At 45.9% G+C, this 72,089-nt stretch overlaps 1 protein-coding gene and 3 long non-coding RNA genes across 4 annotated transcripts; all 4 read left to right on the forward strand.

Moving 5' to 3' along the window:
• Nucleotides 1-14,930: 14,930 nt before the first annotated feature.
• On the forward strand, nucleotides 14,931-27,121 carry LOC135378526 (uncharacterized). The gene is made up of 4 exons (XR_010418435.1): nucleotides 14,931-15,046; nucleotides 23,630-23,703; nucleotides 24,635-24,697; nucleotides 26,924-27,121. It is a non-coding gene; the product is annotated as an uncharacterized LOC135378526 (long non-coding RNA).
• LOC135378527 (uncharacterized) lies at nucleotides 15,057-17,763 on the forward strand. The gene is made up of 2 exons (XR_010418436.1): nucleotides 15,057-17,623; nucleotides 17,684-17,763. It is a non-coding gene; the product is annotated as an uncharacterized LOC135378527 (long non-coding RNA).
• A 4,692-nt stretch (nucleotides 27,122-31,813) lies between the features above and the next one.
• Nucleotides 31,814-32,787, forward strand: LOC135381147 (uncharacterized). The gene is made up of 2 exons (XM_064612533.1): nucleotides 31,814-32,069; nucleotides 32,183-32,787. The coding sequence occupies exons 1-2, from the start codon at nucleotides 31,814-31,816 to the stop codon at nucleotides 32,785-32,787; spliced, it is 861 nt and encodes a 286-aa protein (XP_064468603.1).
• A 25,656-nt stretch (nucleotides 32,788-58,443) lies between these two features.
• On the forward strand, nucleotides 58,444-61,013 carry LOC135367255 (uncharacterized). The gene is made up of 2 exons (XR_010414404.1): nucleotides 58,444-58,479; nucleotides 60,419-61,013. It is a non-coding gene; the product is annotated as an uncharacterized LOC135367255 (long non-coding RNA).
• Nucleotides 61,014-72,089: the final 11,076 nt, after the last annotated feature.

Raw genomic sequence — 72,089 nt, forward strand, 5'->3', positions numbered from 1 at the left:
AGAAAGGGCACCACTTCTGTCCGCTCCGGTGAAGAGTGAAATGGAGAACAAAATACACCTTTGAAGGACTTAAGGTCAAATCATGCATTGTCAAATATGTTTGGGCTGTGCGAACATTAGAATATTTCGGATCTCGAGGCGCATGACTGTGTTCCGAATCGAATACGGAATTATATGTTCAATTTTGAATCGAATCAATATCTCTTCCAAACTGAATACATACAGGAACAGCATGACTCGAGGCCTGCTCCCATGGCATCACAAAACACCCGCGCTACTAGGAAATGGTAATAAGGAAACGGAAAAGTGTTGTACGAAAAAAGAAAAAAAGAGTCGAAAAGACGAAGCACCCGGTGACACGGCTTTTCTTGGAACCTCCTCACTGCTGCTTCAGATAGCTGCGTCATTTCAACATTGCTGCCGCTATCAGCAGAAGCAAGGGAACTGAAGGGGAGACTCATCGTTTCTTTCCGCAGTATTCTACATTACGTGACGGAGTAATTAACATGGTCGAGATTTTGCTCAAAGAAAAATTTCCCCAGCTATTTTTGTTGTAGTAATGTAATGTGTTTTGTGTTGAAATTGGTTGAGAAAACGAAATGCCCTTTCTGTTTCGGGCAAGGAAAAACACAAAGAAAGACAACAAACAAACGAAATAAAAAAAAAGGTTGCGCTGAAATGGCGCATTTCAGAGGTCTATTCAGAATATTTCTCGCGACTGAAAATCGCGCGCAAGTCACACCAAAAGTTCGTCGATGACAAGCGTCAGTGACACCCCGAAGTAGAATTTTAAGCCTCTGTTTTGTGCCCCATTACATGACACACCCGCTGTATCGGCATGTGCGCTATACGTGTATTCGGGATCAATGAACACAACAACGCTTCGGTTGAAAACTATATTTGTTTCCTATTTCCTTTTTCTATGTATCTGCTGGCTTCTTTTTCAAAAAGACCCTGTGTACATTTGAGCACATGTAAACAGACTAGTGGCCGCACTGCGACGACACAACCACTTCATGGTAAAAGGGACGGAAAAGTCACATGTCCGAAGAACCCTGGGTCCGTGCACTTGCAAGCGCTCATTTCGAGGTGCTGCTCCGCTGCATAGAAAAGCACCGATCCAACGTCCCGCACATGCAGTGTTCATGTCTCTGTTGTGTGCATCTGATATTTAGGATGCATCTCTAAATCAGAAGGAACGCTGTTGTCCTCCTCCGCGTCTCTATTGAATATCTCGTTTTTGTACAGCAAGGAAACTACGTGAAAACAAGAGGGCATCACGGAACCTGCGGCCATGGGAGGTACAGTGTCATACGTGGAGAACACAACAATCTTGTGCGCAATGGTATCATAATCCGTGACGAGAAGCGCATTTTGCGTGAATCCTACAATCTCAGAACAGAACTTCACCGCATAGCACGTTATCCGCAAACCATTGACACGAATGATAGGATTACGTACCCCTCCTGATTCGAAGAGAGAGGGGGCGTATAGCAATTTGGATATATGATAATTGCTAGAAAAATGCCTATGTCCCCCTCTCTCTTCAAATCGGAACCGATAAGCATATCATTCGTGTCTCTAGTTGGCGCACAACATGCTATGCGGTGAATTCTGTTCTGAGGGTGTAGGCTCTGAGCAGATGGTCACACAGCAAACGAACAGCGTTCTCGACAGTGGGTAACAGCGGCAAAAATCATCGTGTGGCATTTCAAACGATACTCATGATAAGTGTGGACTCAGAGGCGCAGTAGTAAAGGCACGGCAATAAAAGCGGCCGCAACTCTTTCTAACAAACTTCGAAGTTCGCCACTAACATTCCTTGAACTTTTCTCGGTAGAAAAAAATGTTACGCAACGTCATTTTGACGTCACGGAACTTCTGCCAAAAGCTGCATTTCCCTTTCCTTGTACTTTGGTTTGATTGACAACACGGGGCGTCACGTGGGCCAGAGAAACTGTCCAACGGCTGTCTTTCGTCATATCTCCCGAATTGTTTACATTGGTGAAATCTGCAAAGACACCATCCTCCCGGGCAGCCAAAACGTCATTTTGACGTCATGAAAATATTTCAAACTGCGCGCGTCTGGGTAGCCTTGACCTGAGATTTGATTGACAGTCAGGAGCGCTCACGTGGGCCACGGAAAGCATCCAATGGTTGCGCTCCCTCCCATTTCTTGAACTTTCTTCGTGTTTCACGAAAGGACGAGTCTAGCACCCCAGGTCTTCTAGTTTTTTTTTTTTTTTATTAATAACGCGGTAGGGGAGCTCACACATTTATCTTTTTCTTTCTTTATGTTCCAGGTTTCAACGACCTGCCTGATATGCGTATCATGAGATCGATAAATTACCTGGGTGGCCTCGAACTGCGGGTCGCACCCACACTTCAAAACGTGATCAACCAACTGCGAACTCTGTCTATCTTTGGACCTAACCTTGTTTCCATGTTCTTGCAATCTTTGATTTAAACACCTGCCTGTCTCCCCAATATATCGTTTGCCACAACTTAAGGGTATAGAGTGCACTACCCCAACTTTACAGTCCACGCTCGGATTTCTATGTTTTATTTTACATGCATTACGTGACGCTTTGTTCGCGACATACCCGGGTAAGAACGAGAGCCTCTTCTTCACAGAGGGGACCACCTTTACTTTGACCTTACCACCTCATTTCATAAGCCTATGGGTGGTCCCCTGTATATATGGGATCACTACCGTGAGTTGATCTCTCGAGTCGATCTCTTCCCCTTGGATGATCACCTTACGTTCCAGGCACCTTCGAATCCTCGCCCTCACGAAGTCATCTGGGTATCCTGCATGTCCCAACCTTCTAATCTGCTGGAAAAAAGCGTCCTGCATGGTAAGGTCGCACGACTTCTCTACCGCGCCCCCTATGAGGGTAGTTACCACCCCATTATTTACACCGTTTGAATGGTTGGACGTGAAAGGCAGTACTGACTTCTCTAATTTTTGCGATTAACGCCAACATACGTGGCCATGAGTAACCCCTTACTTTGTAGGCAAATGTCCAGAAATTGAAGATTGCCTTCTTTCGGAAATTCGCTCCTGAAAGGATGTGCGTTTGTATGACTGGATAGGAAAATGGGGAGCCGTCCAAGATAGGGCAAAACGGGAAGTCAGGCAAGATAACTGATTGCGGCGGGATAAGTCAAAGCGTTCGCGACACAGTGTCATCAAGTTTTACAATTGCATACGGGATCAGTGCCTGCGAGATAATACGAAGTCTTCGCGAAAAGCGAATCTATTACCAAATGCCGCGGTGCAAATGGAGGATTTTGCAAGCATGATGTGCAGGCGAAGTCTACAATTCTAATCACGGAATCTTCGTAACACACGGCACACAAACGTATATGAAATAAATTCGAAGTGGCAATCAGATTTTGGGAGAAGCGGATCACACAACCGTCATCAGAAATGCTTAACCAATATACAATGAAGATGAGCATTATGCATAAACACAATGGAAGATACGTTATCTTAATTATAATAAGCAGATCAGCACAGGTCACAGATAAACGTAGGATCCAATTCACAAAATATACTCGAGGTTTCCCGTAGCGATACTGAAAAACTATCACCTCGTTTTAGTGTTATAACATCCGGGCACTACAAATGGAAAGGCCATACTTTAATTTTATGAGTTTTTAGCTCATAACGTGGTAAAACGCAAACTCTACACTGATGATCATTTTCTTCTTTAAATTTTTGAAGTCAAATCTGCACGCTATTTCTTGCATTTTTTTAAAGATATAGATTAAAAATTTGTGCATATAGTCACACATACCATACAAGTTATTTGATTGTGGATTAAATGCTAAAATTTTTCGATTCACATTCAGGAGAAGTGGAGACTCCCACAAATCAGTAAGTTTTTCATTAAAATTTGAACAGGTGTTGCGATTTACGATCAGTGTTGTAGAATGTGTAATTTCACAATACGCAAGCTTTAGCTCGCTCAATTTGACGAGCACTCTTTCATAATGACAGAGAATTTAATCGAATAGATTGATATTTTCTATATACACTATAACGTAATGCGAATTCTCTATGTCGTGGATATTAAAAGTTACGAATATTTTTCGAACGAAATTTACTTAAAACTCGAAGACAGGGTCATCCGCGTCCTCTAACACGTCTGCGGAAAAAGCAACACGCTCGCGTGCTGTACGGCGTTAACGCGTCGGGCGCAGAATCGCGTTCGGTTTCGGGTACAGGGTTGGGGAAACGCAGCCCGGCGTGTTGTGTTACGAAGATTACGTGATTAGAAATGTAGGCTTCGCCTGCACATCATGCTTGTAAAATCTTCTATTTGCACCGCGGCATTTGATAATAGATTCGCTTTTCGCGAAGACTTCGTATTATATCGCAGGCACTGAACCCGAATGCAATTGTAAAAGTTGATGACACTGTGTCGCGAACGCTTTGACTGATCCAGCCGCAATCAGTTATCTTGCCTTATTTCCTGTTTTGCCCTATCTTGGACGGCTCCTTTTTCCTATCCAGTCATACAAACGGACAACTGTGTTGACGAAAATACCTATTCCGCACTCCAATCGGGTTGCTTGTCAAAGACGCCTTTTCTTCTTCTTTTCCTACGTGTGGGCTAGTCTAACTGTTTGAGAAATATACATGCACTGTGGAATTTAATTCATGAAATGTGATAAGTTTTCACAAAAGATTGATGATCCTTTTTTTGTAATCAAAGATTGATGTATCATGCCTGAAATTTCAATGACCGATCCTTCTCCGGCAATTCTATCCTTCGGGTGTTGAAGTTGTACAAAGTGTAGTCGGGTAAAACCTATTTGATGGTTAGCTCTGATTCCATATTAGAATTCTTGCACATAGTGTGGAATATTCGTTTCCTCAGCAATCATTGTGTTCAATCTAGCCATATCAAATATAAGCTGTTTTCGTCGCGATGCGTAGAATTCATTATATTGATGACAAAGATTTCATTTGTTATTTCAATTGACAACTGTTTATTTCCATAAATTACAATTGTTCTATACCAAACTCTGAAGTTTTCGTTTTTGTCTTGACTGATGAATTCGGAATGCATTATATGTATAATGATGTCTTATTATTGGTCGCTTGAATTTATCGTTGATTAATGCAATCGATACGTTGTCGCTGTATTTGTATCGGTTCAGCAACTTGCACTTTGTTGCGACGAACATGCACAATCTCTTATTGATGTTTCCTTTCTTTGTATGAAGATTCTTGAATGGCGTACAAGACAGTATTAGATGAAAATCGTCTGGTGGTATACCGCAGTTGATATGTTCGTTGAGTTTCAATAAGTGATGATACATCAGACCTTGTACAACAATATTGAACTGCTGCTCATTCGACATCGTTGCAAGAACTGGTAGAAGAAAATAATTGCATTGCCGTGGTAGTGGAAGATATTAAGTGATACGATTTCAACGTATTTTCCATCTCAATAGTTAGGAATCCGTAATGAATCGTGCGATATAGACCACTTGTATACGATAATTTGACTTGTCTGCTTTCTTGATGAACGCAATGCCCATTGCAACGATTACAATTACATCTGGTCTAGTGTATTTCAATTATTCGTTAGCAAACCTCAAAAACTCCGCCATCAATCCCAGTGACCCTTCCGAGGTTCATGTGCAGATATTTTTATAAGTATTGTAGATTCGGCATATAAACTCTTGCACCTTCAGTTCTGTAGTTTGTACCGTATCTCCGAATACGACCATGTCTATAGGACGCATTGAAATGCAGCGATAATGGAATCGTCTCGCGGCTCTTCCTTTTCAAAGCAGTTTTTTATCACATCTTCCCATGACTTATGGTAGCGAGTACAAAATCTGTCCATCTCTTCAATCTAGAGCAATTGTCTCTTCCGTTTTCAAGTGCATGTCTACACTTAATTAAAAGCATATCTATGCTCATTTTATTGATTAAAATTTTATTATCTAGTTTAGAATGCTATAATATACACCTGTCGTCAGAACTATGGAAATTGATTTACAAAACGACATGATAAGCAAGAAAAAACGTATGCTTTCAATGACCCTGTATTTACACTGCTTGCTTAGAAATGATTTGTCTGAATTAATTATTGTTTTGACTTAGTTTCAAGTATTCACTCGTATGAGTTGTGAAGTTACTACCTGAAATTAGTATTGTCTTGTATTTGTTTCAATTGTTCGCAAGATTGACATAAGTAAAAATAATCTCTAAGATGGGAATGCCTCATATATCTCTGAATTGCATTTCACATTTGACATTTCTGTGTGGTTCATCTACATAGAACATTCTGTTGCAAGATATTACGAAAAAAATATCGCATCTGTACAAACTTAGCCGACTTGTCATCCACTTTGACGAAAGACCTCCGTTTCAAGGAAAGTATACGAAAAGATAGTGATCCCCGCGAATAATATCAGCATCTATTTGCGCTACACAATAAAATATATCTCCTTTGAACTATCTTATCTGACCTCGAGAGCGCCCTGTTTGCGGGAGGAAGGAATATAGCCCCCAACCCTTTGAGTGATAAAGCATGGGAGTTTCTTCGTTTTGGTCATATAGAGACATAAAGTATCCTAGCTTTGAGAAAAAAGAGTAAGAGTGAAAACCGAGATGAAAACAGTGGATATTTTCTATGTCTTGGATACCTCCATCAAGGTGTGTAGCGTTCGTTAGAATGAAAATTGTATTGTGTTCGATTAGATTAAGTCACGAAGATGATTTTATGATGGTTCAATGATAGATTATTTTTCTCTGTTGTTGTTTACGTTGCGCCGCTTAGAGTGTTCCTCTGTTCTTCAGCGTTAAGTATGTGCTATTCACAGTATTAGATTGTAATGTTTCTTGTTTTGATAGATTGTTTCGCTATTAATTTCTGCATGTATCTGCTGTTTACGTGTTGGCTAGGAGCTGCAGGTTTGGCTCTCTATTAATGCTAGCTGTTGATTGTGCTGTTTCTCATTATTTCCTGATGTCTATGCTATTCACTTAATAAGAAATTTGTTAACTAAAGGTTGTGTAATGTTGGAATATTCAACTTATCTTCCCTGTTGCGCTCGAAATGTTCATAACTGTCACAAAACAGGCGTACGCCTCCCGTCTTCAACAAATCAGGGCAGATAGTGTTATTAGAGCTGGTTGTTGGCTAGAAGCATGCTATGCGGTGAAGTTCATTTTTTAACATATCTATTTTCTGTGTTGGGTTCATAAAACAAAGTATGGTTTGTAGTGCCTCTTAGAACGAAAATTGTATGGTGTTCGATTACATTAAGTCACGAGGATGATTTTATGATAGTTAAAATGATAGATTCTTCTCCACATCTGTTGTTTTGATTAAGAATATCTTCTTTGTAGTGTTATATGGTTTTTTTCCTCTTGTGTTCGTGTCGTTCTTGTCGTTCGTGTCCCATGGTCTTCCAGGGTCTCTGCTGTTCACAATTAATTACATACAGCTATCAGAACTTCCCGCTATTGCAACGATGGTGGTCACGTCTCAGACTTTCTATAATACAACTTGTAATTTTGATTCTAATTATATTGGTTAATAATATCTTCTTTGTAGTGTTATAGATTGTATTTCTTCTTGTGTTCGTGTCGTTCTTGTCGTTCATGTCCATTGTCTTCCATGAATTCAAGTATGGTTGTTGATAGTAAAATGTGTCTTTTTCAGATTATCCATTGTGGCCGCAGTATTGTATGCATTATTGAAAGCGAATGTAGTTTCATATAATAATGTCATAAGTCACAGCAGTAAAGTGGCCAGCTTCCTCAAGACCAGAAAAAAGGTGACTGAGGGATCTCTAACACAGTTTCCACAACCCAGTACGGAGAGCGTTTCCTTAAAGGTACTGTAAAGCAGCACCGATCAAATGTCATTTAGTGTGGCTATTCGATAGTCCAAGCCACCAGGACAAAAACTGAGCAAGTTACATTCCAATCGACGGTGCAATTAATTAGACAATTAAAGATTACGGGCAACATTGTACTAGATATTCGAAATGAATCCGTACTCCTGCCACATACGGCGTGAGCCACATTGCATGCCTATAACACTGTGTCCGACATAACAATCCACCATAAAATCCGCCCTTGCAATCCACACAACGATCCACATCTGAGGATAAACGGATAAGCGAACTGAAATGAAATGCTGTGCCGTTGAAAAAAATGTGTCAGACGTTCAAGCCAGACAGCGTCGGGACTTGTTTGTTGACAGATATTCACAGAGAGAGTTTGTTCGTTCGAAAGAGGCCGCGAACAGAAGGAGCGCGCAGGCGCAGCAGAGAAGTAGGGAGAGCCTCCACCGAACAGGGGCCAGCGCTGGGTTACTTCGCAAAAAAAAAAACACTGTTAACAGGGGTTTCAGAATGCATAGGTAAACAGGGAAACTAATAATACGGTTACTAAAATAACGAAGTTCCGATGTAATAGTGTGTAATACCAATTTTCAGTGTTGCTCGCTGTACAGGGGGTTGTTTGACACCAGGCGTCGCAGCGCTCCACCACGCCGCATTTTTCATGGCAAATTACGAATATTTATAGCGCGTTGTCGATCGTATGGTACCGCATATGGTATTTAGAAGCAACAAAGTCTCTAGTCACATCACCGGCATAACATGCTTGTCTACTGCTTTACAGTACCTTTAAGAATCCTCTTCTGTCGGTTACCCTCTTTCGTCATCATAGCAGTATCCTTCCACAACGGACAGCTACCATTGCAGTTCCAAATGTTTCACAATTTTTGAACAATTATCATTATTTTTTGCTTTCAATGTATGCTCTCTTAAAGCTGGTCATTCAAACATCGCTTTGGCTGGCCAGTGCAACAAAAACTGCAGCCAAGAGCAATCTGATATGCAAAGTTGATTGGCCAGAACCTGTGTCAGCAATCCCTCAGTGACTTTCCCTGCGGCCTTTAGGAAGCTGGTCACTTTCCCGTTGTGCTTCGCTTTCTGTCTCTGAGGTTTGAGTATGTTGTGTTTGAATAAACCCTTCAACTGTGTTTGATATGTTGTTTGTGTATGTCCCTTCTTGTCCCACGTCTTAGAGTTTCGCTATCATGGATACTTATTACCAGCTCACTTGCTACTTAACCATCCTTTCACTGTAGATAAGAAGATTGAAAAAAGTAGGTGTTCCTATATCTTTTAGTAGTTTTTGTCATTGTTCAATATAAATCATAGTCCATAGGGTACAAACGTTGCATGACAACAGAGTTTTGCACAATTTGTGAAATGTGTATTACATCATACATTACATTATATCATAATAATACATTAAATCATGTTTTTGATGCAGTCCATATCCACACCCATGAGAACTTCTTGCATTGCAGTGTGCTTCTATCACAAGAAATTTATGCCACAACATATTCAGCATTGACTTCAGTTTGTTGGTGTTTCCATGAGTGCATTGCCGTTATCTTTGTCGGTACAATTTAGATTACTTTTGGCCACTGTTCTCGGTGATTGGGGGATAAGACTGGTATTCTACTCAGGAGTACTTTGACATATATGTGTGCATCTTCTAGCCTAATATATGTGTTAAGTCATCATTTTGTCGTTATTATTTATTTGTACACTACAAAAAGCTAGCACCTTGTTTCATCTACATTGACGTTATGCCCTTTTTGTGTTTGTACATTGTGTTGTGTTTGCAGTCAGTTTTCCATACATGCGATACAGCTTATGACCTTAAGTCCTGTATCATATCATTCGTGATACTTCATACCACCCTCATACACATTATCTCAACCCTTCATCTCTTTCACCCTTATGTATTTATTGTTTCATTTATTCGCTGAGTATTTACTTCCGGAATGCAAGCTCACATTCCGTTTTGCTGACTTCTCCCGTTTTATTTCTTTTTTTTTCTTCTAATAAATATATCCTTCCCCAGAATTGTGGGCGATTGAACGCTCTCGTGTTTGTTTTTCAACGTTAGTAACTTCATTACTTTGAAACACTCAAATCGTTTGATATCGATCATGCTTCTTTTCATGTGCCAGTGTGACACAACTATAGAATTTCTGTGGGTTTCCCGACAAACGTGTACATTGAATTTACTCCTTCTTTGTTATTGCCGCTGCATTTGTATTGTCAGCTCCTAATCATCAGTACAATAAATGTTCGGAAGCAGCAAATACATATATTAAACTCGTTCAGTATGACTTAATCATCACGGACTCAAATCTGATATAGTTTCGTGTGCAGCTATTCCATGGCTCTTTGAGTTTGTCCGTAGGGAGCACCTTCTGAGGGTTCCAGGCTGCACATAAAACAAGGTAAAACACGAACCCTGTAGGGGTTCAGTTGTGAACCACTAAAAGCTCTAATGAAGGACACTTTAAAAGGTTCAAACGTGAACCTTTTAAAGGTGCGTTCAATGGGTTCAAGTGAGCACCCCCAATAGGTGCCCCCTACGGACAAGCCCTAAAAACCCTCAAAGGGTTCAGGTTGACTCCTTCTTTTCTTAGAGTGATAGAAGGGAATTTCCGGAACTCAGACGTACGGGCGAGGCGAGCGCTATATTGAATCAGCTACCGTTGCTGTGGCGCATGCAAAAAATGAATCCAGTAAGCATACATCAAAAATAATACGCCAAAAATGTTTGTGGAACAGTAACACACAGCCCGAATCCATGAAACCGTGAGATATATGAAAACACACACACACGCAAAGAAACAAAGACACGACACGAACGCCACATGCGGACGCCGTCTCCGCCGCTGCCTCTGCCAGACCAACGAGCCTTGACTACAAGCCTGAATAGGGGCGGACACTGACAAAATACGTAGCCAACGGAGGCGGAGGAGCAACCGAGGAAGTGTTGCAACAGTTTTCGGAACTGTGGCTGCTTTCATGTGCTAGAAATACGCGACGTTTCCTCGGCCGATTCAATATGGCTGCCTCCGAGCGGACACAGTGAGAGAGGGAAGCGCCCCGTTCAAGTTCCTTGCTCTCCTCCGATCCTCCTTCCCGCCTTTCGTTCTGGCCTCTCTCCGTAAGATTTCTATGGCGGATGCCAAGAGTGCACGCACCCACTGACAGGCAAGTTCGGAGAAAGTTGTACGAACTCCACGGTGCGCTGATACTGCCCGCAGTGACAGTCTGGGCACCGCTTTTTCACTATTCCCGCAATGTCGCAATTTGTCACAGCCATTTGTCAGAATGTGTCACTATGAAGGCCAGTTCTCACTTGGCGACGCCCGACGCGGCGTCGTGCGCGGGCGGCGGAAATAGACGCGCAATTCCGGAGTCGGGAGAGGAGAGGAGAGACGTCGAGCCAAAAAAAACTGCCATGCCCACCGTCTTTCACGACGTCGACGGGAGCTGCCGAGAACGACAGCTGGCGACCAATTAGGTGACACAGAAAGGCCACGCCTCCTGATTTTTCGTCTGCCTTGGACGACGGAATGACACTGTGGTGGGAACATGAAATCGTGCGCGCTGACCGGGCGGCGGAAATGCGCCTCTACTTCCGCCGCCGGCTCACAACGCCGCATCGGGCGTCGCCAAGTGAGAACTGGCCCTGAAAATCCAGCGGCGTCCACCAAAACAAATACCGAGCGTCTAGTTTCGCTACTTGCTCGCCTTGCTGCAACCTGCAAGGCGCGCGCGCTTCGGTTATTGTTGATGCCGATGGGAGATAGCGTTTCCTTAGAGTCGCGACAGAACCGCGCTTCCGGTTTTGATTTGATATTCGTGCCGCAAAGAGATCAGATTTGCGATTAGACATAACTTTCGCCAGCTTTACGCAACATCAGTGAGGAGCTTGGGAGCAAGGGTTCTGGACGGTCAGATGCGAAGTGAGCAATTCGTAGTTCGTACGTGACGTGAACAGTTTGTTCGCGTTTGTTTTAATCAAAACAAACGCAAACAAGCTGAATCAAACGAAAGTAAGTTGCTGTGTGCGCAAAGAAAAGACAATGGAATTTTCGCAGACCACTAGATTTCCCCAAAGCGGACCATTCTTTGTTGTTCTATTGTTCTATTGTTATTCTATCCATTCATTGTTGGACTATTTTGCTTTTCAAAGCTTAATATCAAACCCCTTGAGGCCGCTCTTGAACACGGAATAAAAAGCCGTTATTATTATTATAACTACTGGAACATCTGCGGCGTAGCTTGAAAACTTGAAGTGCCTACAGTGCAAGGAGAGTTCTGGCGTTCTGTTTGTAATCCATTTCTTTTTATTCTTTACGGAACAATGGAATTTGGCAACACTGGTAAGCGACGCGCTTCTCTCCGCCCCGCCATTTGGCAAGGCGCCTAACAAACAAAACAAGGGGAAAAGATCTCCCTTCGTCCACTTTTGCTTCAGCGAACACGTGCATGGCGCTTATTTTACTTTATCATGTTGTTGCGTTATTGCGTTTTTGTTAACGTTTCTGTGGCGTGCTGGATAAAGTTGGCGGCCAATCAACAACATAAGCAAAATATATGCCGTCTATTCGTTCCTTATCCGCACCTGGGTTTAGAGTGTACAGTCGAACACAGCGTGCATACAGAAAAAGTAGCAGTGAAGTGGGGAATTTGGCGTGAAGGCTCCTTCTCTTTTGCACGGCACAGTGAAGGTGTCCAGCTACCTCGGATGCTGAATAATTTTTGTTTTTGTTTTGTTTTGTTGCCGTAGCTAGAAAAGTATCACATGCAAAAGGAATTCTGCATTTTTTTAAATAAGAGATGGCGCCCCCACCCACCCACTAGGCTCAGAGTGTGCGGAAATGGCCAGACGAAGCCTTTCCCGTGAAATAGATGTTTCGCGGCTCCCTCGTCATGCCGTGGCCGACCCCACACCATGCCATTTTTTGTGTGTGTTGCGATATATGAAGTCTCTGATCCATCTGTACAAAAACAAATTCCCCGACATCCCTACATTTCAATACCCGACTGAGAGGCGGTAAGGTCATCCAGAAAACCGGCAACAGACTTCATTTCGGTGTAGCCCGGGAAGGTCGGCATCGGTATGCATAGGTGGGCAAATCTCACCTTCTTTGCCCTCACCTCAATTTTCGTTCCAGATGTTCTTCCTGACCTCACCTCACCTCATTTGTTGAGGGAATTTCGTTCCTCACCTCACTTCACCTCAATTTGTTTCTGAACTATGTTCTTCAACTCACCCCACCCCAAAATTTTCTGGAACTCTTTTTCCTCACCTTACCTGATCTTTTTCTGGAGAATTTTCCTCACCTCACCTAAACCTTCATTCTAAAGTGCCTTCCTCACCTCAACTCAACTCAACCTTCTTTCTAAATATTTTCACCTACTTGTTATATTTTTTTTTTGTCGTCTCGTCGTGCCTATTCCGTAAAACGTTTTCACTTCACAATTGCTCTTTCATCGTCAATCAGTGTCAATTGATGTCAATGTCAATCAATCATTGTGGCTTTCATCAATTGTTCCTCAGAGGTTTCTTTTTTGCGCATTGCCTAGGATTTTCCAGCAAATTTTCCCGCTGTCCTATGATATTTCCAGCAAAGCAGAAGCGCATGCAAAAACGAACGTCCTGCGACACATGAGACTGGCGGTGCCTGGTTCGCAAAGAACCGTGGAGCAGAATAGTGCCGGACTGTGTGTGATTTTATTGCATATCATGTGGGCGGTGGGCTCAAGGGGGTTATGTAGGGGCCTACGGACTTTACTTTGTCTGCTTGAATTGCAAAGACAAATTTGTATGCTACATTATTACGGCGTGTCTCATCTTGTCCCACGCGATGTCTCGTCTTGCCTTGAAGGTTGGGGCAAGAAGAGACAATCTGCATTTTTAAATTTCTTGTTCTGTGCTTACTTTAGACCAGCTATGTCGGTTCCGCATTATAGCTCAGAAGCTCTAGACCCCTGAGAATGTGCCTATGGCTAGTTTCTTAAAAAAAAAAAGCACGAAAATAAAAATTTTGTATTCAACTTAAAATTTCTGTCTCAAGTTGCCCCACCTTACCCTAATATACCCACCTTATTTGTTACGAAATACTGAAAAATGCACACTGTCGAAATACTCAGCAGTAACGTAGCAAGAAAACGACTTGGAGAGGGATTCTTCAGCAACTCTACATCCAGGAGGATTTCGCCCTCATTTCCCTCTCCCAAATGTACGATTTCGGTGGGGAGGGGGAGGGTTGGACCACCCGAATCTCCCTCCTAGCTGATACCGAGCACTCAGGTATTTACTTGAGACTACGGGCTTTCAAATGACGAAAATCACAATCTGTACATACCAGCCCGGAAAGCTAACATCAACAACATACATTATGATGTTGCTGTTCATTTACCGAGGTCATAATCCATCATCTAACTTCAACCCCGTCATTGGTATTGAAAATTCGTAATGGGACCAGCAGTTGAAGTTGTCGGGATGGGTTTTTAGGTTGAAGTGAGTGCAATGGCTGAGATGTTTACGGGGTTTGAGTTGACGTTGAATGATGAGTCATGATGTTGACGGGCTGTGAGTTGATGCTGAATGATGGGTTATGATGTTGATGGGCATGATGGTGTAGGTCATGGGCTGTGAGCAGCCTGGCCGACCACGATGTGATGATGAAATATAGTTTCCAGGGAACCGACCTATGGTTCTGAAAGGTCAGCCTAATGAGGACTCCAATGGACTGAATGAGGACTCCTCAGGTGCCAGAAAAGAAGATTCCGAGTATATTTGCACGGCAAGGAAACAGGAAGGCAGCGATTACAACAGGCCTGCCAGCAATGCTCCAGAAATGTTAAATGCTCCTTTCACGGGCATGCCTTGTTTCTGAACAAAACAATACAAGTTGAAAATACTGCTATGCAATTGCTAGCAAATCATTCTTTTCGTAGAGCGCTCAAGCTACATTGGATGTACTCAATTGACTTTTCCCTGTCGTATCAGCGTCTGACAGGATTTCCTGCAAACGGCCGAAGGAGGCGTTCAATAGCGTTTGCCGTTTGCGCACGGGCCTTTCCTGCAACAGGAAGATATATCGCTCTTAGTCTTGCACAACCCTCCTACATCTTGTAACTGAATCAGTCTCTCGTAGAATCACATCTGGTAAGTTTGATTTCACCCTGCTCTCTAGATGCGGTGTTTTTCATTTATTTTAATTTTCATGTCTCGCATTTTTACTCAAGTGTTGAGACTACGAGTTTATCATCATCAAGGTCCTTATGGCGCCTCAAGGACAATATGGCGTTCAACGTGTTTTCGAAGCATACAATATTTCGTTGATTTGTTGAACGATGTGAGAACTATCAATAATGGCAATAGGCTTCATTGCTATTTTTCTACTTCCATTTCAATTCCCTTTCATAACAATTTTCTACTTCTTGTTGTAGATAATTTTAACGTAACATATTTCTGGAATATATGTCCGATACACGACACTCCTCGGGCACGATGGCCAACTCTCCAAATAACATCAATGTTATAAGTACCGCATAAATAGTGATTGCCCTTGAATGTGACAAGCTGAAGTTTAATATATAGTGGATAAGCTCGGTTATCGGTGACGTCACTAGTCAAAGTAAGCTTTTTTGAAACTGAGTATAAATTATCAGTGATCAATATTTCGAGCACACCAAGGCTTATTGTCGTTCCTGAGCTGACGGCTTGCAGAAAATTGTGAATGTTTGGTTTTACTGGGTAAACACACACTGTAAACAAATACTGTGATTTCTACGGGCGTTTAATAGTATCTGACGACGGCGTGTTACCGTAATCACAAATACTGCGAAAACTACGTAAAACGATGGCGCCATCATCATGCGCCGGCCAAAAACTTCAATGCGGAAGCAAGGCCAAGCCAAGTACAGGGCATTGCCATCATTGGGCGCGTAATAGCGAATTCGGGTGGTCATTTCGGAGCAACTTTTTTTGCCAGATCTCGAGCAGTCATGTTCGCTTGGTCAAAATGAAGCAAATCTCGCATGTCCGCGTGGCGCTTTCCGAGCGCTCGGAATTTGCTAGCTAGGACTTTTTTTGCCCGGGCTCAAAACGATCGAGCAGCAGATTGCTCAACTGTATCCGGTGTCGTCACATCCGCACTGCAACGGTGGCGCGTGCCTTCATTGGCCCGCACGTTGAAATCACGTGGTTTAGCAGACGACAGACCTCGAAGACTTGCGACCGCGACGCCCCTAGCGTGATCAAAGTACCTAAAACCGCTAGATTCCTAGCAATCATGTTCGGGTGGCAACGGTCACGTGATCCAGCTCGGTCGCCGACCTAGCAATTTCCTAGCGCTCGGCCGTTTTGCTACGAAGTGACCACCCGAATTCGCTATTAGGTTCGTGCTCCGGGAACATTCCCTCTTTCAGGGGATCACTTAACACCTCCAAAGTAACTTCCGGTGCACGTTCCCGGGTGCACCCTGCGCGCCCCTTCTTCGGAGCCTGGGAGCCGGAGAACGCTGGGGAAGAGCGAGGTCAGTTCCGGAGCGTGACGCATGTTCCGGTGTACTGCGAAATGGCGCAACCGTTGAAACACGTGGCAACCGCCCATGCTCTTTGTGTTTCCGGAATCATCGGATGCCGGCGCTAAATAGTTATACGATTATAGAGGACTGCTATGATCTACTGCTATGATAGGCGGCGCGCGCTCAGCGGCTCTGGCGCTCGGCTTCCGGATAGGCTCACAAACACCATTAAGTAGAGAAACCAAGGGTACGTTCCCCTGAAAACTCGGGTTATGGCGCTCGGGAGCCTGCTTAACGCGCCCATTCGCAACCGCCGGAAGCGGAACATCGTGCGCGGACGATGGCTGACGAAGGAGGACGAAGCGGTTGTTGTAAATCTCGTGAATGCACGTAGTCAGGTAAGCACATTTCTGTTCGCATATCTTGTTCTTTGCCATTTGAGCGTGGTGCACCGTATGCCTGATTTTTGTTCAACTTATGTGACACCAGTAAATCGTGGCTCGCGTTTGCTGTGAAGCGTCTCCATAGTTCTCCGTGTGTCATGCGTCCTGGTTCGTAGGGTGATCAAGGCGCTCTTATTGTAATGTATCGTTGCGGAAGGTGCCCTTGTGTTTTTAACACTCTGATGGGCTAGTTGACCACCGTAGAGGTGTACATGAAGCGAGCAGAATACCGTGCTGTCATGCATTGTGTGTACACGGCGGCGAACTATGTAAAACTCGGATGTCACTTTTTGGGACGTTACAAGAACACACCAGGGCGGTCGGCTCGAATGGATTTGCTCTCCGAAACCACGAAAGTATGCCACGTCCATTCGTGTTCGCGTCTGTTCACTACGAATATAGAGACAGTGTCGCATATGAAGCAGCACATACGAGAGGGTCATGATCAGGTGTCCTTATGAATACTGCCAGAAGAAGTTCCGTGCCGTCTCTGCGTTTTGTGCGCACCTTCTGATGTTCTTCCTTTGAAAAAATAACACAGTGAGTCTAATTTCCTTTCTCTTTGAAGTGTTTTGATGCCAGAGCTGACTGATGGATGCACATGGTTCCTTCGTATGTTCTTCCTTCAAAAAAACAAACGATGAGTATAACTGCATCTCAATTGCCCTGCTCCCTGTAACAGTTTCCTTTCTCTTTGCAGTGTTTTGATGCTAGAGCTGACTGATGGGTGCACATGGTTCTTTCGTATGTTCTTCTTTGAGAAAATAAACAGTGAGTATAATTGCATGTCAATTGCCCGGCTCCCTGTAACAGTTCCCTTTCTCTTTGCAGGGTTTTGATGCCAGAGGCGACTGGCGCATTTTCATCACTATGTACATGGAAAATAAATCCTAATGTGACAAACATCACAATGTGTTGCGCATGGTCATTGCTTAAACTGCTCTCATTGCTACGACTATATGTAGAAAAAAAAGCGGGGGTAGCTCCAGGGACGGGCACAGCACGATAAGCGTACACGGCATATGCCAGTTAAAATTACTGGGCAATGCAGTTTTTTTAACGACCACAGCACAGTAGTGCTACACGGCGTATCCCTGCTAAAACACTGGCCAATGCAGTATTTTTTCACGGGCACAACTTATACGGGGGCACCGTAAAAAAAAAAAAAACGGCCAATGTTTGGCAGCCAACTTTCCTTGCATTTGCCCGTTTTTTTTTTACGGTGAAATTTTTTACAGTGCATTGTGACCCCATGGTGAGGCCGGTGGTCTTACTGGGTCTTACTGCATGGTGAGGCCGATGGTGGCAAATGATAATTTGAGGCCAGATATAATAAGCTTGTATCACTTCCCTCTTTAAACTATCTATCGCCCTGTCCGTTGTTCTATCGCCAACCGTTGTTCCGTGACAAGGCCATTTTGGACAGGGCGATATATTGGTTAAAGAGGGAAGTGATAGAAGCTTATATCTGGTGCTTGGTAGCGAGCGGTGTGTGAGTCAGCCTTCGGTTGTGCTGCGCGGCAGGGAGCTTGATTTGCTGCACGTGTTTTTGTCTCGCTAAGAGATAGTGGTTATAGGCGTATCTTCCAGGGTTAGCTGTGGTTTCTCCGGCTTCAGTATGTTTTCTTTCTTCATTGTATTAATGTTGTTAGTGGCGCTCGTTTCTGTTTGTCCCTCCGCCGTCTGTTTTGTAACACTTTGCAGCGCTTTTTGCTCCTATGCCATATAATATAGCCCTGTTTTTCCTCTTCTCCCTGCTATAGGCGATCTGCCCCCCCCCCCCGTCCCCCTACGTCATTCACTACATGCCGCCGCCGCGGAAAACATGCTGGTGTGCACTATCAGCTTATCAGCCAACGCGTTTTTCTCGCTTCTTGCCCACCACAGCAAAATATAAGTTCGACCGGTCTTCTGGTGGCGTCATGTGTTTGTGAACAGAGGGTCGTCTATACACCGCCAGAACAGAGCACCTGAACAGAGTTCAGTTCCGGTAAACTTTTCTAAGTCTAGTTTCTAGCGCTAATTCCTCTTGGCCAATCACGATGCTCCGCCTGGCTGTCGCCACAATGACGTCGCAGAGCCGTGGGCTGTTTTGCTACCGCCATCCAAGGGGTACGGTGACATCGCGAAGATTGCTACCGGCTTCCCGTGCTTACAAGTAATCACATAATTTGAAGGGGCACTAAAATGCAAGAAAAACCAACTTGCTCTCAAATGAAGGTCCATGTTTCAATTAGTATGACGCAAACAAAATTAGTTAACAGATCGTCACCGGGTAGCACAAAAACGCAATGGAAACAAAGCCGTCCTTGGTGGCACCGAATGGTATCCCTAGGAGGCAAAGATTGGCGGTATCCAATGAGACAGTAGGAGAAGCGCGCGAATACCTATCGTGGGCATGTGGACTTGGAATGGGTCCGATCGTAGTGTTCCGTATATGCGCGGCATGATGCACACTGCAGCATTTTTCAAATCCGATTCACTGAATTGTAGCCCACAATAGTTGTCGTGAATGCTCCACTGACAACATTTATCGTGACGTTCTTCGAACAGCGACGACAGTCCGCTTCGTTACGCGCACTATGTTTTGCTTCATGGCGTGGCACGCGCGTGCAAGCACAGCCTGCACTGGAGACACAGGGTTTAAGTTTTTTTCTTTCAAACATAGGTTAAAGCCTTGTCCCTAGCAGGCATATTGGCGCTGAAAGTAGTTGAAAGTCATTGGTGGTTATATTTTAATGAATTATCATTCAGATGTGAGCTTCCTACGCAGCTTGACACCACGCATCTTCTTAACCATTTGACATATTCAGCTAATTACTTTTTCTTTCTTTCTTTTTTTCACATATTGTCTGGGGTGGGTAGCATTGCATCCTAATTTGTGTAGATCCTAAAATTTGCCTTCCAGGAGACGAAAAATCGCAAATTTGCCTCATTACAACATATGGTACGTTTTGGGAATCTCATAACTCCTCCCCCAGTTGTGATACCCGAAAGTAATCTACATCATTGTGTTCGTCTCGAAATGCCCTTTCTTCGCATAGCGTGTACGTCGTATTGTGAATTGGGGCAACGCCCCTAATAGGCTTTTTGTGAGGGATATCTACGGAAAATGCGTAAATTCGGCACCGCGTATCCCATATATTCCTACTCGTAACATCGTTCATTTTGCTCGCAAGCGTTCATCATGGCTATTCTTAGTTGTCGTATCCCAGACTAAATGGCAATAGTTTAGGTGAGACATGAACAGTGAACGGTATAGTAGTAGCTTAATTCGAAAAGGAAACATGTGTCTATGCCTAGCGGTCATGCCTAATATTTTACACAGTTTATTCTGAACGTATTCAATGTGAACGTAGCGTGTCTCTTGTGTTTGTCCTCTTCCTGTTTCGATGCATCGAAGGATCATGTATTAACTAACGAACGTATTCTATGTGTTCATCCCATAGCAACTGTTCGTTAAAGATGACACTCAAACATTTGATGCATTTTACAATATCAACACGACTATTAAGATATACTACCTCTTTATTTAGACTAACACTTCTGTTTTTGGTCGAAATATGATTGCTTCAGTTTTACTACTACTAATGCGTGAAGAGTTTAAATTAACCTATTTTTCCAAGTTGCAATCATCTTGTTAGCAGTAGTGGTTATTACATCAATATCAGAGCCACTGGAAAACACGCTTGCATCGTCCGCATACGAAATAAATTCACAATTGACATCAATGTTAATTATGTCATTTAGATATCGGGTATCAGATCCGGGTATCCGGGTATGGGAGCAGAGTTGTGAGGTTCCCACAACGTACCATATCTCACAAATCAGCCAAATTTGCGATTTTTTATCTCCTCAAAGGCAAAACTTAGGATCTTCGCAACTTACGATGCAATGCTACCCACCCCAGACAATATGTAAAAAAAAAAAAGAGTTAAATAGTTATGAAGATACGTGGCGTCAAACTGCCTAGGAAACGCAATGGTCGAAATGTCCCCATCAGAATGATAATTCATTCAAATAGAACCACTGATTATTTTCAGCTACTTTCAGCGCCAATATGCCTCCTAAGGACGAGGTTTTAATATATGTTTGAAAGAAGAAAATTCACCACCGTGCATAATCCGGCGTGAAATCACCGTATAACAACTGAAGTATATAGGTCAGTATATAGCAGACGATGCATTTATCGAGCAACGCATCATTACTCATGAAGCAGTCACAACTTACAAGTCATCTTCACAGGTGAGTTGTACTGGTTGTACATGCGTGAGGGAGTAAAGTCTCGTGTACTTCTCCCCAGAATGTGTCGCACAGTAGAAATTTTAGGAGCACCACCTAATGGCAGCTGAGGATGCATGCGTGGTATTATGCAGTCCAGCATGGCTACGAAGAGCGTGTCGTGTCCTGTTTCTTGGGATGCTGGACATAGAAGTATATTGTTATGAGCGCAAAATAATGTGCTTGCTGATATTGTCAAATGGCTACGCATGTCCGTTCAACAGTAGATTCCAAAGATATGGTATTGAATTTCAATGAGAAAGCTAATCTCGAAAATGTGCTAGCGTCATAATACGTGATGGAGATATTGTCTTCTTCGCCAGACCTGGGTCATCTCCAGAGACCTCCCACATGAAATGGTCACAGGCTGCCAAACATAGCATTCTGAAATCTTTCTCGTCCTTTAAGTAGCAATCAACTGAATTTTGTGAGGCCCGTAAATCATTTTATCGTGTCATTGATGTGTTCTGTGGTACTGTCAAGTGGGTGCACGTGTCTGTGCAGCAGTATATATCGTGGAACTGATACTGTTTGTAGCGTTTAAATGGGAAAGCTAATCTCGTAAATATGGTAATGCCGAAATAAATCATGCCGATAAGGTGCTCTTTGCCAGACCTGAGTCCATCCCCGCAGAGGCCGCATACGTGAAATAGTCATAAACGTAACATGGACTTCAAAAACCACTTCCTATAACTGGAAACACTCTAGTCCTTTAAGATAACAGTTAACTGAATAATGTTAGACGCGTAACTCATTTCAGCTGTCTAAGAAGTGGCGTTCCACACGTGTTTTGCAGCACCACCACAACCACCACCTGCACCACGTTATCGAAAATCGTGACCGTCAGAAAACCGATTTGCTTCATGTCAACACATCATGCTGCGGAATAATCAGCAATAATCATCCGAACTCCTATTCATTCCACAGATGCTTCAACGGGGAGAAACGCACATCCGAGAAAAACGAGAACAAAAAGAGTCTCGCCTGGTGGACAATGGGCGTACGCATACGAATTTGAAGCGCGGAGAAAACTTGGAGAATCACAACTGTTCAAGCAGCGTCGTCCGCGTGCCTTGCCCACATATCCTGCGACGTTGTCTCGTTCGATGCCATCTCTTCCTGTGATAAGTTTGACACAAATGAAATATGAAATTAAAAATACTACAGATACCCAGCGCAAAATGTGACAACTTACATTTGCTAGATCGTGCATGATGTGAGACTGTGAGACGCCAGAAGCCAGAGTGACCGTTAACGAAGCGAAAGAAAAGACGCTTTGCACACGGAACCATGCACGTGTTCTCAGAAGGCCGGGCCCGTATAACAATTGAAAAACAATAAGCGTCAATATAGGCGTAAAGAGCTAATGCTCCAACGCAGATCTTCAGTTTATCCGTCAAGACGAAATCGTATGCGCCAGGATATAAGAGTAAATCATGTCCTCCGTCCCATTTACGCATAAAACTCCGCCCTTCACGTTTACAGCGACCGCGTTTACGGGTAAAACAGAGCTTGACGGATACGGCGTCTGCGATTTTGTCGAACTTTACGCTTAGTAAGGGTAAGATTGGACGTAAGCGTCAATTTATCCGTTTCGTTTCTGAGAATGTACTCGCACTGCCGGTTCCGGGTTGGCAACATGGCACAGAGCAGCGGCCCGAACGAAGAGAATAGCATGGACAAACGCTGAAACAGCTGAAATAGAATTTGCATTAATGTGAATATATTTCAAGTCGACATCCTGGACCAATGTTTTCTTTTAATTTGAAACTTCAGTGAGTATTGTGCAAAGTTCTCACCAGACGGCATCAAATGAAGACCTAGATCACGAGCGTGAAGAGCGGACGGTGCAGCGTGTCCAGCCGGATTGAGTCGTCCAGGATTGCTGGTCGATCCAGATCGCGTGCGACAGTGCGTTTTGGGTATAACATGACCAAGGAAGAACACGGTGCTATGTTACGGTCAACTTAGCCATGCTGTGTGACGTACATAGCAATTTTTAGTGTGGGAATAGATTACACGCAAAACAAGTACTCGTTCAAATGTCACTCCAAATATCAATTCACATGCGGCAGAAATAAAATTACACGAAAGCGCTATGGCTTTGCCCAGAATAGCAAGAAGTGATTCCCGTAGGCAGTTGTAATACGCACAACAGGTGGAGCTACAAGGCTTGCGAGTCGTCTGTTGAGATTATTTTCCAGGCAGTGGGGGGGGGGGGGGGGTTGTATTCTTAAATTTTCGGTTGAGGTATATTCTTTATGCTACATAAGTGGGGCCTGAAAGAATGCGAACAAACTTTTTAATACTCTCAGCGACGTTTAAATCACCTCTCTCATGTATATCCTAATCATGGACTCCACGCCTAATAAATTGGCTTTGCAGCAAACGGCTCTTATCGTGCACTGAATGATCAGCACATCATCACCATATTCCCTTAACTTCCTGTCAGCTACGGCACAATGCGGTTACACAACACGTTTCTTTGTGTTACAGTCAAAGCTGAACTGACAAAGCGATAACCATGAAGACGGGGTTTGCCTTTATACTGCTCATTGTGCTGATATCATGTAAGTATACATAACCACGTAGTACACCGGTAGAGTGAGTGACGTAGCCAGAGGGAGAATTCGGGGGTTCAAACTCCCCCCTTTCCGAAGCGTCTCCTTTGGTGTTTTTCTTTTTCTCTCTGTTTTCCTTTTTTTGCTGGCTACGCTACTGGGTACAGTTATTGCTTTGGTATAAATTGCGTTTCCTCTGCGTATCCTACTGCTCCGCCGTCGCAATGACATGAATATAAAGAAGCACAGTTATGTTTTCACTCGATTGTTATTGGAATTGCCGAACAATCGAATCCAACGTACATGTGCATGCGCAAGCAATATAGGTTTTTAGACGCTGTGGAACAGCAGAAGCGTAGACCAATGTTGGCCAATACCGTAGACCAATAGTTGGCAATGCTCACCATACGGCAGTGCTTATATGGCGATTTTTAGGTCATAAATTGCAAATTATAGTTACAAAGTGCATTACGTTAAGTAAAAGAAATTCCGCTTGTTGATTTTCTCGGTTTTAATGCACAGGTTATGGTGCCCAGATACTGAAAAGAACTTGGAATCCGTTTAACATATGGGGTTGCCTGGTTTGCTTGGTGGTGGCGTGTTATTGACGCCCGGTTTGTCTACCGTTGTAGCGTCACGTCGCTCGAGGGGTTCGTGCGTCTTGGGCCAACTTCAAGGGATCTGTGCTTACATTTACCTGAAAGCGTTTGAGGAAAACGAAGAGAAAACACCGATACGCCACATCTGGTGCCGGGACGGTACCACTTGCGGTTGAGAATTCCAAATACTAATATCAGAACCGTCACCCTTCTAGCGAAAATCTCACGAAAGAGATAGCACACATTAAGATTTTCGTTCCGCTTTCCACTTCCTTTTGTAACGTGTCGGCCTCTACATTTGCGTTGTTGTGTTATACTTGCACGTTTGCCCTTTGTCGCAGCGATGGAAAGTGCAGTTGGTTCACCGAGTGTCGTGGCACTGCGAGAGCATCGTGACGTAAAGCGTAAGTATTTCACTTCATCGCACTTTTCATCCACCTCTTACGTTGACATAAAGTGACAGTACTGTCTAGGAAGAATGCCTATTGGATGCCTTTTTCTTCCAAGCGGGTTTGCCAAGCCATATACCAGATTGATTAAATGATCTTGCTTGGTTAACAAAGCAGCTGCGGGTGAACAGATGCAGTTATCTTTTCACTGCGTAATCTTGGAAGTTGCAACCAACAGCCTCAGACGCGTATCTATCGATCTCTATACCAAACTCGTTGTAACAAATACAGTCTGGCATCCACAGGTCATCAAATGTCTGGCAAGTTGGGATCCTTTGGGAGCCTTTTTATCACGGCTTGTATAACTTCACCCGGGTGCCGTGCCTTTCACAGGCTGTCGAGTTGCTTGATAATTAGTATTAACAAGCAACTAGCATTGTCCTCAGCCTTGAGGGGATAACTTTGAGAGAACGTTCTAAGGGATCGGATTGGACACAACACCTGCTTTGACAAGCTTTGAATGCTTGGAGCGGAAGGACAAAAGTGCTCTCTCCATCTTTTGAGCGAACCGCCAGCATAGGTATTCATGGCCCGGGTCGATCCAGACACTCAATAATTGAAGGATGCCCTCGGGTGCAGTTTCACTCGTGAACGCGAGTTTGTAAGGGTTCGTTTGGGTTAGGGTCATATGGGTTAAGTTCAAGGGTTCAGGGTGGTACCCACACTAGTGGTATCTTCCAGTGATTGCCCCGCTCGGAGCACAGCAGCAAGAAACGTACCGCTCTGATTGCATTCGGCTGGTTCTTCTCGAGCGCTCTGGGCCGCAGTGTAACGCGTCGTCTGAGCGGTTGTAAGGTCTGGGGTGGTTTCGGTCATGTGATTGTGGATACTTCCTCTGAGAAGCCTTATCGCGCTGGCATGATTGCTTGGGTGCGAATCACTTCTATATTTTCTCTACGACGGACAGCTGCAATTCAAGTTTAGTTGCATGTCTGCTGTCTTCCTGCTGCCAGGGCTGCTACAGTGCTCGGCTCGTGTATGACTTCTCCAACTCGGATTTGTGGCGAGAGGCGGACTCGCACGCTCTGAGTCAGAGGAGCAGTAAAACTAGTCGAGGATGCGATAAGTAACCATGTGTCATGGAGGCGCTGGGCAGGTATGCTAAAGACAGGATGCGAATTTCGGAAGCGTTATCGACGTTTGCACTTCTGTATGCGTCGACGAGTTCCTGTTGGTGGAAAGGAAGGGCACAAAGGCGGTTCTTCAATGTCGCCCATTCGAAAAGAATTAAGCACTTGGCTTCTCATGTTTTCGGAAACGTTATCGTGAAACTTCTGCGTTTTTCTATAACTCTAATTCATTTTTAGGAAATCGTAAGCGCCCTTCGATTCCGACTCCGTATCGCTGTCAGATATAAGCAACGCAATGTCAGCCGCTCCTACGTCACCATCAGGAACCAGGGATCCAGGGCAACAATCACTCATTCACCAACTGGAAATGGTTCAGAACCGTGCTGCGCGGTTTATTCTCGGAATTATAGTCATACAGCCAGTGTCACTGCGATGAAATCAGTCCTTAACCTTTCCTTGACTGTTCGTCGCCAGTTTGCTCGACTCTGTCTGTTCTATACGATATATTACTACAACGAAACGCTAAAAATCCATTTAATTGCACATCCATCATACGTCTCATCAAGGCTTGCTCATCGCCAGAAAGTTGGTGTCCCATCCTGTACTACTAAAACGTATTTTGACTCATTTTTACCTGAAACCTCACTGGAATTGAATCATCTCCCGGGTCACATTACCTCTATCACTGACGGTACACAGTTCAGAAAACTGCTTCCAGACCACTTGAATGCAGCGTAAGATTATTTAAGCTTTATATATACTAATCTGATTGTCCACCAGCGATACTATCTATGCTGGTGTTTTTGGTTCGTTTGTTGTTGTTTATTTTATTTTTATTGTATTCCACATTGTTCCTGCTTTGTTTCAAGCCCCTACCCTCTTTAATGCTGTAGCCCTGAGGGTAAATAAATAAATAAATAAATAAATACACGGTTCCTAGAACTCCCTCTTGTTGTCATGTTATGTCAAAGTTAAATGTGGTTGAAACTATCATTTCGATTTGGCTCTATGGACGTGCTTTATCTTAATGTGATGCTCATTAGAGAAACGAATAGCAGTATCAAGTGTTCACTGGTCATGTCATTTAATTCGCATACGTTCAACAACAAAGACAGGAGAGGACCCAGCCCAATTCGTTCATCCCGCCCTGGCCATTCTTTGCGTCCACGCGGTCAACACCTACCTTCCCACTCTGGTAGCCATCATGCGTGACCCAACTTGGCCTTCACCGTCCAGGTTCAGACGAGAGGATTTCCTTCTCTTGGATGTCACTGCTGTTCGAAATAAACAATGGTATCTGATAACAAGATAGTTAGTAGTACTTGAAAAGAACACGGTAAGCAGTAATGATATTTCTGCCTTACTGTCTAATTACACCGGTCGTTCATGGTTGACCGATACTTTTATTTCTTGAAATACAATGAAAAATTCTTCAAGCACCAAACTACGTCTGTTTTTTTTGTGTGTTTCTTTGTTAAGTATTCACCGTGCGAACTACACTCCGCTGGCGGTTGTTGTGGCGACTCTGTAATGCCTTTGGCGTAGAAAAAGTGGGCTGCTGTCGTAATCACTGCAGAACGTCTTCCAGGACGGCTTCATCTGTGCCGAACGCCTTTCCTTTAAAGTGTTGTTTAAGCGGCCCGAACAAATGGTAATGGCTTCGGGATAAACATGGGGTGCGAGAAACATGGCGCGAAACCTCGCAGTATATTGCGGCCATGGTCCTACAGCCAAATTCCGTGAGCGTTTTGATAAAGAAGAATTACGTTCCAGACAACGTTCCAGGAGATTTCTCGTGAATTGCGTTTCTTACGGCACCCTTTATGAACCAGTAGTAGTACTGGGCAATAATCCTTGCTGCGTGCTCGAAGAAGTCCACAAGGATGACACCCCGTACGTACCAGAGGTCAGTTCCCATTGACTCCCCAGTAGACGGCTGCATCTTGCTTGTCTTTGGCGGCGGGGACGCCTTATGTCACTATGATGGGAAGTTCTGAGGCTGGAACATACAAAGGGACAAACACAACACTGCCATATTTAAATTCTTGTATCGCTATCCCATGCTGCTTCTTTTTACCTCTGGGGTGAAATGATGCAAGCAGGCTTCATCACTTGCGACTATTGATTGGAAAAATCCGACCCCTAGGGTTGAAACTGGTTCAGCAGCTGCTCAGCCACTGCCATGTGCGCTCCCTTCATGTCACAAGTGAGTTGTCGGGAAACCAATCTTGCACGGACCGACCTTGGGGAACCGTAAGTACTCGTCGATAATTGCCTCCACACTGCCGACACTAATATTACGCTGGGCTGCATTGCCCCGAACTGTTACTCGTCAGTTCTCAAGGATGGCTTGCTCAACGCCTGCGATGTTCACTAGCGTGACTGCAGTAGGACGAACGTGTCCATGTGGTTTATTCGTCACTATATATCGTCCTTCGCCATACATTTCAACACAATTCGCACAGACTTCCCCTTCACGTCGTTTGTGCAACACACTGTGCCTATAATATTCGCAAAATCTCAGCTGGTTTGATGTTCTGCTTCACAAGGAACTTAATTATGCACAGCTGTTCCACAGGTACGTACACACTACTTGCCGCTGCTGCACTTTCAGTGTTGCACGTGCCGCTGACCCGAGAAGCATCGCACTTCGTACTCCGAAAGTTTTACTCAAATACAGGGTGTCCACGCTAAGTGTGAACAGATTTTTTTTTAAATATATCAATCACTTTTTCGGAGATGAAATGAATTGCAATATAGCATATGCTGAAGGGCACTCCCTAGGGGGGCATTAACAGACTCCAAAGGCAATGTCTTAATTAACTTTCAATAACTAACTTTTTAATTATAAACGCTACGAAGTTGCTCCAATGAGAACATCTGATCTCTTCGGTCACCAGATACCAAAGCCGTTTTCAGAACGAAAATCCGTTCGATAGATCGTCCGCAAAAAATTCGTGAAGGAACGCCATTTTTTTCTTTATTTTATTCATTGCGCATCTCTAGAGACGCGTCTTTCCTTCGTCCCCAATACGAGAGGATGAAAGAGCACACTATCGCCTCTTGCGTCCTGGAAAAAGCTTAAAAGAAAACAGAAAATGCAGCACAAGATAAGGGCAGTCGCGATAGAGTCACCGATAGATATGTGTTTTTGTTTTGTTTCCGCAACTTAAAGCTAATCTTCGACGCATGAGGCGGCACTGTGCTCTTTCACTCTCTCACACTGGGGGTAAAGGAAAGCCGCTTCTTTGAAGATGCGCAATAAACCAAATAAAGGAAAAAATGGCGTTCCTTTACGAATTTTTTGCGGACGATCTACCGAAGGGATTTTTGTTCTGAAAACGGTTTTGGTATCTGGTGTCCGAAGAGATCAGATGTTCTCATTGGAGCAACTTCGTAGCATTTATAATTAAAAAGTTAATTATTGAAAGTTAATTAAGACATTGCCTTAGGAGTCTGTTAATGCCCCCCTATGGAGTGCCCTTCAGCATATGCTATATTGCAATTGATTTCATCTCGAAAAAAGTGATTGATATATTTTTAAAAAATCTGTTAACACCTAGCGTGGACACCCTGTATATCTACTCACTGATTTTTGTCCAGCGAAAGTATCTCTCAACCTTGAACTACCCTTGTACAATGTCAAATTTAAAATTGAATTTAAAATTTGACTGACAACGGTTACGCTGAAAAATTCGTCGCGCGCTATGCTCTGGGTGCTCCGTAAAGCATGATATTCCGCTAGGGATAGCCCCTCAGTATTCCTGTCAATTATTCACATTGGTGGTGTAAAAAAGTGATATTGACTTGGCAAATTTCTGAGTTCAGCTCGCAAAAATTTATATAATAACACTTACGTTACATGACATTCACCTCAGGAGGTAGCAAAACATAGAAACAAATGTTGTTGACCACATAGGTGTAGGCTGGAGGCTGGCGTTGTAGTTTTTAATTAGAATCGACGATACGTTTTCTGAAACATCGTGTATTCAGGCATAGACTTTGCAAAATAACTTAATGATTAATGACCCATAAGTATCACTCTATCCCTGCTACTCTCGTCGTCGGGGCACCATCATCAGGACATGCCCGCACTCTCGTCTTCATGGCGGCAGCAGGGTTCCGCTGGCCAGCACAAGTACGGCACTGCTCAAATAGGAATAGAGTTGAGACTAATTCTCAATAGCTTGGGCAGCGCTTTTCGCACGAGCAGCGAGCGCGTGCTCATTGAACAACCGAGGCTATTGAGATTGAGTCTGAGACTCATACTCAACTTTTATGCAAACGGGCCCAAGAGAAGAACGGCATTGCTCAAATAGGAACAGAGATACATAACGTAAAAAAAAAGATCATCCCTCTGCAAACTGCTTGTTGCTAGACGTGACAGCAAACGAAAACATGCACAGCGAAAATACTCGGGAGCCCATTAATCGAACAGCTCAAACAGAACTAGCCGTAAAGGAAACATCAAAAGACTTGTACAAAGCGAAGAACTGGACGCCTATGTAGAGGCATAGACTTAGCAGAATGATTTAATGATTAATGACGCATCAGCATCACTCTCTCCCGGGTGCTCCCGTCGCTCTGGCGGGACATGCCCGCACTCTCGTCTTCATGGCGGCAGCAGGGTTCCGCAGGCCAGGACAAGAACGGCACTGCTCAAATAGGAACACAAAAACCATAGCGTGAAAAAAAAAAAAAAACACGGATCATCCTTCTGCAAACTGCTTGTTGCTAGGCGTGACAACAAAGGAAAACGTGCGCACCGAAAATCCTCGTGAGCCATTAATCGAATAGGTCAAACAGAACTAGGCGTAAAGGAAATATCAAAAGGCTTGTATAAAGCGGAGAACTGGACGCCTATATAGAGGCATAGACTTTGCAAAATGATTTAATGATTAATGGCGCATCAGCATCACTCTCTCCCTGGTACTCATCCATCACCGTAGCGCCATCCTTAGGTTATGCCCGCACCCTCGTCTTCATGGCTGCAGCAGGGTTCCGCAGGCCAGGCCAAGAATGGCACCCTCTCGAGGCCCTGCTCACTACCAAGCACGGCAGATCTCTTTCTCGTTTACTGTGGACACAAGAAGCTACCGCTGCATTTGAGACCATCAATCAGGAAATTGCATCCGTGTTGCTCCTGTTCCACCCACGCCACGACGCCCCAACCTCACTCACAGTGGACGCGTCCAGCGTAGCCGTTGGCGCCGTTCTTCAACAACAGGTGTCCGGGGCCCGGCGACCGCTGGTCTTCTTCTCCCGTAAACTTAAGCCCCAGGAGACGCGGTACAGCACGTTTGGCAGAGAGCTCCTCGCCGTGTACCTGTCAATCAAGCACTTTCGTCACTTCTTGGAAGGTCGCACATTTACGGTATTCACGGACCACAAACCCCTCGTCTACGCGTTCTCCTCCGCCAGCACCACATACAGTTCCCGGGAACTTCGACACCTTGCATTCGTGGCAGAGTTCAGCACCGACATCCAGCACATCAGTGGTGCCGACAATTTGGTAGCTGACGCCCTCAGTCGTGTCAGTACGATCGGCATACCGACCTCCCCACCGTCTCTCGACGATTTCGCGCAAGCCCAACTCACCGACGATGAGCTGGCACAGTACCGCGCCAACCCCACATCCGGTTTAACAATTGACGACGTCGCCTTACCTGGCTCGGTCCGGCCTGTCGCCTGCGATACATCTCAAGGTCGCCAACGGCCTTTCGTTCCCGCAATCACTCCGACGTCAACTCTTCCAAGCCTACCACCACTTTTCCCATCCCGGCATACGCGCCTCGCAAAGCCTGCTTACCCAACGATATGTCTGGTCCAACATGCGCAAGCAAATCAAGCACTGTGTGCAGACCTGCCGTTCTTGTGAACGTTGCAAGATACAGAGACACATCCACCGACCCCCATCCCAGTTCCTTCCCCCAACGACCGCTTCGCGCGTATCCATGTGGACCTCGTGGGAGCACTCCCAATCGGCGACGGTCACCGCTACATGCTCACTATCGTTGACCGCTTCACCCGTTGGCCAGAAGCAACCCCGGTCCCCGACGCCACCGCGGCCACCGTCGTTTCGGCTCTCCTAACAACATGGGTGTTGCGGTACGGCGTTCCTTCCATCATCACGACGGACCGCGGCGCCCAATTTGAGTCCGCCCTCTTCACCAGCCTCACCAACATACTGGGCGTCAGACGGATTCGTACTACCGCGTACCACCCGGCCTCCAATGGCATGGTGGAGCGGCTTCACCGTAAGATAAAAGCCGCACTCCGGGCGTCGCCTCAAGTCCCGTGGACCGAAGTTCTCCCATTGTCCTTCTCGGGATCCGATCGGCTTTCAAACGCGACTTGGGTTGCTCAACAGCCGAGTTGGTCTATGGCACCTCATTGCGACTCCCCGGTGACCTCATCTCTGCCGCAGTGGACCCCGTAGCCGTACCACCAGCCGGCTATGTGTCCCGCCTACGAGACACGATGAATGCTCTTCGTCCCAGCCCCACCCGCACACCACGCCCTGCCACCGGTTTCCAGCACCCCGCCCTCGAAACATGCTCGCATGTTTTCCTTCGGTGCGACGCCGTGAGGAAACCCTTGCAACGACCCTACTCTCGTCCTCACGGCGTACAGCACAGAGCCTCTACCCACTACACCATCCTGGTCAGAGAACAAACTGTCGCGCTGGAACGTCTCAAGCCAGCTTTCCTCGAGGCCCCTCAAGAAACATCCAACGCTTGCTCCATCGGTGTTTCTCCCGACCTGGACCTTGGCAATCCCACTAGCCCTCCCCATCGACCCCCCTCCAGTCCTCCTGCCCGCCGCAACAACCGCAAATGGACCCTCACCCCCGAGTTTCCTGGGCACCACACCTCCACAACGCTCATTAGCTTCCGGCGACTCGCTAGGGGGGAGCCCTGTAGCAGCATCGTCATCACCATCCCCCGCGCACCAATGATCAAGGCGCGCGGGTAATAAAACACGACTGCACGGCCAGCTCGGGCCGTTGTTCGGCTGGCCGGTCTTCCCTCACGTCTGTCTACTGTCTTGTGCCTCTAGTACCACAGAGGCATTGACTTTGCAAAATGATTTAATGATTAATGGCGCATCAGCATCACTCTCTCCCTGGTACTCATCCGTCGCCGTTGCGCCATCATTAGGATATGCCCGCACCCTCGTCTTCACGGCTGCAGCAGGGTTCCGCAGGCAAGGCCAATAATGGCACTGCTGAAATACGAACACAGAAACCATAGCGTGAAAAAAAAAAACACACGGATCATCCTTCTGCAAACTGCTTGTTGCTAGGCGTGACAACAAAGGAAAACTTGTACAGCGATAATACTCGTGAGCCCATTAATCGAATAGGTCAAACAGAACTAGATGTAAAGGAAATTTCAAAAGGCTTGTACAAAGCGGAGCACTGGACGCCTATACACTGGCATAAACTTTGTACAATAATTTAATGACTAATGACTCAACAGCATCACTCTCTCCCTGGTACTCCCGTCGCCGCATCGCCATCCTTAGGATATGCTCGCACCCTTGTCTTTATGGCTGCAGCAGGGTTCCGCAGGCCATGCCAAGAATGGCACTGGTCAAACAGGAACACAGAAACCATAGCGTGAAAAAAAAAAAAAAAAAGAACACGGATAATCCTTCTGCAAACTGCTTGTTACGGGGCAATGACAACAAGGGAAAACTTGTACAGCGATAATACTCGTGAGCCCATTAATCGAATAGGTCAAAGAACTAGCTGTAAAGGAAATTTCAAAAGACTTGTACAAAGCGGAGCACTGGACTCCTATACACACGCATATACTTTGTACAATAATTTAATGATTAATGACTCATCAGCATCTCTCTCTCCCTGGTACTCCCGTCGCCGTAGCGCCATCCTATAGGATATGCCCGCACCCTCGTCTTCATGGCCGCAGCAGGGTTCCGCAGGCCAGGCCAAGACTGGCACTGTTCAAATAGCAAAACACAGAAACCATAGCGTGAAAAAAAAAAAAAAAAAAACACGGATCATCCTTCTGCAAACTGCTTCTTACTGGGCATGACAACAAAGGAAAACTTGTACAGCGATAATACTCGTGAGCCCATTAATCGAATAGGTCAAACAGAACTAGCTGTAAAGGAAATTTCAAAAGGCTTGTACAAAGCGGAGCACTGGACGACTATACACTGGCATAAACTTTGTACAATAATTTAATGATTAATGACTCATCAGCAGCACTCACTCCCTGGTACTCCCGTCGCCGTAGCGCCATTCTTAGCATATGCAGCACCCTCGTCTTCATGGCTGCAGCAGGGTTCCGCAGGCCAGGCCAAGAATGGCACTGCTCAAATCGGAACACAGAAACCATAGCGGGGGAAAAAAAAACACGGATCATCCTTATGCAAACTATTTGTTACTGGGCATGACAACAAATGAAAACCTGTACAGCGATAATACTCGTGAGCCCATTAATCGAATAGGTCAAACAGAACTAGCTGTAAAGGAAATTTCAAAAGGCTTGTACAAAGCGGAGCACTGGGCGCCTATACACTAGTATAGACTTTGTACAATAATTTAATGATTAATGACTCATCAGCATCACTCTCTTGCTGGTACTCCCGTCGCCGAAGCGCCATCCTTGGGATATGCCCGCACCCTCGTCTTCATGGGTGCAGCAGGGTTCCGCAGGCCAGGCCAAGAATGACACTGCTCAAATAGAGACACAGAAACCACAGCGTGAAAAAAAAAAAAAAAAACACGGATCATCCCTTTGCAAACTGCTTGTTGCTAGACGTGACAGCAAAAGAAAACATGCACAGCGAAAAGACTCGTGAGCCCTTTAATCGAATAGCTCGAACATAACTAGTCGTAAAGCAAATATCAAAAGGTTTGTACAAAGCGGAGAACTGGACGCCTATATAGAGGCATAGACTTTGAAAAATGATTTAATGATTAATGGCGCATCAGCATCACTCTCTCCCAGGTACTCCCGTCGCTCTGGCGCCATCGTCAGGACATGCTAACACAGAAACCATAACGTGAAAAAAAGAAAAAAAAACATGGATCATCCTCCTGCAAACTGCTTGTTGCTAGGCGTGACAACAAAGGAAAACATGCACACCGAAAATCGTCGTGAGCCCATTAATCGAATAGGTCAAACAGAACTAGCCGTAAAGGAAATAAAGGAAGGGGTTGGGACGCTTTCATAGATTTGGTTTGTTACATCATGGGTGCGTGTTTTGCATACCGTAATACTGATAAAAATATTATTTTTTTTTGTTACACGTTATACGTCGCGAGATAAAAACCTTCGAACAGATTCCCGACTAAAACACAGATACCACAGACCTCAAAGCTACAACCAATCCGATTGGCAGCCGTTCGGGCTGTGACATTCGGTATTCACAGTGTCCATTTTATACACCTGACCAGCTCCCGTGGCTCAGTTGTTAGCGTGCTGGCCATGTCACGTCGATACTGGGAGATACCCGGGTTCAATCCCGGTGCCGGCTGTGCTGTCTGGGTTTTTCCTGGGTTTTCCTCAGACGCTTTCAGACATATGTCGGCACAGTTCCCTTAGAAGTCGGCCCAGGACGCACATTCATCCAGGGCTTCAGCCGTGACGTTGCCCACCTCTGTGAGGCCGACAACGGCGTTCCCTTTCATCAGCACCACCACCTTATACACTTCTATTCCCATCTTGGTTGTAAAACATACATTGGTACAAAGAAGCTTCTTGTATGTTGATGTGGGATGATGGCGTTGCAGCACCTCTCACTGGATAGTGGGGTATGACCTCTGTAACAAAATAGAAGCGGGAGACGCCCGTAAGGGGTGGATGAAGCAAGGTCTAATGTCTGCCACGAGACAATGTAAGCGGATGATGGCAGTGGGTCGTGCCCGCGATGTTCCTCTTCGTTTTCTTTACACTCTTCCACCACAGACGATGCATAGAAGTAAGGACAGATGAGGATGAGGTTCACAGTGTCCTGAAATGGCGTGGAACACGGAGTCGGTGCGCCTCAGTCCGGCTCGACGACGAGCACAGATACTCGCACAGCGAGAAACGCCTTATACATTAACCCACTGGGACCGTCATCGCGGACGCAGCCAGTTTGGGCACAGGAGCGAATTAAGAAGCTTGACAGCGGTGCTGTGCTGGGACTGAGCATGGCGCATGCACTTACAACAGGTGAACAGGAAGAACGGGGCTCGTAAGGGTCGGTGCCCACCGCATCTGTCAAGTTGGGTTCAGTGTAGCGATAGTGTGGCTGCTGACTACGCCGCAAGCGACCCTATCGGTCACGCAGTTTCTCTGTGCTGCACTTACGAAACACGTCTTGGTTGTGGATCGATCGAGCTCTCTAACTGGACGTCAGTGCAGAACCTGTCGGGTTCATCTCTGAAATCTGTGAGAGCAATACGCGAGAACACTTCGCAGGAGTCATCAAGACAATTAAGTGTACAACTCTCAGGTGCAGCAAACCTGCAAACCTGACCGACCACAGAACACCTCAACTGTACCAAGGATTTGTCCATCTTGTAGTGCCCTTGTTCATCAGGTCAGGTGTGCAGGTCAGCCATGCAGTTCTATGATCTCTGTTCATGGCCATAAAATTATGTGTTACGTATAAAACTACAGTATCTGCGGAATGTGTGGAGATGTGCATTGATAATAGGAGTAACCTGGTTGCTGAAACCTATATCCAGATCCAGATTAATCCAGCATCAGCATCCAGATTAATCACTTAGCCACATGATGTATGCAATTGAGTCATCATCATCTTTTTTTAGTGGTTGATTGATGTGTTGTGGTATGACTGCATTGGCCTTGTGGAGCAGTGAGATGCAAAGATATTCCTGATAATTACACTTTCACTGTGTACTTGTACTGTGCAAGGTACTTGTTATGTCCTTTCTTCTCTACTGCTCTTGAGGTCTCAACAGCCATGCATGCCCTCATATAAGTATCTTCTTTGTTCTTGCATCTCTTGTGCTTGCTCACTCGACAATGTATAATTAATATAATCGACAATAATGTAGTATAATTTCGGCAAATACGTTCATCAAGAATCTGGTGCTAGAGTTGTCGTTCATACCTTATTCTTACGTACGTACCTTCAGCATGTGTACGATAACATGTCGTTTGCAGATATGGCTTGTTCACACGATTAATTACTGTTCCTGGAACGTCAAACGCCAGGCATTCGAAAGAGAGATATGTGCGTAGTGTGTCACTCCGTAAGCAGCAAGTGATGCAGCGGTTATGATACGAGAGTGAAGTCTCGCAATTAAGTAACCAATTGATTTACTTTATCAAAGACAACTACAATTCCAACAGAAATATCTTTCGTATGTAAGCGTAGCATGACTCGGTTGATAATACGTGACGTTCATACTGCTCTTCGCCAGTTAGCCGCAGGCCGACAACGCGACAGCACAACTGCACGAATCCTAGGCGCACAGCTGGTATCATCAACGCCTTTTGGCATTGGCAAACGATCCCACAAAGAAAAACACTGTAATCAAGAAGGCGACGTAGATCGAGCAGACGCTCCCAGCCGCCATCGGTTATCTACATTGCCGTATGCTCCGTAGAGAGGCAGGGAAAGCTTGAACACTGATACCACTTACGTCAGCGGTATAGACCGCTTAAACCAATTCGGTCAGAAAAATGGCGGCACGCATATGTGTTTCGAGATGGTTAATTTACGATCATTTAAAATATGTGGCCATTTTCTGGGAATGAAGGGTGGTTTCAGGCACAGTTCGATGTGGGCTTCCAGGATATGGTTAGTATGAAAAAGTCAAGATACCCCCGGAGCTGTGATTTAAGGACACCGACTAGGACATTACGTAAGGGGGAAATAAACAAAACAAAAAAATACAGCCACATCTATCACGAACAATATGCAAGTAGGTACAGACATCAGGTATGAAGATCGAATAGTCAAACCTCGCTTTATGAACCCTCGCTTCACGAATTCCCTCGGTTTATGAACGCCTCCACAAGGAACGAAACTTTTTCCATGTATTTTGCTCCCGTTTTACGAACCCTCCATATCCGAACTACGAACGGATTCCCAAGGAACGGACCCCGAGTACCAAAGCCTTTCTGATCTCGATTTGTGAATGGGGCCAGTGTAGCTCTCTAGGGGATAGGTCAACGGACGAGAAAATAATGGGAGTGCTTTGACAGAGATTACCGAAGATCGAAGGCAGAAAGTAGAAAGAAGGTATCCAGCAGAAAGTGTGGTGCAAAGCACACTTACAGAGGATTTAGCAAATAAAACGTATTCTAACGGACTTCCTGTGATTTTATGGTCTATTTATGTTCCGCACACCTTGGACTTCGGTTTATGAACGATTTTACGAGAAACGAGGGGTGTTCATAAATCAAGGTTTCACTGTATATGCATCAGTCACACAAAAACACAGTATAAAGTCATCAAAAACAAAGTACAATAAATGTCATCAAAACAACAACATCAAGGGAAAGACGATTTCATTCCGATATGCCCAACCGTAAGGTAGAATATTTATGAGCATCAGTGCCAGCTCAGGTCCAACTCTAATTTATGAGGATGATCTACTCTGTGGGGAAAATGAGCTGGCGATACATATGAGGAAGCAGAGTAATATAACCAGCGTATTAGTGCAAGTCTAACTACCTTATGCCGCCCCTTGACTGAAGGAATTTCAGGTCTTCTTCTTATTTCGCTAATACCTTGCGTTCGATCGCGTATATTAAAAGTAAGCCTTAGAGCATTGTTCTATCATATGGCGGCATACGTATTCCCTGCAGTAAACTGGCAAGTGCGTACATTACAGGAGGCTTCCTGGGCCGACCGTTAAGTCTACGTCCCAGTTTGGCTAATCTGTACATGAGCACAGCTTAGCGGCACTCGGTACACAACCGTGTGGCACACGGAACAAAGATGGTGACGTGATTTTTCCCACAACGGGCATTCCTACACTTGGTTTTTGCTTTTTCAGTTTTAGCGCAGAGCCTACATAGTTTTACTGGGACGGAAATAACCACGTCAACATCGAACATCTTTCCTATACTTATACTTTCTATGTTGTGTGATACTACATGAATCAATTGCAATATCTTAAAGTTTTTTTTTTTTTTGTGACGCTTCGGTGCTTTCTCTTTGGATGAGAATTATATCTTCTTTGGGAAAACTCAGCTGAAGTCAGTGCCTGTTCGGTGTGTTTCTCGTTTTGTCTTCGTCGTGGTTTTCTCACTCATGGGTATCTCCCAACTAGACCAACACTTCTCGCTTCAAGGCGCTGGATGTATTCCAGAGCGGCTAAATGGTGCACAGCAAATTCTACTCCAGTCGCGACTAAAGTTAGTCGGCGTTCTCTTCCAGCATACTTTTCTGAAGCTCGTCGTCGGCATTTGAGGGACGTCCTTAACATGGCTCAAGTTGCAAACTGAAGTCAGTGGTCTTACACCGTGCTAACCTTCGTTTGTGTTTCTTCAAAGGCGGTGGACAGGTTTTGGCAAACGGCATTTTCGTTAGTTTTAATGCATCAGCATTATAGTCATCGCTACGCAAGAAACGCGGCGTGGTCCGTCTGTAGCAGGGGTGTTGGACTCGCTCAGGGAAGCGTGGCCACAAGAGAGCTGCCATCCGTTGGTTATGCAAGGCGTTGCCTTCCGTTGGATGCTTCATTCCGCGAAACGTGACGCGCTCGTTTTCCCGAACTCATCACTTGCTATCTAAATTCGGCGTACTATATGCGTATCTCATGTATATTTGTAAAAGAAATAAACAGTGGATATTTCCCCCCAACATTTCTTGCTTGTGTGCTGTTTTCGTTCGTCACTTTATTATCACGAAACTCGACAGACCTGAGCATGAAATGGCGGGTGGCGGTTCCCGTTGGTTTGAAGAGCACATGAGGGTGACGGTTCACTGTGTGTATTCATCTTTGGATTACTGCTGTCTTCGGAAATACACGCCGACGTTCTTTACAATGGGTAACGATTTATTTATTTCGCACACAAAGCATCCGAACGCCGCTTCAACACATCATAGAGGGTGAACATGTCCATCCGTGTCGCTGGAAAGCAAAGGGTTGGCGGTGTCGCAGACGATCTCACAAGTAAGATATGATTCACGTTTGATACGACAACGTTTATCTTGTGACACCAATAGCACTACTCAATTCTGCACACATCCAAAAGGTTCGTACTTACTCAACACAGTTACACGACTTGCCTTGGTTCCTTCGCTGGACGTCGTTCTCTCCGTCGTGTGCCTTCATCGGCATGTTTCCCGCGTTTGTTATCCCACATGACTGCGCAGGTTTGGCAACAAACGGAGCAACTCCGCTGTAGCTAGGGGGCAGAAATTTGTCCACTAACACTGCCCATGATCAACGGATGCCTGCGCTCGGGCGGTCACGCTCGGGGATAGGAGAATCCCATTGAGGTCGCGCCAAGTACATTCTCATTTCTCAAGAGTCTTCCTATATTAACCAAGGTATATCTAAACAGGTACCGTAACTCCAATAGGCCCCTGTGTTCCAGAATGACGCCATGATAGAGACGGTCAGCGCCATCAATCTGTTGCGCGGACTACAATGATTGTAAATAAATGACGTCAGAGATGACGTCGGCAGTATGAATAATAAGTAGTGCATAATTAGCCATGGCACGTTTACATTCGCCCACTTCCTTTGCGTTGTATTCCGTTTTCCTCGCCCAGGCAAGACTGCCACACGAGAACACAGAAAAATAAGTCATATCAGGTTTAATGAATCATATCAATTCGAAATACATACAGTTATCACAGATTTTGACAACTCCAAACAGAAAGACATCCTGATGACCACACCGAAATTAGGAAGGTTCACTTAAGGTCCATTTCTCACCTAGAGCTATACGTACACGTAGTGATTAGACCTTTTGCATTTATTCAATAAGTGGCCATTATAAGTCCAATGCAACAAAACATGACATCGTTGGTGAACAGTTGATTCCTGCTAACACTCACGGTATCATGGCCGCTTGTCCCATGATAATTTTTTTTCGCGGGACCAGCAACAGAGGATGCATTGTATTCATCTGTTACACATGTTAATTTTGGTCTACAGCTCCGAGATATGAACGTCGTTTCCTGTCTAACCCCAAAAGTGTACGAACTCCGTATTACAATGCAGGGACACACGACACGGACACAGAGATGCACCAATAAACACCCCCACTGTGACACATGCGCAAAGGAGCAGAATACGGAAATGCACTCGGGTGGTAGATGATTTCGTATATGTACACGAGTAGGGCAACATAAATTTTTTTTCTACATTGAAATTATGAATAACCGATTAGTACACACACAAGAAGTGTCCATGTAGTGAAGTTCTTTTTGTTTACGACCGTACCTCTACTACAAGCATCCATGATCGCGCGCACCTCATGATGGTAGCCTTGCCGATGGGTCTGACTTAGTATTTTCGCTTGTTTTTGCTACTAGTAGTACTCCTGTAGCCACGGCGCGGTGCACATGCAATCGCCGGAAGCTCCCATATACGCAATGGCCCAGGGAAAATGGCGGGCACCCGAACCACGTGATCTCCAGGAGCCAATCACAGCAGTCAAGATCAGCAGCGCGGGAAAAAAAGCTAGGGTCAAGTGCGCATGCGCAGATCCACCTCCTTTCCCAACCTCATTTTCCTTCTCTCCTCGGGTTTCTGGTCTCTTTTTTCTCGTCCCCCCTCCCCCCAGTCTCAGCTTCGTGTGTTTTTCGTCCGCGCTTTGTGTAGAGTAACGTACGTGTTGTTCCAAAGCAAAAGAAACACAAGGCGATGGCGGTAAACAAAGCAAGTTTATCTGTCCTCGCGAACTGTTAACAAAAAATTACAGTACACATCTTTTAACGTCTTGTAACAGGCTTCACTGGAGCTTTAGGTGCTTAGGCACGGAAGAGCAGTACAAAATGTAATCGCAGTTCGCACACCGAGTAGGTAATTCTGTATTTCGAAAACAGCTGAGCCAGGTGCGTCGCTGTTGCCGATGGCTGCGACAGCACTAAAATTAAAATAAAACCAATTTATTGACTATGCGTAACTCTGAACGAAAATCGCTGTTACGAATAGGCCATCGATGTTGACTTCGTATTTGAACACCAAAGCACGCTTGTCACAAACGTTCGTAGATCATCGTTTATGAACGGCAGCGACACGCATGAGGGGCAACTATAGCAAACCACACATATAATTTAATTAGCGGCATACCCGAAGCGCACAAGTTATGGCAACGCACAGCACTATGAAACGCCTCTAACGTACAAAGTGACTAATAAATGTTGTACGTAATACACTTCACACGATAAACGTGCATTACTTCCTTCGGTAACAAGAAGTAACCAAACTTTTCTTACCGTTAACCTGCGGGTCATCGGAAGAAGTGCGATTTCCTCACGATTTCTGCGTCTTTTGTTGGAGGTGTAGGGATTCGCTGTCATGTGCGTCTTTCCGCTGTTGTAATGATTAGCTGTATGCGCCATTCCGTTCTCACACGAGCTCTTCGCCACAATCAACATCTGAAGCACTCAAAACCCTCGAAACTACCCCGTATCGTCTGCGAGCGAAACGGTTGTAGTCCGAGAGAACACGTGTGGCCGGATAGAAAAGATGTCTCCTGATTCGTTTTTCCTTCTCCTCCATTCGACCGAGCGTTCGGATCGTCGCGCCTCAATCAAATGACTCTCGCCCAATCAGCGCGAATGAAGACTGACGCCAGTTCTCAGGGAGCTCCATGTCGGAGACCAATGAGCATCCAAATATTTAAACATATATCACGCAGCCAATTAGGGATACTTTTTTTATTACTGTTCCATTTCTGATCTTACCAAAATGTGAACCAGCTGCTAAAGGCAGAAGCCTGACAACATGCAAGCAAAAAAAAAAAAAAAAAAAAGAAGACGAAGAAGCAATCAGTGACCATTTACAGCAATGTGCATTGCAGGCAAGAGTAACACTGTCCGTCCAACTCCAAAGTGTACTGCATACAACAAGCACTATAGTGAGCTCTGAATCATTCGGAAGATAACCAAGGTTTTATGAATCATGGATGATAGTTTTACTATTGACGATGGTGATAGTATAAAGGCAGTTTAAAGAGAAGTGTTGACATTTCCTTCAAGGTAAACGCGCAATATGTGTTTGAACTGCGCGTCCGTATAGTGTTGTGTTAGAAGGGGGTTAAACGTATTCTGAAAGCGTGGTATCAGATATGACATGCTCTGTTTACCGTAGTTAGTGCTTAGGATTGGCGTCATGAACTTTCTTGCCGTTCGAATGTGATATGGGGTCGTCCTATGCGTGAGACATATACGTCCTTCCAGTACTTCCCTATAAATATGTATTCCCAACTTTAGTATATATATGTCTCCAATAGTAAGGACGTGAGCATTCCGAAAAAGTTTGGTAGAGGACGTAAAGTAGTCAGGATTCATCATCAAGCGCATAGCCTTTTTTGGACAACATGTAGTTTGTTCAAATTAGTTACTGTCGTATTGTCCCATATTAGCAGACAATAATATAACTTTGAGTACTCCAAGGCATCGTAAATGTCTCGTAACAAAGGCTGAGGTACCAACCTTCTAATTCGATTCGTTCCTCGAATTCACTTAGATAACTGACGCGCAGTGTGATTGACGTGTGTTGTCCTCATAGGTTCTCATGAAACCATACATCAAGTATTTTTAATTTCCTTTACTTGTTCAATTGGCTGCAAATCTAAGATTAAGAAGTGCACGACGTCTAGCCTTTTGTTAACTGGTCGAAAAACGATAATTTTTTTCTTCTTACGTTGGCTAATAACCGGCTAGAGACCAACGAAGATGACAGGTTTTCTAAATAACAGTTTGCCAAATTGCAAATATACAGGAAGTCACAATGCGAGAAAAATATATTAGTATCGTCAGCATGTATCGTTATATCGGGCGTGACGCTGAAGGAGCAAATAACCGAGAGTCTGCGCCCTATCCCTTTTATCGATCGGGCGTGCCTGGGTTGTTTACTATGCCATTAATGTAAATGAGAAAGAGGGTGGGCCCTAAAATAGATCTTTGTGGAACTCCGTATTTTTGATTAGTCGTTTATCAGAATGAAAGCCGTGTACCGTTACGTACTGAAAGCGAGATTCCAGGTAGCGTTTTACGAGATCGTTTGCTTTACCTCGTATGGTGGCATTTGTCTAGCAGAATGGCGTGCTGGATAGAATCAAACGCTTTCCTAATGTCAAGAAATACTCCTAAAGTAAATAACTGATTTTCAATATTTTGCATTTTTTTTCCTTTGACACGTAGTAATACCTGTTCGGTTGATTTTCCTTTTTGAAAGCCATATGGCATTGGGGATATAATATTGTATTTCAGAAGATACTCTGAAAACCTATTATTAACCACTCTCTTACTAATTTTTGAAAATACGGGGAGGACAGAGATAGGTCGTAGTTGTTCAAATCATTTATACTTCCCCGTTTACTGATAATGGTTACTGATAATAGTGGTCGTTCAGGTTTTTTGAGCCAGTGGCGACCATATTTTGGAAGCGGCGCATTTCACTTTAGAGCCGGCGGCTGGCACATGCGCGGTGAGTCGAGAGGGGAGGAGAGGGCGCGTGGAGAGTGCGGCGGGCGCGGCAATCGGCACGGTGGTGCAGCCAGGCTCCAACATAGCTACCCATAAAGCGCGTAATTTGAGATACACACAACACTGGGCACACGACCAATGAAAGTGTAACGTTGTAGAAATTATGCACAGCCAGTCGGCCAATCAGGAGACTTATCCGTTGGCTGACCTTCCGGCCAGCTCTGGCTGCCATCGACTTCTACCGGATTTCACGCATGCAGCCATTACCAGATGTTCAAAATTACCGAAGCTCCTTGTGGATAAAAGACATATTTATTTGACACAAAGCAATGATTCAAATACCTAATATATGGGTGCACTGTGAATACAAAGTCCACTACGTTGTTGACACACTGTAACCAAGTTCGTACTGGAGGCAAGACGAACACACCGTTCATTTCTTAAAGCTCAGCTCCGCCGATTTTCGACTGCGACACAATGGAGCCATGCTCGGGCTGTGCGTTCGTTTCCGCACAGGGAGCATACATGTGAAAAATTTTCAGCCATTTGTTTGTAGTTTTTAAGAAAACAATTTTTTAAATTTCCCTGGCACGGCGGTCCTGTGGTCGGCAAACCCTGACCAATCCCGGCTTCGTCCTGGCTTAGCCGCGCTCGTGGCTTGGCTAACGCCAAATCGTTGATGCGATGGCGGAGATCCATGGGCGAAGGTGAATGTTTTGGGTGTGTTCCGTGATAATTGCTGTCGTTAATAGCCTCAAAGATAGTTTTGCCGGTCTTCTTTAACAAGCCTTACAGGATAGCCTCGTTGTGCAACGACGGCCGTCGTGAGCGAACATTCTGTGCCCGCACTGTGCTTCATGCTACCAACAAGACCTAACACCTAACGTGTGACGTACTCGTACGCATTCTCAATAGCTTTGGCAGCGCACTATGCGCGGACTTGCTGCGCGTGCAGAAAGCACCACCAAAGCTATTGAGAACGAGAATGAGTACGTGCTCGAAGACGAAGTATTTCTTATAAGAAACGTGATAAAACGGTGCGGTGGTCCCCGATAGCTCGTGACAGCTATTTCAGCACGATACAGCGGCCATGACGGAGTATAAACACAAACTGGTTGCCAGGCAGAGCTGGCTAGGTGTGGCTATCCAATCCGCGCAGTTCCAAGTATGACGTCACAAGTGGAACCGCCGCCCGGTAGTTTTTCTCAAATTTCTCACGAAGGAGTATGGAAATTTGGAAAGCAATGTGCGTTTATGAATGAAGTTGGGACCATGGTTCTGAATAATACAACGTCTTCATACTTTCGGAACAGCAGCGGAGCTGCACTTTAATGCCGAGGCCGTCTCATGAGTGCGTACCATTATATGATAAGCATCTTTTTTTCGCTGCTTGCAGAGCGGAAAGCGCTTGTGTGGCACGTAATCCTGTCTTTGTTGTCTGTATTCGAAATCCGACGTCGCCCGAACGTGTTCTTCACTCTCCAATCGCTCCAACTCACAAAAAATTCCAGTTCCGGAGTTGGTAAACTGTTCGTGGGATAACAGTCGTGTCCAGGAACAGCTCAACACGCGTATAGAATCACATTGACGCATGAATAAACCAGCGAACATATTTCTACAAATTATTCTGTCGACTGACACCACCGAAACACGGAACACAAGGAGACGCCGTGCCGGCCGATGCGTTCTATTTCGAAACTATGCTGCAACGGCCGCAGGCACGGTGCACGCACATGCGCGTGTACAAAATGCGATTTCAAACCACTGTCGACCAATCGGAGCGCGCACACAGTCTGGGCCAATGAGCTTGCAGCCTTGTAGATTGGCGCAGTGGTACATATTCTATAGCCGCATCCTCGGGTACCTGAGGAGGACTGGTGCAGCTATGGTGGTCGACAGGTTCAGACGTGTCTGCGTGGGCGCGCCATGGGTTATGAAAGCTGTGAGAAGCAGCGCCGGCGAAAGAAGGCTGCAAGACGGCGCCGCCAAGCTGAATGGGAGTAAGCCCGGAAGGCTCCTTTGGCTGCGAATGTTGTCTTACGTTACCGTTGTGTAGGGTCGTGTGAAGGGTTTTGTAGCGTTTGTGAACGGTCGCGGAAGGCTTGAGTAGCGTTGTGAAGGGGAGTGGTGTACCTCAAAATGAACTGATCGAAATCCCCGTTTCAAAATAAAGTTATGTACATAAATGTTATCTGACTATAAACGAAGAGAGCGCGGGAAACTGCAAAAGGGGAACTGAGATGAACCCGGAAATAAAAATGCAAACGCCGAACCTGGACTAACCTAATAATAAACTAATCAACGTGTGTAATCAATCAGGGCGTATCTGCCCTGCTAAGCCTAACGGCTGCTAAAATATGGCTTTCGTTCGCTAATACGACATGGACAGACATCGATAACCCGTGAATTATGTCCTTAAAGGGAGACCGCGCACCAACACGTGTTCAGGTAACAGTGCGGTATTAATTTGTACCGTTATGGTACTTCAGTGAATACAATTTCACATCCCCTATTGGCAAATATAATTAGAAAACGAATAGTTTGCTTTGGGTGATCATGCACTCCTCCACCGAAAAGCAGTCCAGCAACACTAGGCTTCACCTCACCGGTATTCCTCGTGTACGGCTTCCTGTAGGCTTTGCTTTTACCGCTGACGAACCTTTTAGAATGAAATCGAGGAAGCAGATGACTGGTCATCCATGCGGCACGAAGAAGTTACAATGCGCGTGCCCGAAAAACAGCCGGTGGCCCGCACGAGACTACCGGTGACATCGCGCAGGCACACGAGGTAGCGGAGGGAACCTTCAAAAGGTTCGGTTTCATTTTGAGGTTTCCACCTCCTTAGGCATCTAACGAGGTCCGACTGCCAAACTAACTTTATTTCTCATTTCCGAAGAATGTATCAAACTTAATTAGACAGCGATTATAATAGTTTCAGATTGTCCCGTAGCCTCGCTTTAAACCAGGCGTACCATCTTACGAAGCAATCGAACATTCTCCTTCGATTGTTTCGAGAACGTGAATTTCGAGATCGGGGATTTAGTGTCTGGGAATATCTACGTCCACCGTTCGCAAATGGTTTTCAAGTTCTAATGCTCATGCATTTCCGTGCTAATGCAAGTGCTAAAGCATTTCCGTCGGATCCACAGATGGACCGACGATGATTTTTTCCCTTTCAAATTCGAACAGAAGACGTTCTTTGTCCATAGCTATTTCCTTGCGCAGTGTTCCATGAATAACTGAAAATATGCCATCCTATGCTACAACGATTGTCCTGTACGTAATACAGCTTCGGCGAGTGCTCCATTCAGACCAACATTTGAAGCCCGAGAGCACAAGCACCATACCTCCTCCTCAACCTCCCCTAACGAATGCACTTACATTCATCTCAGTATAGCAGCGTCGGCTCCCGGCCATGGCGATACGCCATGGCAAGCACTACAAACGGTTGCTACAGGAACTTAACAACGATGAGGATTTCACCCTCATTTCCCTTTCCCGAATGTACTACCAAATGTACGATTTCGTTGGAGACGGGAAGGTTGGGCCACCCGAATCCCCTTCCTAGCTGATACCCAGCACTCGCGTATTTACTTCAAACTACGGGCTTTCAAATGATGAAAATGCAGAATGTGTACATACGAGCTCGGTGAACCAACAACATCATACATTGATGTTGATGTTGGTTTACCAAGGTCACAATCCATCATCTAACTTCAACTCCGTCATTGGCTTCAAAACCCGTGATGGGACCTGAAGTTAAAGTTGTCACGATTGGTTCTTAGACGTTGAAGTGATTGTAATGGGTTGAGATGTTTATTAGTGTTGAGTTGACGTTATATGATTGGTCACGATGTTGACGGGTTGTGAGTTGATGCTGAATGATGCGTTATCATGTTGATGGGTGCGATGTTGGTGTGATATCTTGGGTTGTGAGCAGCCAGCACTGCGACGATGTGATGATGAAAGAGCTTCCAGGGATCAGGGTGCTGGAATGCCAGCTTGATGACGCCTCCATTAAACTGAATTGGGACTCCTCAGGTCCGAGAAAATAAGATTCGGAGTAAATTTGCACACTAACATGGATCCCACGAAAAAAAGAAAAGAATACTAGGCGAAACGGGAAGACACAAAAAAGCCACAGGCCTGTGGTTAAAACAGGCCTGCTAACAATGCTCCAGATGCCGTGTAAATATTAAATGCTGCTTTCACGGGCATGGCTTGCTTCTGAACAAAACAATACGAGTTGAAGATACTGCTATACAATTGCTAGCAAATCATTCCTTTCGTAGAGCACTCAAGCTACTTTGCATGTACGCATATGACGTTTCCCTATCGTGTCTGCGGCTGACAAGAATTCCTGCAAACGGTCCAAGGAGGCGTTCAATAGCGTTTGCCGTTTGCGCACGGGCCTTTCCTGCAACAGGCAGATATATCGCTCTTAAACTTACACAACCCCCTGCATATTGTAACTGAATCAGTCTCTCGTGGAATCACATCTGGTAAGTTTGATTTCACCCTGCTCTCTAGATGCGGTGTTTTTCATTTATTCTAATTTTCATGTTTCGCATTTTTACTCAAGTATTGTGACTACGATTTTATCATCATCAAGGTCCTTATGGCGCATCAAGGACAATATGGTGTTCAACGTATTTTTGAAGCCTACAATATTTCGTTGACTTATTGAACGACGTTAGAACTATCAATAATGGCAATAGGCTTCTTTCGCGATTTTATACTCATTGTTGTAGAGTTCTAGGAAGATACGCCCGATACATGACACTCCTTGGTGGTGATGGCCAAGTCTCGAAATGACATCAATATTTTAAGTACCGCATAAATAGTGATTGCCGTTGAATGTGATCAGCTGAAGTTTAATATATAGGGGATAAGCTCGGTAGTCGGTGACCTCACTAGTCAAAGTCAGGTGTTTGAAGAGGAGCATAAATTATCAGTGACCAACATTTCGAGCACACCAAGGCTTATTGTCGTTCCTGAGCTGACAGCTTGCACAAGGTTTTGAGTGTTTGGTCCTACTGGTGTGGAAACCTACGTTAACACAACCTCGGGGCGTCAGCCCGTCCGTTCCGTGCGCGAAGGAACAAGCAGCACAAAAGCAGATTCAAGCAAACATACCAGGTTTATTGCCAAGGAAAAGCAATCCAACAGTCCAGCTAACAATCACGCAACGAACCGTCGTTTCTCCTGCACCGCATTTTATCCTCTATCCCGAGCGGAAACGCCCCTAAACACAACTGGTTCCCACCGGTGCTGCCATCCAGGCTTCCGCTGCAGAACCACGCCACAATCCCCCCCTCCTTACAGGTCCATCAGGTCGTCGGAAGCACCGAGGATAGCGTCCTCTGAAGCTTGGGGCACAACTTTCTGTCCGACGGTAGCGCCGCTGAACGCAGGACTGGGTTGACTGGTCTTCAAGGTTCCGGACTCCTACGTCTGTGGCAGTATGCGCCGCTTCGGTGCGAGCTGCATGGAGGGAGCCTCGGCGATGCGTGTTTCTGTGAAGTTCTGGAACCAGCCAAAGCGGACATAATAGCCGCCTCTCTCCCTGCGTTAAAGGTTGTAGGGGGTCCGGAGTAGTAGGGCGGGACTTCTGATGTGGACGACGTTGCATCTGCGAGAAAAAGGGGAAACGGTAAGGGGGAATCTCCAAGCCGCCAGCGCCGAAAGGGCACTCCCTAGGACAAACAGCGGAAAACTGTGCAACAGAAATCACACTAATAAAACACTACATCACAAGCAGTATGCTTAGCGATGGAGATAGTGGCAGCTACATGCGCCTCCTGTGGGAACGCAAGTTGTAGCGGCTGGAGGCAGATCCGGGAACGGGATCCGGGTCCAGGTCCTGGAGGGAGGCAGGTTGCAAATCTGGCTCCTCTCCGTCCTGGTCTCGGAGGTGGTAAGACTTCAGAACCGAGATGTGAACTGGCCCAGTCTATTCGCCGGTGTCGCAGCGACGAAGCCTGTAAGTGAGGCCGGAGGAGCACACACCTCTCTCGAAAGGGCCATCCCACCTATCTGCGAGTGAAGCTGCAAAGCCTCGAGACGCATCACTTAGCGGGTGAGTCCGTCGAAGGACGAGGTCACCGACGCTGTAGGTGAGGTTCCGACGTCCACGGTTGTACTGGCGAGCCTGGTCCAACCTTGCGACGTCCAGGTTCTCCCGAGCCGTCCGGGCTGTATCGTCCAGTCGACTCCGGAGGTCCTCAGCGAACCTTGGATAAGGAGGCCGGGTAGCACCATCCCAGAGGCCCAGATCATTCTCCACTGGAAAAGGGGCCTCTCGTCCCAAGTTCAGGAACGCCGGGGTGAATCCTGTAGATCCGTTGACCGTCGTCCGTGTAGCGAACGCCAGCTCAGCCAGGCGAAGATGCCAATCACGGTGGTGCTGGCTAGTAAAGCAACCAACATCATTTTCAGGTTCCGATTAAAACGTTCGGTAATGTTAGCCTGAGGGTGATACGGGGAAGTCTTCTTACGCTGAATGCCTAAGATAGCGCAAGAGTCTGAGAACACCTTACTTTAAAGTAGGTTGCGTTGTCGGTGATCAGCTGTGCGGGAAACCCGAACCGCCAAAAGGTGTCGAGTAGTTTATCCCACACTCTATGGGAAGTCAGTGTCCTGAGAGGAAACAGCTCAACCTATTTCGTGAAATGATCAGTAACCACAAACAAATACTGGTTACCTCTAGGACTACGGGGAAATGATCCCATCACATCACAAGCAACTATCTGCCAGGGTCTATTGCTCTGAACAGGCTGTAAGCGCCCAGGGAGTAAACCACCACGAGGTTTTGCTCTCTGGCATACGGGACAGGTACGAACATACTTTGTTACATCCTGCCTCATTCCTGGCCATGTCGCAACACGACACAACGCAACACGGCAGTTTTCCTGCCGCTGCGGTGACCTGCCAAGGCCGAGTCATGAAAGTAACGTATGAAAGACTTACGCAACTTCCGTGGCACCACGACTCGGAACGGGGATGAGCCGTCGTCCTCATCCGCCTGGGGTATGTATCTGAACAGGATGCCATCCTCGCCTAGCGCCCAAGGGCTCTGAGACCTTTGAACTGCACCGTTTTGCAGCATTTCGTCAAGAGCAGCGTCTAATAAGGCACGCTTATGCACACTCAGTGGTCTGAGATTACAACGCCAGGGCCTAGCGTTACCGGTGTCTATTATACAGTGTATGCTGTAACACAGACGACTTACCCGGTTTTTCGGTAAAGATTTCGTCAAACTGCCGCAGTACTTGTTCAAGCTGGCTGCGTTGCTCCTCGGGACCATGGAGTGACCCCAAGACAGTCGGCAGCCCAGACGTTTCAACGGACGCTGCCACAGCCTGCTGTGCTGGGCAGTGGTCCCATGCTGCGGCGAAGCGGAAAAATCCCGACGAGCCATGGTACACGTATCATCCATTGGGCAGGTCCAGCGCCAACTTCTGCCGGATGATGAAGTCTCTGCCCAGGATAACAGGAACTGCCAGGCCAGGAAGGTGCACGAAGCGCTGCTTTCGTAGTCTCCCATCAAAACGTATCCAGAGCACAACTGCAGCCTGTGCTGGAACAGCGGCATTGGAAGCAAGACGAAGAGTGACATCTGTGGATTGCAATTCCACATGCCGTAATACGCAATGTTCGTAAACACTGTCCCCGATAAGGGAAAGCGTAGCTCCCGTGTCGATAAGGGCGATGTAATCTTTACCCAAAATTCGAACGGCGATGTTTGGTTCCTTATCCTCTACGAAATCTCGGACAGAAAAATCAAGAGGAGCCAAAGCATCTCTTTGCGTTATCTTACCGCTTGCAAAGCTAGCTTTTGACTGATCAAGGCCACGGATAGTAACCATCTGCTCGCTTTCTTCGCAACTTGCCGACGTCGTTGAGTGAGCATTCATGGACACCGGCTGCGACCGTTTCCCGATGGCACATTACGGGTGTTTGGTCGTTGTCGCGGGCATTCCCGACGAAAATGGTCAGGGATGCCGTAATTCCAACAGCCGTTCGGCGCTCGTGGCCGCGGGGGCGCAGGATGAAGCCGGTGCCGCTGCCGTGGGATTTCGCTAGCTGAAAGGCCTGGTTGACCGCGACTTCGGGACGGGACGGGTCTGTCAAGGCTCGTTCCTGCGGGGATCGTCCTCTGCTCATAGAGGAAGGGATCTAGGGCTCGGTGGGATGACTCCGCATTGTATGAATTACGGGGGCTGTCACCCAAACCTGTTATGCGGGCGGTCGATCGAGGCGGCTCTTCCCGACCACGCGCAGCGCAGTTCCAACGCTAGCTCCGGGGGCGGAGGGGGCCGGTGTTCAAGCTCTGCCAGGAGGTCGCCTTGTATTGAACGAGCCTCCTGGGCCAACGCCTCAGGGGTTTTAAAGCGATGGGCTCTTAAGTAGGGCAGGAAGCGCGGGTGGCACTGACGGATAGCCTGTGCGACGCGCTGCTCTTCCGTAGCTGTGGGATCCGCTCTGCTGTACAGATCCTGCAATGCCCGAACGAGATTTCAGATCAGCTTTCAGCTTTCAGATAAGCTTTCCTAAGGATGTTGAGTACACTTATGTAATTCCTCTAGGACATGGTATTCGTAATCCCGGGGAATAAATTCGTTTTTGAACCGCTTCTGGAAGTCCTGAAAGGACGCAGTCTGCGATTGCAACCGAAGCCAGCGGGCGGCGTCTCCGACCAAAGCAACCTGCAGGATGCGTTGGATTAGAACTTCGTCCGAAATTCCCATACCCGTCTGATAGGCGGTAAGGTCATCCAGGAAACCGGCAACAGACTTCTTATCCGTGTAACCTGAGAAGTAGGTACCGGTAAGTTGAGTCGTAGAGGCGCTTGTGCCTGCGGGGGCGAAACCGACCCGGCATCCAGGCGCTGAACCACCAACGAGCACAACTCCGTCATGCGTGGCAGGAGTTCTGCCGTTGCGATGGCGTCTGACTGCGGCGTGGGCATCTTCGCCTTGTCAGCCATCAGCTGCGAGGGCACGTCCACCGGGTGGGAGCTGAAAAACTCAAAGAAAAACACACGCGCGAACACAAAAAAAGAGACAGCAACGAAACACAAACAATTGAACCGCAAACTAAAACAACTACTATAAACTACGCGAGACGCGTGCAGCGTGTTCCCCGCCACGAAACACACGAGCTCGGGCCCCACGTTGGGCGCCAGCTGTGGAAACGTACGTTCCCACAACCTCGGGGCGTCAGCCCGTCCGTTCCGTGCGCGAAGGAACAAGCAGCACAAAAGCAGATTCAAGCAAACATACCAGGTTTATTGCCAAGGAAAAGCAAGCCAACGGTCCAGCCAAGAATCACGCAACGAACCCTCGTTTTTCCTCCTGCACCGCATTTTATCCTCTATCCCAAGAGGAAACGCCCCTAAACACAACCGGTTCCCACTGGTGCTGCCATCCAGGCTTCCGCTGCTGAACCACGCCACACACTGGATATACACATAGTGACCCCTGCTGATGGTGGCAAATGATAACTGGAGCCCTTAAGGCCTGTTCCCACATATTGCGGTCTGTTCCATAGCACTAGCGTATAGCCCTGTTTTTCCTCTTCTCCCTGCTATAGACGACCTGCCCCCTTACGTCATTCATTACATACCGCCGCGGCGCAAAACATGCTGGTGGGCACTATCAGCTTTATCAGCCTATCAGCCGACGCGTTTTCACCGCTTCTAGCCCACCACAGCAAAATATAACTTCGAACCGGTCTTCTGGTGTCGTCATGCGTTTGTAAACAGATGGTCGTCTAGACACCGCTAGAACAGACCACTGAACAGAGTTGAGTTCCGGTCGGCTTTTCTAGCGCCAGTTTCTAGCGCTAATTCCTCTTGGCCGACCCCGATGCTCCGCCTGGCTGTCGCCACGATCACGTCGCGGAAGCCGTGGGTTGTTTTCCTTTCGCCATCCAAGCCGTACAGCGACAGCGTGAAGATGACTGCCGGTTTTCCGTGCTTGTTCGTCCTCGATGATTTCTCCTACGAGAAGTAATCACCTAATTTGAAGATACTCTGATGAGAACACGACCGACTGGGCGAAATCGGCCAGCAACTGGGAGTGACAAGTGGGTTTAGAGGAAGCTGGCGTAGGAGGCTGCGTGTCGCTGTCACGTAGCCTCGGCAAGAACACGTTTAAGAGGCGTTCCTGGTCCCGGAAAGGAAAGACTCCCGAACTCAGAACCGTCGAAGTTATTGAACGCGTCGTTGCCAGAGCAAAAGACTAATAGCAGGTTAATCTGCCAATGCATGGTAATGACAGCATCGACAACTATCGCAGACCATAACTGCAACGTACGGATACCCTGCGCGGACCCGAGCAGGATACCGCTATGCGCTCGTCTGTATGTGAGAACGGTAAGCGGGAAAACAGCGCTACGTTTCAAGCGCTATTTTCCAGTGAAGTAGAGCAAAGCGCTGTATGTGGGAACTAGGCTTTATGGTCTGAGGCAACTCGTTTGATATTTTCAACACCTGAGGGTCCTTTGACCTCAACGGAAATCTCTGCAAATGTCATACCGTTTTTAGTCCTTTATGGAACACGGCGTGCCGGAGCAACTTGTACCTTGCCAACAGGGTGCTAGCGTCTTCGGTTGGGAAGGCGTACCAAAAGTGGGCAAGGGGGCCGTCCTGGATCACCAAGGTCACTTGTGAAAATAGTACGCTCTTTTGTCATAAATTGTAATGATTATTCTCAGATGTCATAATAGGAACTCTGAACTCCTGCACAGTCTGCAACGTTCGTCTCCAGGAAAAGAAGTTGTAGAGGGAGGGGGGAGGGTTGCACCCTTTGCCCCAGTTGTAAAAGATCCCGGGTACGCCCATGGTTGGAATCGAACCTTGGGATCAGTAGGCCGAACGCTACAACTGATCCAGCGAAGCCGGTAGTGAAAATGTGCATGCGTACATTGTGGGAAAGATTTGCCACGAAGCCTTTACAACATTGTTAAGGAGGCAGCGCGAAGCGGTGCTGCGCACAGTGGGAGTTTCGTTCTCCTGAGCTTTGCTCTCCGCGCGTATCTTCTGCAACAGGGCAGTAGTGGAAGGGTTCTTTTTTTTTTTTTTGTTAACTTGATTGCACTGAAGGGAATTACAGCTCTGCTCAAACACACCGCAAATACATTGGGGTTCTACATTAAAACGTCAACGTGAGAAATTAGAAAGAGAGAGAGACGAGGAAGAGAGAGAAAGACTGCAACGATGTAAGCTCGCGTACACCACGATGATTCGATTTCATGTTTGCCTGTGCGAGACACAATCGTCCTAGGTGAATAGCAATTTTTAGTGTGGGAAGATTGCAAAACAAGTGCTTGTTAACTGTCACTCCAAATATCAATTCACATGAGACAGAAACAAAATTACGCGAAAGCGCTATGGCTATGGCAGGAATACAAGTGATTGGCGAAAGTACTTGTAATACGCGCACCAGATGGCACTACAAGATTTGCGAGTGTATAGAGATCAAGTTGTAGGCAATGTGTGGTCGTAATGTTTGTTCCAGGCATATTCCTTACGCGACATATGTGCGGGCTCAGAGAATTTGAACAAGCTTTTGCATACTCTCAGCGTCCTTTAACACACCTCTCATATGCATCCTGAATATGGACTCCATGCTTAATCAGTTGACGTTGCAGCAAACGGCTCCTGCCGTTCACTGAACAATCACCACATCATCACCATATTCCGGTAACTTCCTGTCAGCCACGAGACAACGCTGCTACACATAACACGTTTCCCTGTGTTACAGTCAAAGCTGAACCGACAAAGTGACAACCATGAAGACTGCGTTTGCCTTTAGACTGCTCATTGTGCTCATAACATGTAAGTAAGCATGACCACTTAGTACACCAGTAGAGTGAGTGACGTAGCCAGAGGGGGATTCGAATGTTCAAACAACCCCCTCCCCGAAGCGTCACCCTTGGTGGTTTTTGCTGGCTACGCTACTGGGTACAGTGATTGTTTTGATATGAATTGCGTTTCCTGAGCGTAGGCTACTGCTCCGCAGTCGCAATAACACGAAAATACAAAAACACGGTTATGTCTTCACTCGAGTCTAGTTGGAGTTGCCCAACAATCAAATCCAACGTACATGTGCATGCGTAAGCAATATAGGTTTTTAGACGCTGTGGAACAGCAGAAGAGTAGACCATCGCTGGCAATGCTCACCATACGGCAGTGCGGGTACGGCGATTTTTTGGACATAAACTGCAAGGTATAGTTGCAAACTGCATTACATGAAGCAAAAGAAATTCCGCTAGTTGATTTTCTCAGTTTTAATGCTCAGGTTATGGTGCCCAGAAATCCAAAAGAACTTGGAATCCGTTTAACACATGCGGTTGCCTGGTTTGGTTGGTGGTGACGTGTTATTCACGAGCGGTTTGCCCACCGCTGTGGCGTCACGTTGCTTGGGAGGTTACGGGACGGTAGCACTTGCAGAACCGTCACCCTTTAGAGAAAAAGACACACACACACCAGAAGCACATATTAAGCTTTTCGTTCCGCTTTCCACTTCCTTTTGTAACATGTCAGCCTCTATCATTGCCTTATTGTGTTATACTTGCAACGTTTTCCTTTGTCGCAGCGACGGAAAGTGCAGTTGATTCACTGAGTCTGGTGGCATCGCGAGAGCATAGCGACCTAAAGCGTAAGTATTTCACTTTCTCACACTTTTCATCCATCTCTTACGTTGATATAAAATGACAGCAGTGTCTAGAAAGAACGCCTATTAGATGCCATTTTGTTCCAAACCGGTTTGCCAAACCACACAAGGTATATCTAAACAGGTAGCGCAACTCCCATAGGCCCCTGTGTCTTCAGAATGACGCCATGATAGAGACGGTCAGCGCCATCCATCCGTTGCGCGGACTACTACGATTGTAAATAAATGGCGTCAGAGGTGACGTCAGCAGTATGAATAATAAGTAATGCATAATTGGCTATGGCACGTTTTCGTTCGCGCTCTTCGTTTGCGTTGTATTCCCTTTTCCTCACCCGTGCAACAGTACCAGACGAGAACACAGAAAAAATAAATAGTATCAGGTTTAATGAAACATATCAATACGAAATACATATAGTTATCACTACAGTCACTAAAGCTACGTAGCTTATATAGTGACTGTAGTTATCACATATATTGACAACTCCAAACAAAAGGGCACCGTGATAGCACACAGAAACGAGGCAGGTTCACTTAAGCTCCATTTCTCACCTAGAGCACTACGCACATGCAGTGATTACACGTTTGCATTTATTCAGTGAGTGGCCATTGCAACAAAACATGACATCGTTGGTGCACAGCTGATTCCCGCTAACACTCACGCTATCATGGCCGCTCGTCCCATGAAATTTTTTTTCGCGGGGCCAACAACAGGGGATGCATTGTATTAATCAGTTCACACGTGTTAATTTTGGCCTACAGCTCCGCGATGCCAACGTCGCTACCTGTTTAACCCAAAAAGTATACGAACTCCGCATTACAATGCACGGACACACGGCACGGATACACAGATGCACGGATGAACACGCCCACTGTGACACATGTGCACGGAGTAAAAGGAAGGAGTCCGATCTCCGCCGCTCCCCCTGCTGTAGAATCTGAGTCTTAATTCGTCGTATAATTTCGGCCGCGCCGCGGCGCTGTTGTGACCTGGGAGGCTGGATTCCGAAACCAGTAGCCTTCACAGTGCATTCTTCCACAAACAATTTCATTCTAGGGAGCACCGCTAAGAAATGTTTTTATATTTTAATCTAATATGTGTACATTCGCGGTGATGTCTGAGAGTTTTATTTTGCATTGCTTGAATACTCTCTGAGAAAAAAAAAGACTTTCTTTCTGCTCTGAGGGGAAGCCCAACCTACCTTTATCTGTATCCGCCATCTTGCGCGAGTTGCTAATGCGAGTTGTTCGAGCGCGTACTTTGTAGCAGCTCTGCCCATGGTGTGTAATTTGTGAGCACCCAAGAGCAACTGAGAAGGAAATGCTTTCTGGACTTTATTGCGTACTTTCGAGCTGTGTGGCGACGATTTCCCCGAAGGTATTCGAAACTTCTTGCAGTCACAAATGCGCAAAACGGGGAGGCACATAACTATATAACTCTATCAGCATGCAGTCGACCCAGTGATGACAATCGATTTGGGAGCACGCAGAGTGCTTCATTTATTGAAGGCGAGACTGTTTTCTCAGCAGTTTAGATTTCTTTGCCTTCTCACCGTGTATGCGGTTTTCCATCTTGCATGCGATGTGCAGGCGCATTACAATATAGTAGTGTACAACTGACTTTGTAACATCGGTTTTGTGCTCAGTACATCCTACAAAGGGGACTGTTGTGCTGGATACCTCTTCTACAACGGAAAAGAGGATCGTTTCATGCATTGGACTGCTAAGTGCCCTCATTATTATAGACTCTAAGTGGTCAATTAAGGCGAGAAATTCGCTCGATGGAAACATGAGCCCTCCCCTGTTTTTCAGCGATATAAAGTTATACCGCTCGTCAACGGTTTCATTTGTGACAAAGCTCATAGAGCATAGCGGGCATGTGCAAAAGCTGAGTATCTTCCTTGCAACAAACCCAGCCACATAAGCAACAATATCTGTTCTTGATTGGGTCACACTGTAGTCATGCTGACCTGCGGTTACTTCTTGTGGCACTTCTCTGGTAGATACTGTGGCAATAAATGTATCGAGCATTTGTAGCAGTTCAGTGGGTCCATGTTGCGATGCATCAGCTGCATTGAAGTCAATCAAGCTTTTCAAAATTTCAGCTCCTGTCACATTACTGCCACGTGGTGGCTTGATGAGGGAGTACGTGCTAAGCAACCGAAACATTTGGACAAAGAGTGTCGAGTCTGGATGTTGGTTCTGCCCACAGGAGTTCCTCATCATGCCGAAAAAACGCTGTAAAAGCCAATGTGACTGAGCCATGGTTCTCTTCATGACTTAAGTTATGCCTACCTCCAAAGCATCTTGATTCAAGCGAGCTGTCATGAGGTACCGGAATTCACATTCAGACACCAAGTACTGATGTAACTGTAGTGTTGCTTGCAATGTAACCTTTAGCCCATCTGAAGTTTGTCTGCTCATGAAGCCCTCTGTATTGCCTGGTGGGCTGCAGATTGTTTCCCACTCGCTTATGAAGGCAAGAAAGCTCTTGATTGTCTAGATAGAAAAAAAAAAAAAAACAATTAGAGGAAATAAATTACAGGAAGCTACATAAACATATGCATAGCAGCTACATTATTATTTGTCTGCTATTTCATTTAATATACAGCACACTCTATCTAATGTATGCATATGTATGATAGACTGAGAACAAGTTTGTTTAGATAAACTCATTACTTGTAGCTTTTGTGGGTCTGTAGTGAGTGCATCTTTTGGAGTCCTCGCATTCATGACGTCTACCAGCTGGTTGACACGTTGTACGAATGCAATAGATGCATCGCAGTCTGTCAGGTTGTCGTGATGAGGCTGATAATGCTTCATCCCCTTTGCAACACTGTCGCTGAACAACTGTGTGAGCAATAGAAAATAGCTGCTTTTTATTGCTAATATTGCTTATTTTACCGTGGCTCTTATACAGTCTCTGCTCGATGGGCAAATATGCCGATTGAGAGAACTGGATGAAGTACACACATATTTTGAAGCCTAAATCATTGCCGTGCGATACCTACATCTTTGGTATCAGGCTAGAGGTGACGTTCATCACAGGAATATGTTACTTTATTCATGTCTCTCACCTGGAATGCCATGGCCACGTTCATCTTTTGATATGGGCGTGGATCTACATGATCCGGCGTCAGCTTAGGGCATGCTTTCAGGTTGTGCGCCCTGGGCCGATCCATTTCTACCACTGCACTCCAGTGCTTGATGTCAACTATTCCGTCCGGTGTCTGTGAAGTGTTGAAATGGCATTACCAAGAGATGTAAAGCATAAGAACTGTAATGATAGTTACTGTCAACTTTCTTTTCTTCACAAGGCTGTTCCTCAAGCATTTTATCAAATGTGGGAAATCAGATGTGAACCACAGCTGCCTTGAAAAGTTGCATGGATGGGTACAGTTGACTTCACTGGTGTTGACTCCAAAGTGAGACCACATGTTCCTGTTCCACGATGCCCCATCAGTGGTCACTACATCTACCAGGAGTCCTGCATTCTCAAGTAGGATGATGCACTCGAGGACAAGTTTGTGCAGTACATTTCCTGGTGCACTGCCCTTGCTGAGGAAACATGCCAAGGCCTGAACCCACTTGCCCCTGAAAGGCTGGAACATGAAGACCAGGGCGTGGTCTCCCTTCTTGCTCTTCTGGGACTCTGGTGTGTATTTTCCCAAATTTGTGAAGCCATGAAGCTTGTATGAGGACCGGTCTAGTGATACACCCTCTGTCAGCTTCATCTCGTCAACGAGGAGGGCTCCTGAAATTTAGCGATATTAAGTGTAAATCCCTAGTGCGTATGTTCAAGTTTTACCACACAGTGATATGGGGTACGAGCAACGAAGGTAATGCATATTTTTTAAAAGAAGGATAAACTGCACACATTTGTTGCAGTTCAGTAAAATGCTACCACTGCCATTCAGTATTCCATGTTTTTCCTTGGAAGACTTGAAAGTAACCAGCATCACTATCATAGCTCTTACACACATGCATGTGTATACTTTTTCCAGGCATCAGGAACACATTTGCTTGCACTCTACATGATTAAAATAACAGGTGAGTGTCCCACTTCGATTCTTTTGCACATCCGTCACAGTGTTTATAGACTGTTTATGCTCAGATTTGTGAGGTGAAATATCCCGCACATGGTAAGCTACGGATTGTAGTAATAAAGGTAGTATTTATCATGTATTGTTGCTGAAAAGTGCACGAACTATTCTATGAAATCTGCTGTCTGATTGGACGCCATCAATCTGTGCTTTCTCGACACCTCATTGATTGCTGCAAAGGGGCTCTCTTTTATTCCTCAGACACTTTCAGCCATATGTCAGCACAGTTCTCTTAGAAGTCGGCCCAGGACGCACATTCCGCAGGGCGTCGGTCGTTGCCCACATATGTGAGGCCGACAATGGTGAGCCCTTTCACCATCACCACCATTCCATAATAGAGCAAGTAATATAACATACCGTGCTTGTCTTCAGGTGCCATTGCAGCTGACCGAATTTTAATGCATTCAAAGACGCTTTCCTGAAACCCATAAATGCCCTTGACTTTGTTGATGTAGTTGTTGAGTGTGTCAACACAGGGAAGTGGGAGCAGGTCTTTGGAGCGCAGGTGCTTGTAGAGTGCTGGGCTCTTTATCCTCATGAGAAGGCACTCGTACACCCATTCCAAAGTGTAGCGACGGCCTTGTGGACCCTTCCTTTTGGCATTTGCAAAACATTAGCTTAATTGCTTCTTTGTGACTATCAGGTAGAGAGGTTAATGCAGCTTCCACAGTTTCAATTGACAGGTTGGCACACTTTTCCCTCAAGTGGTTGACTTTCTGATGTAATTTAACAACCTGGTAAACAAACAAAAAAAGATATTAGAAAGCATGCTTAATATCTCCTTTGTGGTGCTGCTTTTGTTGTATAGGTCTAAAAAATCAACGAAGTGGGGTGGCAAGCATATATTACTGTTTTCCGGAGGCGTATTCTCTGCTGGTTCAACTTCTTTCTAGAGGATTTCGGTGGTCGTCCTCGTCCAGATTTCACTGCATGTTTTTGTCGCCGCATTGTGTTTTTCTGTTTAGTGGTGTCCAGTCGACAATAGATGCATCTGTCGATTTTTGGCCCTCTTGAGGTGCTCTCCGCTCCCATGTAGTACCCTGTGCACTTGTCTGAAATTCTTTGAAATTAAGCAATCATTAACATTTCATATCAAGATTGAGAATGAAAAATTGAAAAATGAAAAAAGCATTATGCATCAAGATTGAGTTCTATCAAAATCCAGCACATTAACATCCTGTGATGTCTTATAAAATATATTACGAGGCCTTAATTACCCACCTGGAGGACCCCTTGACTCCAGGACACACACAAGCCTCATCGATGGTTTTCAAGATTGATGTGACCTCTGAACCAGACACTGCTTTCTTTCCACTTGTTTCTGGCAACTGAACACACCTTTCGTTGAAAAAGACTAAGATTTCAAGGTCAGCCTTCACAATGATACGTTTTGTCACATTGAACATGTCATCGACGTAAACAAAAGCGATGTATTTTTTCTTCACATCAATTGAAGTTGCCCACTGAGAGTTAGGTTTCTGTATCTGTGTCACTTCATCCAACAGTTTTGTGAAGGTGTCGTGGTCATCTTGATTTATTGGTGCAGTCACATCCACGAGATCGTCCTCATCACCTGTCGGTACAGGGAACTCATGGTGGTGGTGAGAACAGCCAGGCTGCGGCTCGTCACTTGGTCCACGCGCATGCTTTACAGGCACAGATCTTTCAGCTGGAGCTTTTCGTTTGCCTTCTTTCCGTTTACTTTCCGAGGTATTCGGAAAGAGACAAGGCACAGCATCCTCCTTTAGCGTTGACTTTGTTCTTTCCAGCTTGTGCACTGTGCCATCCTTCAGAGTGGTGGTGTAGTACCTTTCAATGTCACTCTCCTTGAAGTGAAGGATGCACACTTTATCAGTCTTAGACAGCGTTTTGTCAAGTCTTGGAATGACTGTCTTCCATTTGTTGAACAGTTCTTCATTCTGAAAATAAGATCACAAATGTCCACTATCAAGTAGAAAATGTCCTAAAGAGCATGAGGAAGATACGAGGCATTCTGCACTATAATGCAATACAGTACAGCAATACAATGTGGTATAATGCAGTACAATAATAGTACAGCCAAGACAAAGCAAACGGAAATGTTGTGCCTCATTCCACTACATATTTCGAGGGGAAATTCATTGGCATGCATACATTTAAGTTTTGTTCTTTAGCACAATATAAATACACTAACAGAAGGGACAGGGCACAGACTAGAATTCAATTCAATTCACAGACAAGAGCCAATATTGCAAGTAACTGCTGAAGCAGTCTGACAATTGTTCTCTCAAAGAGAGTGCACGCTCATTGCAAGAAAACATTATACATTGTTAGTGAAAAGTTGTATAGCCGTAGGAAATACAAACCATTACCGTGTTCTCTGGGAGCAGATGATCCACAATGCCAGGCAATCTCGATACAAAAATGAAACGAGCATATCCTCAGGGCGCAACTTTTCTCCTTATAACTAGAACTTCCCAAAATTGATTGTTTTCTTTCTTATAAATTTGAATTGTAGAAAATATCTCCACCACACATTTTTTTACGAGTCCAGCAAACTGGACTTTATAATGATAGTTTATGATGAGCAAAACTGATGTTGGATACATTAATTTGCGTAAAAAAAAAAAGCTCTTGCACAGTTTGTGCCGAATAATTGTAACAGGTGCTGTATGCCTTGCTTCCCTTTGCAATATTCCAGCCGAGAACCAAGTGCAGTCAAGCACCAAGCTGCCCATAGTGCTGCCAAGTGGCTGCCCACAAGAGCACTTCACAAAGGAGGAAGAAGAAACCTATTTGATGTTTTACTTTCAATAAACTAGCAAAACTATATCGTATGTGATATATTGCCTAGATTACATTTTGAACGGACCTGCTTTTGAAATCACACCGCGTATAAGTCCATACTTCAGTCAAAATCTACTTAGAGGTTTCCGTATCTCCGAGATGGAGGCCGATAAAATGCGCACGTACTAGTTTCACTTTCTTACCTTTGGCACGCCAAAGAGAGAGGGATTTTTCTGCCCCTTTTCTTTGTTTCTCTTCTTCGCAAGAGAATTTCCGGTGTCGCATCCAGGTATGAAGCAGTTTCTACTCATTGTTAAATTCAGCACAGCATCGTGTAGCAAAACACTTGGTGAACAGCTGAGCACTTAACTTTCACTACTGCGCGGGGTACCTTTGACACGCACTGGTAGTGCGCATCATAAAACCGGCTCCGGGGTAATAAACGACTCAATCAGTGACTGAAAGGTTGTTTATTCTGCTTGCACACGAAACATATTTTATTGCACAGTACATCATTTTCACAATGCTGTAATATGACTTGGAGTCCCTTCACAATTTTGGAATGCATTTGGAACATCTTTCCGTCATAACGGTAAAGGAAACGTGAAATTAACACAACCGAAGTTAACTCCGCAGTGCTTAGAAGAAGCGACGATGTTGCAGAACGTTGCCGTGTGCATATATCTTGTTACACATTCAAAATTACTCTCTATCTTTCCACAACACCACTTCGCGAGAACAGCACACGACGAAACAGGATAGGTGGGCTTTCCCTCATGGCACGTAAAGCAGTCAAGATGACGATGTTACAGCTAAGAGAAACAGAAAGAAGTTTAAAGAAAGCTCATCCTGAACACAAAACCGTTCTGTCCGTGGCACGGATCATTTTTCTCTTTTTTTCGGTAACGAGAAAATGCATCACACACGATGTTCTGTCAAGGCTATTAGTTTCGGTATCCAGCCTACCAGGGCGCGCCAGCGCCGCCACACGGCCGTAATTATACGACGATTTCAGACTCATGTTTTCCGTCGAGTCCGGTCTCCTTCCTTTTACTCCGTGCACATGTGCTACAGTGGCTACATGTGCAAAGGAGCAGGATACGGAAACGTACTCGGGTGGTAGATGATTTCGTATATGTGCACGAGTGGGGCAACAGAAAGTTTTTTCTACATTGAAAGTATGAATAACCTATTAGTACGCACACAACCCATGCCCACGTTCTAAAGTGTTTGTGTTTACGATCGTACCTCTACTGTCAACACCCAGGATCGCTCGCGCCTCATGATGGTAGCCTTGCCGATGGGTCTGATTTAGTATTTTCGCTTGTCTTCGCTACCAGTTTAGATATACCTTGAACCACATACCAGATTGACGAAATGATCTTGCTTGGTTGACAAAGCAGCTGTGGGTGAACACATGCAGTTAATCTTACAAGTTCCAACCACCAGTCTCATGGCGATTTCGGGTGATCCATTTGGAACACTTTTTTCTGCCCCGAACCCGTGCGGTAAATTCGGGTAGTGCGGTCAGAGCAAGAGCCGCGTGTTCGGATGATGCACTACGGAGCAGTTCGCTCGCCCCAAGCGCACATTTTTGGCTCTTGCTGCGAGAGGCCGACCCAAGACCGCCCTCAACTTTCTTCTTCCGCTCTCGACGGCGAGCATGCGCATATATGCGCCTGGCGAGCGTCATCTGTTACGTATTGCTCCGGCGGCTCTCAGCCTGTCACGTGGCTTGTCATCTGTTTGTTTGTTGCGTTCACCATTGACGGCATGGATCTTTACGAAAGCATAGTAGCGATGAAAGTTCGATTGACACCGATAATGCGAATGACAAAGAGGATTATGTGACCAGCTTCTCGCAAGCTATGCTTGTGATCACGTGACAGTGCGCGACGACGCCAACGACGCTGCCGGAAGTTCACGAACACGACTAATGCACAATGCGTAGCGAGCGCAGCGACCCTCGCAGAAGAGCGGTAGAGCGTCCGACAAAATCCGGTGATGACTGCCCTAGACCGACTCCCGTGTAGAGCATGCACTGGACCTGGGCGCGCTCGCTCGGATTGCCGGATACATCACCCGAAATCGCCATCAGACGCGTATCTCTCGATCTCTATACCAAACTCATGGTATCAAATACAGCCAGGCACACTCAGGTCATCACATGTCTGGCAAGTTGGGACCCTGCCGTATCCTTCCTGGAGACATTGACTTTTTGTTCCTTTTCTTTTATTGTGCGATTCTTTTTTCTGTGCTTAGCACGCTTCTTCAGCAGCCTTCGTATCACGGCCTGTACGAATTCATCCGGATGCCCTGCCTTTCACAGCTTCCCGAGTTGCTTGATAATTAATATAAAAAACCGACAGTATCATCCTCCACTTTGTGGGGATAGCTCCGACAAAATGTGCTAAGTGATCGGATTGGACACAACAGCTGATTCGACAAGCTTTAAATTGTTGGAGCGGAAGGACAAAAGTGGTCTCTCCATCCTTTGAGCGAACCGCCAGCATAGGTGTTGAAGGCCGGGGTCGATCCAGGCATCCAATAATTAGAGCTGAGCGCGGGTGCGGGTATATCCGCGGGCACCCGCAGTTACCCGCACATCGTCACGATTTGCGGGTAGGAATTCGGGATCGCTGCGGATAAAATGCGGGCGTACCGGCATTACCCGTACTCCATGGCCAAGTAAGTGATCCATCTCTGTCACACGCACACACGCAGTGCCCATGTCGTTGGCCGTATAAATCCACGTGCCAGACTGCAGCAGCCAAGTGCTGGCGGGCGAGTTCGATCATTAATGCAGACTTGTGTGGGTGTGTGTTGAATTGCAGTTTTATTGGCATACGATTGAAGCCGTTCGAGACACGTAGCCAACGCTCAGAATTTCCATTCTTTTAAAATAGAAACGGTGGTAAAGTGGACGAGGAACACTTCCCCCTGCGGGTCCCAATACGGTTATGCGGGTATACAGACACCACTGCGGGTAAGGGCGCGGGTCACACACGCGCGGGTACTGTGCGTGTGCGGGTCCAAGTTTACCTACCCGCACTCACCTCTACCAATAATTGAAGGTTGAAGGTTGCCCTTGGGCGCAATTTCACTCGTGAACGCGAGCTTGTAAGGGTTCATGTGGGTTAGGTTCAAGGGTTCAGGCTGGTACCCATCACTAGTGGTGTCTTCGACTGATTGTCTCGCTCGGTGTTCAGCTGCTAGAAGCGTAGCGCTCTCATTGCATTCGAATGGTTCTTCTCAAGCGCTCTGGGCCACTGTGGGCAGTGTCGTCAGAGCGGTTGTAAGGTCTTGGGTGGTTCCGGTCACGTCATTGTAGGCACTACCGCAGAGAAGCCTTATCGCGCTGGCATGATTGCTTTGGTGCCAATCACTTCTATATTTTCTCTTCGACGGACAGCTGCAATTCACGTTTAGTTCCATATCTGCTGTCTTCCTGCTGCCAGGGCTGCTGCCGTGCTCGGCTCGTGTATGACTCCTCCAGCTCGGATTTGGGGCGAGAGGCAGATTCGCGCGCTCTGAGTCACAGGAGCAGTACAACTAGTCGAAGAAGGGATAAGTAGCGTTTATATGGCGGCGTTTATGTGGGGCCTCTCGCCACTGCAGTCACTGCGGTGCTGTAGAAGACCTCGAGCACATTCTTTTCCATTGCCCACACTACCAACATTCCCGAGCCGTACCTTCCGGATCCCTGAACGAGCTAGACTCCCGCCCCCTCTCTCTCATAAAATTGCTTGGTTCCTGGCCACATCCACATCCTGGCACACCAACGCTCTGCCCTCAAGGAAGGCTCTCTTCACATTTCTGGACACCGCAGGACTTCCTTATCCTTATTGTTCCTGATCCCTATTTCTTATCCAGGAATCCTTATTCTGAAGGGGATCATTATTTCATTCCCCGCATCACCACCAGCGATGGGGTAGAGTATCGCCCCCGGCGATGAAACTCCCCAGTCATCATCCCGTAAGAAAGTTGTTGTGGTTTGGCGGCGGCGCTAGGTACGTGAGCTAAAGACACCATCCGAATTTCAGAAGCGTTATCGACTTTTGCATTTTTCGATGCGTCGACGATTTCCTGTTGGTGGAAAGGAAGGGAGCAAAGAAGGTCCTTTGATGTCACTTACTCCAAAGGAATAAAGCACTTGGCTTATCATGTTTTATGAAACGTTATCGTGAAACTTCTGCGTTTTCCTATAACTCTCTCTGATTGAGTTTTAGAAAATCGTAAGCGTCCTCCGATTTAGCCTTCCTATCGCTGTCAGATATCAGCAACGTGATGCCAGCCGCTCCTACGTCACCAATACATATACGTTCTCCTAAAACTCCCTGTTGTTGTAATTTTATGTCAAAGTAAAATGTGGTTGAAACTATATCTGTTTCTGTGTGCGCTTCTACCCACGCTTTTTCTTGTCGCCTCTATGGATATGCTTTACCTTAATGTGATGCTCATGAGAGAAACGAGATGCCGTATCCAGTTTTCACTGATCATACTATTTAATTCGCATATGTTGAACAACGAAGGCAGGACACGACCCACCCCTCTTCGTACATCCTGCCCTGGCCGTCCAGGCAGAAAATTCCCACCTATACAGTTGGGTAGCCGTCGTGCGTGACCGAACCTGGCCTTCAGCATCCATGTTCAGACGACAGGGTCTTGCGTTCCTTCTCTTAGATGTCACTGCTGTTCGAAATAAACAAAGTTATCTGATAACAGGACAGTTAGTAGTACTTGAAAATAACAAGGTAAGTAGTAATGATATTTCTCCCTCACTCTCTAATTACAAGTGTCGTTCATGTTTGACCGATACTTGTATTTCTTTAAATACAATGAAAAATGTGGCAAGCACCAAATTACGGCAGTTTTTTAAGTATTCACCGTGCGCATCTACACGCCGCTGCCGTTTGTTTTGGCGACTCTGTGATGCCTTTGGCATAGAAAAAAGTGGGCTGCTGCCGTAACCACTGCAGGAGGTCTTCTAGGAGGGCTTCATCTGTGTGAACGTCTTTCCTCTAAAGTGTTCTTTAAGTGGCCCAAACAAATGGTAATCGTTTGGAGCAAAATGTATGGTGCAAGGGGCATGGCGCAAAATCTCGCAGCGCATTGCGGCCATGGTCCTACAGCCAAATTGGTCGAGCATTCTCCTGAAGAAGAAAGACGTTCCGGACAACGTTCCAGGCGTTTTCTTGCGAATTGCGTTTTGTACGGCACCCTTTATGAAGGTGTTGTAATACTGGGCATTAATCCTCACCGCTTGCTCCAAGAAGTCCACAAGGATGACAACCCGCATGTCCCAGAAATCAGTACACATTGATTCCCCAGCAGACGGTTGCATCTTGCTTTTCTTTGGCGGCGGCGAAGCCTTATGTTGCTATGATGGAAAGTTCTGAGGCTGGAACATACAAAGGGACGAACACAACACAGCCATATTTAAACTCTTGTATCGCTATTCCATGCTGCTTCTTTTTGTCTCTTGGGTGAAATGATGCACCGCTTGTGATTATTGATCGCAAAAATTCGTCCCCCTTGGGTTGAAACCGGTTCAGCAGCTGCTCAGACACTGCCATGTGCGCTCCCTACTCGTCACAAGTGAGTTGTCGGGAAAGCAATCTTGCACGGACCGACCTTGCGGAACCGTAAGTGCTCGTGAGTAATTGCCTCCACACTGCCGACACTAATATTACGCTGGGCTACAGTGTCCCGACCTGTTACTCGTCGGATCTCAAGGACGGCTTGCTCAACGCCTGCGATGTACACTGGCGTGACTGCACTAGGACGAACGTGTCCATGTGGTTTATTCATGACTATATCTCGTCCTTCGCCAAACATTTCAACGCAATTCGTACACTCTTCCCTTTGACATCGTTTATGCAACACACTGTGCCTGTAATAAACGCAAAATCTCAGCTGGTCTGACGTTCTCCTTCACAAGGAACTCAATTATGCACATCTGTTCCACGGCTACATACAGACTACTCCCCGCCAAAAATTCACATAATAAAACTTGCGTTAGATGACATTCACCTGAGGAGGTGGCAAAACATAGAACAAATGTCGTTGACCACAGTAGTCTTATGCGGTATAGTTTGCTTACTATAATTCGATGCCACGTTTTCTGAGACATCCTGTATACAGGCATAGACTTCACTCTCTCCCTGCTACTGCCGTCGCCGGGGCACCATCATCAGGACATGCCCGTGCTCTGGCCTTCATGGCGGCAGCAGGATTCCGCAGGCCAAGAACGATACTGCTCAAATAGGAATACATATACCATAGCGTGAAACAAAAAACAATACAAAAAAGAAGCAGAGATCATACCTCTGCAAACTGCTTGTTGCTAGGTGTGACAACAAAGGAAAACATGCACAGCGAAAATACTCGTGAGCCGATTAATCGTATAGCTCAAACAGAACTCGCCGTAAAGGAAATATCAAGAGGCTCGTACAAAGCGGAGCACTGGCGCCTATACACAGGCATAGACATTGTAAAATAATTTAATGATTAATGACTCATCAGCATCACTCGCTCCCTGCTACTCTCGTCGCCGGGGCACCATTATTAGGACATGCCCGCACTCTCGTCTTCATGGCGGGAGCAGGGTCCCGCAGGCCAGGACAAGAACGGCACTGCTCAAATAGGAATACAGATACCATAGCGTGACAAAAACAGAACAGAGACCATCCATCTGCATACTGCTTGTTGCTAGGCGTGACAACAAAGGAAAAGATGCACAGCGAAAATACTCGTGAGCCCATTAATCGAACAGCTAAAACAGAACTAGCCGGAAAGGAAATATCAAAAGGCTCGTACAAAACGGAGCACTTTGAAAAAAAGAAAAAAAAGAACCTGTCTTCTTTTTTTTTACAGTGGTCAAAATAGCGGTCAGGATATAGTCACTGCGACCATACGTGTAGATACACAGGCATAGACTTTTTAATATGATTTAATGATGAATGACTCATCAGCATCACTCTCTTCCTGCTACTCTTGTCGCCGTGGCGCCATCATCAGGACATGGCCGCACTCTTGTCTTCATGGCGGCAGCAGGTCTCCGCAGGCCAGGACAAGAACGGCACTGCTCAAATAGGAACACAGATACCATAGTCACCACCACGGATACAAAAAAAAAGGAAAAGGAAAAAGAAGAAAGAACAGAGATCATCCCACTGCAAACTGCTTGTTGCTAAGCGTGACAACAGAGGGAAATATGCACAGTGAAAATACTCGTGAGCCCATTAATCGAGTAGCTCTGAAACAGAACTAGCCACAAAGAGAATTTCAAAGCGCTGGTACAAAGCAAAGCACAGGACTCAAAGCACATTGTATCGTAGTACACTGTATACTGAGGGATCATTACATGTTTTGTGCACTTCACCAGGGGTCTATTCTACTCGCTCTGCTTACTTGCCGCGTATGAATTACCAGTGGTGGACCTTCAATGACAGCCCCTTGACCGAGGAGACCAAGTTTGTGCTACGAACGTAGACGGAGATAAATAGTAAACAGAGTGCGAAAATAAGCGGCCTGCTTATTCTGTTCACATCATCACCGCCTATTATAGCGCAATTAGCGGCACCGACATTCTGCTCAGTGCGATAAGGAACATTACTGCTTATACAGCGATTTCCGATATCAGCCATTTTTAATGAACAGTTGCTGCTATGTGTTCGCCATCTACATTATTTCTTCGCCCCAAGTGTTCCATAATACCTATGTGGACTACACTCATTTCGTAACGTTCCATCGGATATACTTCATCCCAAGAGACAAACTGGATCCACTTGCTTGTAATCCAAAGGGACAGCGACGAAATCAAACTTTTATTGCGTAAAGTCTTCCTGCCACCGATACGTAACACTGATGTATATGGAGGCCGCCATGGCGTTTGGAAATTCGCTTCCGTACAGCGGCACACCGGGTTTTCAGGGTTTTCTACCGGCACCGTCGCCCCTCTTGTGTATCGGTCAGGGATTCGAAATACACTGCACGGAGCACCACCATTATCAGGGCAGGGCCCCACTCTCATCATTATGGAGGCAGGTCTGAACAAGAATGGAACTGATGACACAGATAATCTCTGATGAGGAAGTAACGGGACACTTGTGAGCGC

The sequence above is a fragment of the Ornithodoros turicata genome, chromosome 1 (assembly GCF_037126465.1).
Source record: "Ornithodoros turicata isolate Travis chromosome 1, ASM3712646v1, whole genome shotgun sequence".
In the NCBI taxonomy this organism is placed as follows: Eukaryota; Metazoa; Arthropoda; class Arachnida; order Ixodida; family Argasidae; genus Ornithodoros; species Ornithodoros turicata.

Excerpts from the sequence above, each read along its gene's own strand:
- LOC135381147 (XM_064612533.1), top strand. The coding sequence starts at position 31,814 with ATGCTCACTATCGTTGACCGCTTCACCCGTTGGCCAGAAGCAACCCCG. Across the intron at positions 32,070-32,182 it reads CATGGTGGAGCGGCTTCACC|CCGAGTTGGTCTATGGCACC; the intron begins GTAAGATAAAAG and ends GTTGCTCAACAG.